Raw genomic sequence first — 60,948 nt, 5'->3', positions numbered from 1 at the left:
CTTTGATTGAAAACAGCAGATCTAAAAGCTTGCAACACATCGCGATGCGAACTTGTAGATCTGCTATTTTCACATTTCAATCAATCAATCAATCAATCAATCAATCAATCAATCAATCAATCAATCAATCAATCAATCAATCATTCAATTCGAGACGGTCACGGCCACACAGCCAACTCAAGGTACGGCCACGGAGCCGACTTGGGGACCCAACGCAGCTCCTCCAAGGAAAACAAACAAATTAACGGAGCTGAACGTGAATCCCCCCCACCGCCCACCCCTTTTTTTACCCTCACTGTATATGTTTCTTTTCCCTTTTTACCCTTTTTACCTCCTTTATGATGAATTCCTGTTCTGTCTATAGAAGTGTCTATTTGTACGTCTCTAAATGTTTTGATGATTTGAACATGGTGGACCCTATTGGAAACAAGTGCAATGCTTAATTGGGTCGTCCACTCACAGTTAACAGCCTTTGTATTGAGTTTGTGCTTGAAATGTACTGTAATTCTGCAAACTGTTAATAAATTCTTCAATCAATCAATCAATCAATTATTTTGGGCTTGTTTTCATAGACCTGGTTGCTTGTTTCTCTCGAAATAACCTGGCAGTGGTGGCAACACCGGACAGAAGTTCCACACGGAACAGATTTAACAGAAGAAGAAGAAGCGTGGCGCGGGTAGATTCGAGCGTCTCTCTCTCTAAATGTACTCGCATCTAATGCACTTTTAACCCTTATTATTAAATTAACCGCAATAAATCATCAATAAAACCGTATAACAAATCAAGCCAAACGTTGAGACACCTCACCGAGTCATGACGTCGCGGTTGAACCGCTGCTGTTAAGAAGAAAAACACTAAACACAAAAACGGGTAAGGTTTGTTTTGGGTCTGTTAGCCTCGTTAGCATGCTAACTAAGCTATAAAGCCAGTACAATAACACACGTAATTAAATCATTTTGTTTTAACGTTAGTTAACGTCCCATATTGATTGTCAACCCGAATGTGGTGATGATAATATTACGTCGGGAGTCGAATTATTAATATTGATAGATATAATAAAATAATGACCGAGGAGTGAGCTAACGTTAGGTTAGCTAGCCTAGCAGCCGTTAGCTAAGATTACTTGGCTCTGCCCACAGTGTCCAATATACTAGAGGCCCAGCTGGTTAAAAAGGACAGATCTACAAGCTCTCAACGCGTCGCGATGCAACGTGTTGAGAGCTTGTAGATCTGTCATTTTCGTTGGAGCGGTCTGTCCATGGAAGTGTCCATGTTTAGCTGGTTGTTGCATAACTGGTCTTTTCACGTAATGGTGAAACAACCGCCTGTCAAAATGTGACTGCTTTTCTGTGAAACCATATTATAAAATGAAAGATTATGTAATTATTTAGTTATTTGATCGTATACACTAACTGTAAATAATGATCAATGATCGCTAGGTGAGGTCAAGAATATATTTTGAGGGGCCCTCCTATATACAGGTTTAATGTTTGTCTTTTAGTTCAATGCTTGTTTTGTAAACGCCATTGACAATGAAGGGACAATATACGGCATATTGTCTCTTTATTGTTAATTTAATGGCATTTAATGTTTGTGTTTGCACCATTACATCACCATATCAACATGAGTTAGACTTTAATATATTAGCACCCCTCACTTCACACAGGTGTGATTTTATTTAATACAATTTACAATTTTATAGTACTTTCTTCACACAATGCTATATATATATATATATATATATATATATATATATATATATATATATATATATATATATATATATATATATAATTGCTGTCATGCAAAAATATGAAATGGCGATCTACAACCTACAGCTTGTAGATCATCTATATATATTTATAGTGACATACAGTCCAGAATGGATTGATTGTTGATGGACTTAATTTATCAATTCCATTGTTGATAACATTTTTTTTGGTTTCAACAAAATGTTTTTTTGTTTGTTATAAAGTTAAAACACTTATATTCTGATAGTGATTGATCTATCCAACTCTTTAATAACAAACACAATACAATCTCAATCTCAGCCAATCAAGAGAAAGTACCCATTTATCAGCTTCAACTTTAGCGCGTTCCAATTTGGTCTGCTCATTCCTTTGTTTCATCAGTGCCACTTTAGCCTGTGTGAGATCTCTCTTCTGATTGGATGAAATTGGTATCCTGATTCCTGACCTGAATATTACATTTCCTGTTTTAATCAAGTGCTGGAGCGTAGTGACCTGACTCCGCCAGATGGCGGCAGCAGTGAGTTCCTCCTCCTGCTCCCATCTGGTCCCTCTCGGGCAGAGACTTCCCTGTATAAACATTACTTAATTGACTTCTCCCCAAAAGGACAACTTTATTTTTCCATCCTGAATGACCAGTCTAATATTATTATTTCATTTTGGCTCTGTGTAATAACTGTAAGCCAATAAACCAAGCAATAGCATTGTCAATATTTGTCTTATTTTCTAATTCATTCATATAGTTGCCATAATTTAACTGTAAGACAGTTTTTAAGACCTGTTATCTTATTGCTATAAAAATTAACGCTAAAAACTAATTCTACATGCGTTCAAAAAAAATGCTCCGGGCCAGTGGTTATAATGGTGGGGCCAGTGCTCTTGAAACCCAGAGGGTCAGTGCCAAATTTCCCTTAATGTCTACCCCTGAATACTATCAGAATATATAAAGCAATTTAACACTTAATTTAAAGGAGCATTCAGTGATTTGGGCGATTTGGAAAACCACCCAGTCCGCCCCAGTAACAAAATGTGCACATGCACACGCTCTACAGTGGGGGGACACGCAACAGGCAACAGCATGTGCACCAAGGCCCGCCCCCACTTGATCATGATTGGAGGAAGGCCCCTCTCATCCTGATTGGATGAAGGCTTTGCCACCCGCCACCAAAACTGAAACTAGGGTTTGTTGACCCCAGGGGCTCACTGGGGACAGGGAGGAACTCCTTATATGGTCAGCACACTCTATAGTAGGGAGGATTATCCAAAAAATGAAATCACTGAATATACCTTTAATAATAAAAACATTACTTACCGGTACCCTACCTTTAACTGTTGCACCCCATATAATCTCACCTGACCATAATGCTGCGTTCACACGAGGCATGTGCAAAGATCACAGCATATTTGTCTTAGTGTTGCTCACACAAAACGGACATATGCATTTGGAAACAATGGAAACGGACTAGAAGCAGACTGAACGAGTTTTTGTCAGCCAGAACAGGGCGAGGGTGAATAAATAAAACATTGTAGCTACAGTTGTATCTTTGTAGCTTTGCATCTGGAAGTTGAACCCAGCTCAGCTTTCAATTTGTAGCTTTGCATCTGGAAGTTGAACCCAGCTCCGCTTTCAATTTGTAGCTTTGCATCTGGAAGTTGAACCCAGCTCAGCTTTCAATTTGTAGCTTTGCATCTGGAAGTTGAACCCAGCTCAGCTTTCAATTTGTAGCTTTGCATCTGGAAGTTGAACCCAGCTCAGCTTTCAATTTGTAGCTTTGCATCTGGAAGTTGAACCCAGCTCAGCTTTCAATTTGTAGCTTTGCATCTGGAAGTTGAACCCAGCTCAGCTTCAATTTGTAGCTTTGCATCTGGAAGTTGAACCCAGCTCAGCTTCAATTTGTAGCTTTGCATCTTGAAGTTGAACCCAGCTGAGCTCAGCTTTCAATTTGTAGCTTTGCATCTGGAAGTTGAACCCAGCTGAGCTCAGCTTTCAATTTGTAGCTTTGTATCTGGAAGTTGAACCCAGCTCAGCTTTCAATTTGTAGCTTTGCATCTGGAAGTTGAACCCAGCTCAGCTTTCAATTTGTAGCTTTGCATCTGGAAGTTGAACCCAGCTCTGCTTCAATTTGTAGCTTTGCATCTGGAAGTTGAACCCAGCTCAGCTTTCAATTTGTAGCTTTGCATCTGGAAGTTGAACCCAGCTCAGCTTTCAATTTGTAGCTTTGCATCTGGAAGTTGAACCCAGCTCAGCTTTCAATTTGTAGCTTTGCATCTGGAAGTTGAACCCAGCTCAGCTTTCAATTTGTAGCTTTGCATCTGGAAGTTGAACCCAGCTCAGCTTCAATTTGTAGCTTTGCATCTGGAAGTTGAACCCAGCTCAGCTTCAATTTGTAGCTTTGCATCTTGAAGTTGAACCCAGCTCAGCTTTCAATTTGTAGCTTTGCATCTGGAAGTTGAACCCAGCTCAGCTTCAACTTGTAGCTTTGTATCTGGAAGTTGAACCCAGCTCAGCTTTCAATTTGTAGCTTTGCATCTGGAAGTTGAACCCAGCTCAGCTTTCAATTTGTAGCTTTGCATCTGGAAGTTGAACCCAGCTCAGCTTTCAATTTGTTTCAACGATGTTTATTGAAATTATAGCTGTCATACATTTACACCGATTGCTCCATCACCTCTCTTATGCTGTGTAATGTGTGGACATGCTCTGAATGAAGAAATAATAGGACTATCATGTCATATTAACCATGTTTATTAAAACGGTTTTAGAATAACACAGATTGCTCCATGCAGCACCTTCCTCTTTCCAGTGCTTATCATGTCCAGTGCATGCAAGAATTAAGCGATATCGGCAAGTTAGCTGACACGCGACGGGGTGTTTTAAAAAAAGGTGTTTGTTTGACACATGCTGCGTAGACGCGTCACCATGGGAACCAATGGCGCCGTCGCCGACGGCTGTTTGCTTAACGATTTTGACGGCGACGGCGTCATAGCCGCAGTACTTCCGCCTGGCGGAGCCGTCCTGAAAAACCGTCGTTGCTTAAAGTCCCTAATGAATGGCAGACTGCATCTTTGCATCTGCCCGTGTGAACTCCCCATAACGGTGTCCCTCTATAAGCAGATGGAGGCCATGGAGGTGGACGTTGTCCAGCGGGGGGAGGGTCCCCGTGCCGGTGAGGGGGCTGCAGCAGCAGCTGGGGGCCGATCGTCACAGCCGGTGGTGATCGACTCTGGCAGCAGCACTGACATAGATGATGACGAGGAGGACGGCGGCGGCGGCCCCTCGGTGGCCCCCCACGCAGCACGCCTCCCGACCACCTGGGCCTTCAGCCAGAGGGCAGAGAGAGACGTCCCCATCAGGGCTGCCGCCAGAGCCGCGGCCACTCAGGTGACCACCAGGCGAAGACGAGTCAGGTGAGCGAACTTAGAACGCGGAGCTTAACCCATTTAGGCCTGAATTTTTTTGCATTTTCAATTCCGTACTTTTACTTGTGACGAAGTAGTTCTGAATTGCAGTATTGGTACTTTTACTTAAGTAAAACAATTTGCAATTTACTTTTTCTACCACTGCACTCCAGACAAGGTCTGAGGGTCCACTATCCCAGCCAGACGGCCAACGCCAACCCCTCCCGAGGCTTCCTGGACTTCCTCCTGCGCGCCCCGGCCGCCAACGTGGCGGAGCCGGAGTCCGGAGGCAGCACCACGGAGCCCATGTCCGGCAGCACCACGGAGGTCAGCGACTCTGACGACGAGCAGCCCCCCCACCGCGCCGCGGCCCCCCTGGTGCCCGCCGACCTGGCCCTGCCCTCCAGCCTGCGTGTGAGCAGCACCCCGCCTCAAGCCCCGCACCCCCCAGGTATAGGGCCGAAGAAGTCGAGTCAATTTTATCCCATTTAGGCCTGACCTCCAAAATTAAAAAAAAAAATCTTCTAAATCCTCCAGTTTTCTGAAATAAATATTTTCACGATTTTTCAAAAAAATGTCAATAGCTAAATTATAACATAATGTTTAAAACACCAAAGGGGTTCCCGCCCAAAATGGGTTATTTATAGAGCACATTTAAAAACAGCCGAGGCTGACCAAAGTGCTGTACACCAAGAGAAAAACGAGTAACCATACACATTTCACAAATAAAATCTCAGTTCACAAAAATAGAAAGAAAACCCTCTTATATGCATTAGTGATGGGAGATTAATCGGCAAAGAGAGCGGACGTAGAATATGCACATCGACAGGTATCGGTATACTTGTGTTTCCTTAGCTTGGCGTTCTTCTGTAAAGTACAATGAATTGCCCTGTTGTTGAAAGTTGCTATACAAATCAAAGTGCCGTGCCTTATTATTCTTCTGCTGTATGATGTACTGTACCCTTTGCATACATACAGCTCCCACTGCAGTCACTGTGAGGACAGAGGCTACACAACAAAGTGTTCAGGTAAGAACTTCAATCTATTACAACATGAAGAGTTCAGAGACCGACAAGGTTGTGTTGTTGTTGTTGTTACATGCGCTCATAGAACCCACCGCTTATTTTTCCTCGATGGTGATTTGTTTTCCTTCTCAATGGGGTCAGCAACAGAAGGGCTACATGACTACATAGGGGGAAAGGATAAAAGCTGAATGCTTAACCACTTCTTTAGCCCTATTTCATGTTCCGCTGTGTGATGGTATCGCTTAAAGAATTAGCTCGCATCAGTTTTTTGACATTTCTGGTTTGAATTGGAATTCAGCCTCTGTTTAAACCATTCTGGGCGGGAACCCCTTTTGGTGTTGTAAGGGTTATGTTGTACTTTAGCTATTTAAAAATAGCAGATCTACAAGCTCATAGCGCGGCACCGAGTGCCGCGCCACGAGCTTGTAGGTCTGCTATTTTTGAAAAATCGTGAAAATGTGGTGCAAATCTTTGAATATATTCTTTCAGAGCGAACGTTTTTAACTCAAATCTTTGCTTCCTGGAACAACATATTTTGAGATGGGAGTCGGCGGCAAATTACATGGAAATGTTTGAGAACGACTGACATAGAAACATAGGGTTTTTCAGAGAACTGTCAGGATTTACATTTTGTAGAATCATCCTCAGGTCTAAATGGGTTAATTTAGCCTGCGTGTGTTTGCCTTGTCTTGTGTCTGTCCACCTCCAGTCCGCTGCAGCCTCGGCGCCAGCGGTGTCCACCCCCCCCTCCTCCGCGGCGGCGCCTCCTCTCCGCTCCTCTCAGGGGGACGACGAGGGGGCCGACGGAGACAACAACTGCCCCATCTGCTTTGAGCCCTTCACGGCGGCGGGAGGCCACCGGCTGGCCGCGCTGCGCTGCGGACACCTGTTTGGGTTCGCCTGCATCGACCGCTGGCTGAGGAGCCAGGGCCAGGCGGCCAAGTGCCCGCAGGTCAGTCAGTGTGGATTCAGTGTTGTGTTTCACTGACGAAAACTAAATGGAAACTACATGAAAACTAAGCTATGATGACTAAAACTAATTTTGTCAAATACAAACTAGACTAAAATGTTAGGAAGGGACTTTACTCTTGGTTGCTGAAAATAGCCGATCAACAATTTCACAATGCGTCGCAGCATGACGCATTGCAAGTGTAAAATCGCAAGTGTAAAATGAGTCATTACAACGGCATCAAGGCCCACCAAAATACATTTTAGTCGACTAAATCAACTGTAGATTTAGTCGACTAAAATCGCATGACATTTAGTCGACTAAAACTAGACTAACACTAAGGCATTCCAGGTGACTAAAATGTGACTAAAACTATATGAAAACTATTCAAAAGACTATGACACTGGTGTGGAAGGAGTACATGTGTGATTTGCAGCTTCAGGGCCTATTTCACGGTGGCACGGTGGAAGTAGCTAGATGTAGCCAAAACACCCCCGAGGGGATCGACAACAACGGCTATTTCATGATAACTACTTTTTATGTATGATGTATTGCCATGCTTTTTTTTTCTTGCTTAATGTAAATCGCTCTGGATTAAGACTGGTGCACTCTGTTGCTATGGTGCTAATGTTCCGTCTTTTGATTTATCTCCGCCCTGCGCGAGTTTTTTGCCACTCGGGGTGTTAAAAGTTGATATGGGACTGATCCGGGATGATGAGCCATCTTTTGGCTCGTTGTCGTATCATAAATGTGTTATATAAGACAATATAGTATAGTGTATAATTCTTCTACGTTTGTCAACCTTATCGTTTGTATTTTTGTCGTCCGCAGTGCAATAAAAAAGCCAAGCGCTCCGACGTGGTGCTCCTGTACGCACGCAAGCTCAAAGCCATGGACAACTCTGAGCAGGAGAGCATGAAGAAGTGAGTATCGCCGTACATTTCTCTGCAGAAGCACTCGCTTTACCTGAAACCGCATAGATTGGTCTCTATAGAGCGTTGCAGTCCCGCCCCCTACCATGGCCCAGGAAATGAATCCCAATGCATTTTTCCCATAGACATTTCAAAAAGTATTTATTTAAAGACGGTTACGCCGCGGACAAAGCCAACTCGAGTCGTGACAACTCATGACAACACAAACAATATTTTGGACCAAACAAATAATTACAAAGAAGAAAAACAACAAAAAAAGTGTTGTAACCTGCCGTTTTTTTCCTTCTTTCTAATTATTTGTTCGGCCCAAAAATTTTTGTTTGTTGTCATGATTTGTCACGACTCGAGTTGGCTTTGTCCGCGGCGTAAACGTCTTTAAATAAATACTTTCTGCGGGACTGCGACGCGCTATAGAGCCATTTAACCCATTTAGATCTGAGGACGATTCTACAAATGCCTTCTAAATCAGATAAGACAGTTTTCTGAAAAACCCTATGTTTCTGTCAGTCGTTCTCAAACATTTTCATGTCAAGGATCCTCAAAAATATATGTAATTGGCCGCCGACCCCAATCTGAAAATATGTTGTTCCAGGGACCCCCCCCACCCCCAGAAGCAAAGATTTGAGTTAAAAACGTTCGCTCTGAAAGAATATATATTCAAAGATTGCGCTCTCAACGGTCTTCCCTGAATAAATAACGGTCAATACAAATTAGCAAACGGCAGAGCCGAGTTCCTGCACTCCTCCTCGCCGCGATGATCAGTCCGCTGCTGCCGCCGCATTTAAACAAATTGCTGGCATCTGCAGACATGACGATCTCTCAACCCTGAACACTGCAAACACTGCAAACATCTTGCACTGTTGGCAAGAAGCGTTCAATCAGGCTTAAAGTACACAGGCCTCTGGTTACCACAGTGGCCTGAATGTTAAGAGGAAAGTGTTGCAAGGCCGTGGCAGGTCGTGGCAGGAGGAGGGGGAGTTGCACACATTTCTGAATGCTTGTAATGGTAATTAATGTGTACTCTACCCTCACCACAGCCTACAATGTCCCGGGCTCACCCTAGAACTACCAACCTCACCGTCCCACCGCTGTGCTGATTAAACAACACTTGGAGCTGCGTTTAGTTTTATAATTATATAATGATAATCATAATAACCCTATTATTATTGCACTTATTACAATCAGTGTGCTCGGCAGCGGAACTAATGGAACCGCTGGTTCTCTTACATAGAGCAGTTTGGTCTTGAATTACAACGTTTTCTACTGCAGTGCTCAAAGCATGGGATAATCAATGGGGAGAAATGGACCCTTGACTGGGTGCTTATCAAATCAAGCTTTATTTATATAGCACATTTAAAACAATCGAGATTGACCAAAGTGCTTTACGCAATAAAATCTAGCAACGGTTAATCGGTTATGCATACGAAATACAAAAACATCAAACAAGTATGCATGATGTGCAAACGGTTCAAATGACAAAATAAAAAAATCAGGAATGATCAAAGCATATAGAAAAGAGATGTGTCTTAAAGGAGAATTCCATGCTAGAAGGCTTTCTTGCCTTTCTTTGTAGTCGTTACGTCCCCACCAAAGAGGTCCAGGTGTTTTTTTGTGCAAAAACGTGAATGGGGCTATGGGGTGTTGTGCTATTTCGCTTATTTCCATCGAAATAAGTAGTAAAGTAGTTTAATTTTGAGCGATGGAAATAAGCGAATTAGCACAACACCCCAGCCACCCATTCAATGCAATTCATTTAGGGCTTATGGTAGGGGAAATAGCCAATAAGGAGCTTTTGCACAAAATAACACCTGGACCTCTTTGGTGGGGACGTAACAACTACAAAGAAAGGTAAGAAAGCCTTTTAGTGTGGAATTCTCCTTTAAGCAGAGACTTGAATAGTTCAATGGACTGAGCACTTCTAATATAAAAAGGGAGACTATTCCAGAGAATGGGTGGCAGGGTGCTGCAACAGCGAAGGCACGGTCACCTCTGGATCTTAAATTGGATGGGGGAAAGACGCCGGCCTGCTAATAAATGTACCCAAAAGCAACAACAAAACGAATGATTTCATTGCTTACGGTAATTCAATTATTCCATTAATTTATGCCTGGTGCGTCCAGTGCAACGTGGACACCTCGGGAAACCAGCGTGTTGATCAAATTAATAGAAATAGAATAGAAGTGTTTGGTTACGGCATTGTCTATTTCTCGCTTCAAATGTTTTCAAAAAACATTCTTGAGAGCAATGTTTAGTTGAATTACTTTGTGACTTTGTTCACATGTTGCTGCCATGTTGGATACGGCCCAAAATCAAGTAGCGCAGGTTGATATATGAGCCAGGTGCTCTGAGGGCAGATTCACAATAGTGATGTGGTGGTAGTGTGAATGGGACCGCATGGAGGTAGTCTCTCTGTGAATGGGACCGCATGGAGGTAGTCTCTCTGTGAATGGGACCGCATGGAGGTAGTCTCTCTGTGAATGGGACCGCATGGAGGTAGTCTCTCTGTGAATGGGACCGCATGGAGGTAGTCTCTCTGTGAATGGGACCGCATGGAGGTAGTCTCTCTGTGAATGGGACCGCATGGAGGTAGTCTTGGGCCCGACTGAAGTGTACTCTGATACGGATCGCTGCAATGTGAAAGCATTGAATACAGTTGTAATGAAGTGTACTGGGATACGCATCGCTGCAATGTGAAAGCATTGAATACAGTTGTAATGAAGTGTACTGGGATACGGATCGCTGCAATGTGAAAGCATTGAATACAGTTGAATGAGGTGTACTCGGGTACGCATCGCTGCAATGTGAAAGCATTGAATACAGTTGTAATGAAGTGTACTCGGGTGCATAAGAATCAAGGCCAATGTGAATCATGGCCAGCGGGGACCAGGCAACAATATTATTTGAGTCAAACGGACTCAGTTTGAATCTGCTCTTGAGTCTTTGATTAGACAGTGGACTGTTGAGATCAGCGGTCATTATTCATAAACATGACTTCAGGCTTTGACCAATCAAAATCAAGCATTCAACCAAGCCATCAGTGGTGGGCGATATGGAAAATATGTCACTATTTTTTCATGTGTTTTTTGTATGGTTAATTTTCAACGGTACAACCACCTATAGTCCGGAAGACAACAGGCTTATTTTGTTTAAAGTGGGACATTTGGTATATAGCTTTTTTTTAAATTATTGGCCTAAAATATTGTCTAGTATACATTCATGAATCCACTTGCTGACCGGCTGTCGGTATTGAGCATTTATTTTGTATAGGGCCTATTAGGACATATACTAGGATATATGTGACCATACCATTAACAACCTATTTGAGGCCATTTTCAAAATGTAGTAGCATATGACATGTCAAACTAGGGGGGTTTTCATGATGCTGAATCCATTCCAAGCATTGGTTGAGTTGTGTGCCTGTCTCCTACAGGTCGCTGGAGGAGGAGCAGAGTCTCAGGAGGAGGGCGGAGCTGGAGTCTGCTCAGTGCCGTCTGCAGCTGCAGGTCATGACTGACGAATGTGGCAAACTACGGCGGCAGCTGCAGGTACGGCACGCACTCACGCATGTCTATGTATGTAAGCTGCAGGTACGGACGCACGCACGCACGTCTATGTATGTAAGCTGCAGGTACGGACGCACGCACACATGTCTGTAAGCTGCAGGTACGGACGCACGCACACATGTCTGTATGTATGTAAGCTGCAGGTACGGACGCACGCACGCATGTCTTTACGCATGTAAGCTGCAGGTACGGACGCACGCACGCATGTCTTTATGCATGTAAGCTGCAGGTACGGACGCACGCACGCATGTCTTTATGCATGTAAGCTGCAGGTACGGACGCACGCACACATGTCTATGCATGTAAGCTGCAGGTATGGACGCACGCACACATGTCTATGTATGTAAGCTGCAGGTATGGACGCACGCACTTCTATGTATGTAAGCTGCAGGTATGGACGCACGCACGCATGTCTATGTATGTAAGCTGCAGGTACGGACGCACGCACACATGTCTATGTATGTAAGCTGCAGGTACGGACGCACGCACTTCTATGTATGTAAGCTGCAGGTACGGACGCACGCACGCATGTCTATGTATGTAAGCTGCAGGTACGGACGCACGCACGCATGTCTATGTATGTAAGCTGCAGGTACGGACGCACGCACGCATGTCTATGTATGTAAGCTGCAGGTACGGACGCACGCACGCATGTCTGTATGTAAGCTGCAGGTACGGACGCACGCACTTCTATGTATGTAAGCTGCAGGTACGGACGCACGCACGCACTTCTATGTATGTAAGCTGCAGGTACGGACGCACGCACGCATGTCTATGTATGTAAGCTGCAGGTACGGACGCACGCACGCATGTCTGTATGTAAGCTGCAGGTACGGACGCACGCACGCATGTCTGTGTATGTAAGCTGCAGGTACGGACGCACACACGCATGTCTTTATGCATGTAAGCTGCAGGTACGGACGCACGCACGCATGTCTTTATGCATGTAAGCTGCAGATACGGACGCACGCACGCCTACATGTATGTAATAATTTTGGAAATATTCAAATTTTCCACTTAACGCACAAGATCGGTAATGGTATCGGTATTGCCCGATCGTGAGAAAAAAAAACAATCTGTGATGGGGGTTGGGTCCCTGAACACCTGATCGGAGCACCTCCATTTTTTTTGCCAAAGTTGAATTCCTGGTATGTGCCTCATAGCTGGGTGTTTGTGTTTGTATTGTAAATGTGGGTATAGGAGCTGAAGACGTTGATGAGCCAAGCGAACAGCGGCTCTTCCTCCCAGTCCTCCCAGCATCCCTCCATGCTCCTGGGTCAGTCCCAGAGAGCCGGGGACGCCTCCAGGAGCGCCCAGGGGGCCCAGTACAAGTTCAACAAGGCTGTGTTGGTGTCCCAGACGGGAGGCTGCAGGGTGCTGGCCTACTGCGAGCCGCTCAGCTGTCTTCTGGCCTCCCAGAACTCTCCGCACCACACCCTCGTTCCTGGTAAAAAAAACAAAACAAAAAAACAACTGGTGCTGAGAAGCGCTCTCTCTTTCGTAACACTTATTTTCATAATAAAACGTAAGATAATGGTTTAGATACAAGCCCAGACTTTCAAGCAAAGTGCTCATTGTGCTGCGATCTGCGATGGAACAATCTTGACCTCGACGTGAAACGTCAAATTATAATAATAAAAACGATCAATGCTGTGAGATTAGAACCTAAAATCCCCTCCCTCCTCCATCCAGGCTGCGGCGTGAAGAAGATCAGCGCGGTGAACATGAAGGCCAGCCAGTACGTTCCCATCCACGCCAAGCAGATCCGAGGCCTGGCCTTCAACAGGCAGGCCGACAGCCTGATGCTGTCTGCGTCGCTGGACAACACCATCAAACTGACCAGGTATATTCACAACACGACACACAACACAACACCATCAAACTGACCAGGTGTATACACGACACAACACAACACCATCAAACTGACCAGGTATATACACGACATGACACACAACACAACACCATCAAACTGACCAGGTATATACACGACACGACACACAACACAACACCATCAAACTGACCAGGTGTATACACGACACAACACAACACCATCAAACTGACCAGGTGTATACACGACATGACACACAACACAACACCATCAAACTGACCAGGTGTATACACGACACAACACAACACCATCAAACTGACCAGGTGTATACACGACACAACACAACACCATCAAACTGACCAGGTGTATACACGACACAACACAACACCATCAAACTGACCAGGTGTATACACGACACGACACAACACCATCAAACTGACCAGGTATATACACGACACGACACACAACACAACACCATCAAACTGACCAGGTATATACACGACACGACACACAGGACAACACCATCAAACTGACCAGGTAGGAGTAAGGAACACAGTAAGGAAGCCAACAACCCCCCCCCCCCCCCCCCCCCCTCTCTCTCCCTCTCACACGCAGTCGAATATTTGATGGAAAGCCAAAAGTGCAGTGGATGTTCCCAATATTACTTAATTAATTTGGAATGACTCGTGCCGTCTGCAGAATGTATAGCACGTGGAGGGCAACGATAACGGACTGCCTGTGAATTGAAGCATTAGATGTTGTGTGTGTGACTATTGTAACGTGATTGTATACAGTGTAGTGCTGCACAATTCTTGCTCAAACATGAATCTCAATTTTCCTCCACAAGAATTGAGGTCACGATTCTCACACGATTCTAAATATTTCCATGTAAATGTATTGTTGCTGAACATTACTGCATTCAAAAGGTGACACCTGGAGCCAACTACTGTGGCTTTAAGCGGACAACATCAACGTGCTCGACTTAAACCTCTCCTAAAGTCTCTCTCTTGTAACAAAAACAAGACGGAGTAACTAAAATGATTTTGGACAGCCAACTAGTGCTGCACCATTCTTGCTCAAATTGAGGTGTCCGAATCTCAATCTTTCTTTTGATTAATTGTGCAGCACTAATACCGTGTAGACGTCGACTGTGTATATCACTTTTATATTTGACGGCGTCTCTTGCTCTGCACTAGGCAGGATGATTGTATAGGGGTGTATGCATCTGTATTTTTAACTCTAATTCTTGAAGGTGTATTTATTGTGACGTTATTATTATTCTTCCGTATCCATCTACCGTACCTCTCGTCCTTATCTTGTATCTTCACCACCATGTGCTGCTGTCTTGTGTGTGTGTGTGTGTGTGTGTGTGTGTGTGTGTGTGTGTGTGTGTGTGTGTGTGTGTGTGTGTGCGTGTGTGTGTGTGTGCGTGTGCAGTTTGATGACCAACACGGTGGTGCAGACGTACAACACGGGCAAGCCGGTGTGGAGCTGCTGCTGGTCTCTGGACAACAACAACTACGTGTACGCCGGTCTGCTGAACGGAGCCGTGCTGGTCTACGACACCAGAGACACCAGCACGCACGTCCACGAGCTGCAGCCGCAGCGCTCCAGGTGGGTCATCGTCTTAACACACACACCCCGCCAGGCTTAAAGGGATAGTTCAGATTTTTTGAACCTAAGTTGTAAGTAATACTTGCCATTAATATAGTGGTTGCAACTGTATTAATTGATTGCCCGAGTCCTGTGTTGGGAGTTCTGCTCTGGTTTTGGTGAAATATCAAGTAGTTCCGGTCATTTTGTGGGGGGCACTGGGGTCCACGCAGTAAAAGTAAATGAATCCACAAAACTAACGTCATTTGGATTGTTGACCTATTTCTAAAATATTAGTGCAACTTCCGTTCTTTTTTTACCCCCCTCACACAGAACTATGTTTTTTGTGTCCATATCACTACGCCCAAAAAATAGTTCCATGTGATGGAGGGGTCAAAGTTGAACGAAAGTCGCGCTAATATTTTAGAAATAGGTCAACAATACAAATTACGTTCGTTTTGTGGATTAATTTACTTTTACTGCGTGGCCCCAGTGCCCCCCACAAAATGACCGGAACTACTTAATATTGACCAAAACCAGAGCAGAACTCCCACCATGGGACTCGGGCAATCAATTAATACAGTTGCAACCACTATATTAATGGCAAGTATTTCATACAACTTAAGTTAAAAAAATCTGAACTATCCCTTTAATGAATTAATTCACCTCGTATTTCCAGGAGTTTCGACCGTTTCCCCCCCCCCCGTTTGATATCAATGAAGAAGTGCTAGGACGTGTGTGTACATGTCCTTGCAATACATCGGTTGGATTAGCTAGGACGGCTCCACATGTCGTACCGTCTTAATGTGTTAATCCGGTCGCCAACCTTAATGCATGTCCGCCAACCTTAATCCGGTCGTTTTCCGCATGTCGGACCAATGACAGTGGCCTTGTGGTTAGAGTGTCCGCCCTGAAACTGGGAGGTCAGGGTTCGATCCCCGGCCGGGGTCATACCAAAGACTGTTAAAAATGGGACCCAATGCCTCCCTGCTTGGCACTCGGCATCAAGGGTTGTATTGGGGGTCACATCTACTAATCAAATGATTCCCGAGCGCGGCGCACGCTGCGGCTCACCGCTCCTTGGCTGCGGCTCAACCGCTCCAAGAGATGGGTCAAATGCGGAGAACAAATTTCACTGTGGTAACGCGTGTGACAAATCGCGGAAATGCTTTGGCAATGTCTCGGGACCCCCGCCCCGCCCCCTCCCGACCCCCAATATAAATTGACTGCTACAATAACCTTAAACCATTTTGGGCGGGAACCCCTTTTGGTGTTTTAAGCATTGTTATAATTTAGCTATTGAACAATAGCAGATCTACAAGCTCATAGCGCGCCACCGAGTGGCGCGCTATGAACTTGTAGGTCTGCTATTTTTGAAAAATCGTGAAAATAAAATTTAAAAAAAAACTTCTTTTTTTTTAAAATAATTTGGGGACCCCCTAAAATAATTTGGCGACCCCCCCCGAGGGGTCGCGACCCACGGGTTGAGAACCCCTGACGTACAGCACAGTAATGCACAGCTCATATATGTTTCTCTCCCCCCAGGTGTCCGGTGGCGTCCCTGTGCTTCGTCCCCAGGGCGGCCTCCAGCAGCTTCCCCTGCGGGGGGCTCATCGTGGGCACCCTGGAGGGGGCCTACTTCTGGGAGCAGGTGGACGGGACCACCTACAAGCCCCACATGCTGCCCCTGGAGACCAGCGGCTGCACCGACATCCAGGTGGAGACGGAGAGCCGCCACTGTCTGGTCACGTACCGGCCAGGTGAGAGAGAGAGAGAGAGAGAGAGACACTGTCTGGTCACGTACCGGCCAGGTGAGAGAGAGAGAGAGAGACACTGTCTGGTCACGTACCGGCCAGGTGAGAGAGAGAGGCGGTTGGTTTAGACTAGTCATTGGTTAGACCAGTCATTAGTCCTACAACTACAACCTATCTCAAACCTAGCCTGATTATCAGACTGTAGCTTTCTTGAAGCTTCAGTCTGACATTGTCTCCTGTCTGAGCGATTTCAAGGGGGAGGGGATTAGAATTTCCCTCAACCCTCTGTGTGTTGCGCTGCGTGATGACGCTGAAAACGGGACTCGGCGCTGATTGGTTGTTCGTTAGACCCACCCCCCCCACCACCGATTCTCATTGGATAATAAATTTTTCTACCGAAGAAATTATAGGTTCAAAACCGTGCTTCTGTTTTATATAAATGTAGTGTACTACTAAGGGAGGGGGGGGGGTCCCTGCTTTATCTCTCGGCTAACTCTACGCTTTCCAGCATCACGTCCTGACGGAAGAAATATAATACAGTGTATATAGTTTAGAAGTATCTTCCATAAACAATGGTCTCAGAAATGTCATAAAGCAAAGGTTTTAAAAGCCTCAATCGGTGATTTCTTCAACTGGTTGGCTGCAGAAACATGGGTTTAGAATTATTACATTTTCAGTCGCGAAGATTTTATTTGAGCTTTATTCCATGAGTGCTCCTTTTCCAACTCTCTTCCATCTAGTGTTGTTTTTGTTGACTAAAACTAAGACGAAAACACTGACAAACTAAATGGAAACTAAATGAAAACTAGAAAAAGTGCCCTTCCGGGCACAGGTCTCCACCAGGAGGATAGGAGTGTGTGTGATGTTTGGCAAAATGTTTAGGAGGATTTTTTTTCCTTCATTTTGTTGAGGAAATGCAGAGCCAGATCACTCATAGCATCTCTGAGGATAGAATTCTGGATGAGCAGGACATGTGCAGCATTTTGTACAAAACGGGCCACTCCTGAAAACTTTGGAAGGCAATCTTAGCCAATCAGTGTACAATCTGAGAAATCCAACAGACTCGTCTTGATCACATGACTACAGAGATCATGTGTACCGATTTGAGGCATTTTGTTCCAAAAATGTGTTTTGCAAAAATCAACCTGTTGGTGGCGCTATAACAGGCCAATGTGAAAAGGGTGGGATATATTCCTCAGCCTAGTAAGAAAATGTGTGAAAGATTTCACGTAAATTGCATGCTGCGTTCATGATTTGAGGCTATTGTTCAAAACGGGGCAATCTTGCAAACTGTGAAAGCCAATTATAGCCAATTAGGATGGAATATGAAATATCAGACAGATCCGACTTGAGCACATGACCATAGAGATACTGTGTAACGATTTGTGAGATTTTTGGACAGAATCTGGAGGAGTAATATCAAAAAATGTGTTTTACAAAAGTCGGCCTCCTGGTGGCGCTATAAAAGGCAGATGCGGAAAATGCAGGTAAAAGGTTTGTCCTTGGCCTCTAGGGAGTGTGCATGCAACATTTCACGCAGATCGGTGCAGTTTTAGGTACAAAATGTGAAAAGCTGCCTCATGGTGGCGCTATAACAGGCCGTTCTGGAAAATGTGGGGCAGAGGTTCATCGTTGGCATCCAGGGAGTGTGTGTGCAAAGTTTGGCATCGCCCGGGTTAACGGTGCCGGCGATTAGCTGTTCACAGACGGACGGAAGGACGGAAGGAAGGAAGGACGGAAGGACGGACACACGGACGGAGTGCAAAACATACTCTCTCCCCATGCCTTCGGCCTGGTGGAGACAACTAAGCTACGATGACTAAAACTAAGACTAAATGTATTGACAATTTCATCAACAGCTAAAAACTAGACTAAAATATTAGGAAGGGACTAGTGGACAAGAGATCCAGTATACGTAATTTTAAAGTGTAAAATCAGCCATTACGACAGCTTCAAGGCCCGCCAAAATAAATGTTAGTCGACTAAATCGACTAAAATCTTATGACATTTAGTCGACTAAAACTAGACTAACACTAAAACATTCCAGGTGACTAAAATGTGACTATGACTAAAACTAAAATCAAAATTTGCTGCCAAAAAACGGCACTGCCTCCATCCGTCTCTCTCCCAGGGCGCTCCAACCCGGCACTGCGCAGCGTGCTGATGGAGCTCCAGCGGACGCCCCCCCAGCGCGACGCGGCCCAGGAGCCCCTCTGCTCCTGCAACCCGGTCCAGACCTTCAGCGCCGGAGCCTCCTGCAAGCTGCTCACCAAGAACGCTGTGTTCAGCAGCCCCGCGGGAGGCGGCGCCACGCTGGTGTGTGTGGGAGACGAGGCCAGCAACTCCACCTTGGTGAGAACAACACTGTGTGTGTGTGTGTGTGTGTGTGTGTGTGTGTGTGTGTGTGTGTGTGTGTGTGTGTGTGTGTGTGTGTGTGTGTGTGTGTGTGTGTGTGTGTGTGTGTGTGTGTGTGTGTGTGTGTGTGTGTGTGTGTGTGTGTGTGTGTGTGTGTGTGTGTGTGTGTGTGTGTGTGTGTGTGTGGATATACTAACAGTCCGACAGACATTAGTCCGACAACACCGTCGTTCCCGACATGCGTGGCAGGTTCAAACTAACCCGTGGTTGGTTAAAACTCACCCGTGGCTCCCGACATGCGTGGCAGGTTCAAACTAACCTGTGGTCGGTTAAAACTCACCCGTGGCTTCCTGTGAGCCGGTTAGGTTTAGGGTTTTGGGTAGGGTGTCAGACTAATGCCTGTCGGACTGAACGAAAATACATCGCATGGATGCACCTGGGACGTATCCTCAGTGATGTATCCCGAGGTCATCAGGGTTTCGGGTCTCGCGAACATCATACCCCCTCACTCGGGTGACCCAGACGGGGTGATCAAGTCCCGACTTACGTCCCAGTAGCTACCCTCGATCAGACCCACTAGGGAAAGACCAGGGGCACACAATCCGTTGGGACCACTCCGGAACTACTCTGCCGGGACTGAGAGGTACAATTCTGGCAAGTGGAGGGACTAGGCTCTGTGGGTTGACTCCAGTCCCGGCCCCTCCTACGTACAGCGAGGACCTGTGCGTTGCACCAGACTCCCAGCACCAGACACTTCATTCAGGAGTATTTTATACTTGCATGCTGAAAATAGGTGATCTACTAAAATGTTAGGAAGGGACTAGTGGACAAGAAATCCAGTATACGTTGTTTTAAACTTGCATGCTGAAAATGGCTGATCTACAAGCTCACAACGGGTCGCAGCACGACGCGTTGTGAGCTTGTAGATCACAGCTATTTTCAGCATGCAAAACGACATATACTCTTGTCCACTAGTCCCTTCCTAACATTTTAGTAGATCGGCTATTTTCAGCAAGTGTAAAATCAGCCATTACGACAGCTTCAAGGCGCTTCAAGGGCTAAAACTATACAATTAAGAGCTGAACATATTTTATGAACCCCTTTCAACCTGGCATCCATATGTTGGCCATGTGAATGTGGGTGGAAATATCAATAAAAACAATCTTGTATGATCGGCTATTTTCGTACACAATGCATTTAGAGCTTCATAAAAGTGGAGGTGGGGAATCAACTTGATAGATTTTACTTAATTCCACAAATTGCTCAGTTCTTTGTTTCATCACTTGCAATTTCACGTTTTTTATTCTTGTGGAAGTTCTCCTGCTGATTCTCTTTGCTGATTGGATGAATTTGGTATCCTGACCTGAAAATGTATTGTTTGTTTACTAAAAGAGCTGGAGAGAAGGGCAGACCCGGTTACCGGGGGGGGGGGAACAAACAAAAGAAACACTCTATAAACTAAAGCAATGTTTATGGGAATATATAGAGTAATTTAGGAGGTCACATCCATCAAAAAGCAAAAAGTCGGCTTTGCACACTGTAGCTCCCTTCTATGACTTCCTGGCATCTTCTATGGCGTCCATTCCACCTCATAAAAGTGACGTTTCGACTGGCACAATGCTCTTCTTCTGACTCGGAGTCTGAAGAGGAAACATCACTTTTATGATATAAATTGATTTGATGGACGCCACAGTAAAGTCATAGACGGGAAGCTACAGTGTGCATACCAGTCTTTTGCTTTTGATCATTATATATATATATAGAGCATTTTAACCCTTTTAGACCCGAGGACGATTCTTACGAATGCCTTCTGAATCCTGACAGTTTTCTGAAATACCCATGTTTCTATGTCAGTGGTTCTCAAACTATTTCATGTCAAGGACCCCAAAAATGTGTAATTTGTAAAAAATGTAATTGGCCGCCGACCCCCATCTGAAAATATGTTGTTCCAGGGACCCTCCCGGAAGCAAAGATTTGAGTTAAAAACGTTCGCTCTGAAAGAATATATATTCAAAGATTTGCACTACATTTTCACGATTTTTCAAAAAATAGCAGATCTACAAGCTCATAGCGTGGCACCGAGTGCCGCGCTATGAGCTTGTAGATCTGCTATTTTTCAATAGCTAAAGTAGCTAAAGTTCAATAACCTAATGCTTAAAACACCAAAAGGGGTTCCCGCCCAGAATGGGTTGAAGGGCAATAATTGTCTGAATCAGCTTTGTGTTCATTTATTTACGGGCTAAAAGAGTGGCTTTTACAATTGTTTCACAGTCACCATACTATAGAGCGTCGCAGTCCCGCCCCCTACCATGGACCAGGAAATGAATCCCAATGTTTTTTTTCCCATAGACATTTCTTAAAGTATTTATTTAAAGACGGTTACGCCGCGGACAAAGCCAACTCGAGTCGTGACAACTCATGACAACACAAACAATATTTTGGACCAAACAAATAATTACAAAGAAGAAAAACAACAAAGTGTTGTAACCTGCCGTTTTTTTTCTTCTTTCTAATTATTTGTCATGATTTGTCACGACTCGAGTTGGCTTTGTCCGCGGCGTAAACGTCTTTAAATAAATACTTTCTGAAATGTCTGAGGAAAATTAACGGAGAATCATTTCCTGGTCCATGGTAGGGGGCGGGACTGGGATGCTCTATGTAAGCCAATGGCAAATTTTGAATTATCAATTTCTAATCATTGGCGCAATTATCGATTTCTCCACCTTTTTGGAGTTACATCATGGCAAGGTAAACAACCCAAACCTCTACCAAAGCGTTCTTGCCCTTTAACACTTATTTTAACAAAGAACATAAACATGCGTGCGTTAGGGCATTCACTTCTAGTCATTTTTACTAGTTGACTAGTTGCCTAGTTTACTAGTCGACTAGTTGTTTAACTACCTATTATGTAAAAAATATATATATTTTTTTTTAAATAAATATTTGTACATTGAAAAACTGTGTACATGGTGACTATAACTATAATCTACCTGATCTTGAGACCTACAAAATCGGGGAAAAAGATAAAAAAAATAAACTTTTTTTTCTTATCAACTAGTCAACTAGTACCAACAAAGTCGACTAGTTGCTTAATGCCCTAGCGTGCGTGCACTTGAAAACTCGCGACAGGCAGGACATTCATTGTGCCAGGCATTGATAGGAGTTCCATCTCAATTGTATGAGGTTGCAGCTGTGAGTAATTTGTCCTTGCGGCAACAAGGAACAAGGCTGTGCAATATCTCATCAATCAGAATCACATTATTGAGAGAGGATCTGTAAAGGGGGTGCAAATTCTATAGCAGAGAAATGATCCTAAACACAATTATTTCTATAGTGCTGGGCAGAATTGTACATGAGTTGTATTGATTGATTGATTTAAATATTTATGAACAGTTTGCAGAATTACAGTACATTTCAAGCACAACTCAATACAAAGACTGTTAACTGTGAGTGGACGACCCAATAAGTTTAGAATTGCAGCCGTCCGTAGGTGCCCTTTGAGAGCGGTTTTGAAGGAGTCAGCGGATTCGCATGTCTTAAAGCACAAATAACAATATGGGTAATTAAGCCAGGGAGCTTAATTAAAAGATTATTTAACCCATTTAGGCTCCATATTTCATGTCAAGGACCCCAAAAATGTAATTGGCCACCGACCCCCATCTGAAAATATGTTATTCCAGGAACCCCTAAAGCAAAGATTTGAGTTAAAAACGTTCGCTCTGAAAGAATATATATTGAAAGATTTGTGCCACATTTTCAAAAATAGCAGACCTACAAGCTTGTAGATCTGCTATTTTTCAATAGCTAAAGTATAACATAATGCTATATAAACACCAAAAGGGGTTCCCGCCCAAAATGGGTTAAGAGAAGATTTGTGGTTTGATCAGATTCAGATTTAACAACATTCTAATCCTATAGTGTAGGTGGAGAGAGTGAAACCCCCTCAAACTCCTCATTTAGCTGGGGACCCCCCCCTCAAACGCCTCATTTAGCTGGGGACCCCCCTCAAACTCCTCATTTAGCTGGGGACCCCCCTCAAACTCCTCATTTAGCTGGGGACCCCCCTCAAACTCCTCATTTAGCTGGGGACCCCCCTCAAACTCCTCATTTAGCTGGGGACCCCCCTCAAACTCCTCATTTAGCTGGGGACCCCCCTCAAACTCCTCATTTAGCTGGGGACCCCCCTCAAACTCCTCATTTACCTGGGGACCCCCCTCAGACTCCTCATTTAGCTGGGGACCCCCCTCAGACTCCTCATTTAGCTGGGGACCCCCCTCAAACTCCTCATTTAGCTGGGGACCCCCCTCAAACTCCTCATTTAGCTGGGGACCCCGCCTCAAACTCCTCATTTAGCTGGGGACCCCCCTCAGACTCCTCATTTAGCTGGGGACCCCGCCTCAAACTCCTCATTTAGCTGGGGACCCCCCCTCAAACTCCTCATTTAGCTGGGGACCCCGCCTCAAACTCCTCATTTAGCTGGGGACCCCCCCTCAAACTCCTCATTTAGCTGGGGACCCCCCTCAGACTCATTTAGCTGGGGACCCCGCCTCAAACTCCTCATTTAGCTGGGGACCCCCCTCAAACTCCTCATTTAGCTGGGGACCCCCCCTCAAACTCCTCATTTAGCTGGGGACCCCCCTCAGACTCATTTAGCTGGGGACCCCGCCTCAAACTCCTCATTTAGCTGGGGACCCCGCCTCAAACTCCTCATTTAGCTGGGGACCCCCCCTCAAACTCCTCATTTAGCTGGGGACCCCGCCTCAAACTCCTCATTTAGCTGGGGACCCCCCCTCAAACTCCTCATTTAGCTGGGGACCCCCCTCAGACTCATTTAGCTGGGGACCCCGCCTCAAACTCCTCATTTAGCTGGGGACCCCCCTCAAACTCCTCATTTAGCTGGGGACCCCCCCTCAAACTCCTCATTTAGCTGGGGACCCCCCTCAGACTCATTTAGCTGGGGACCCCGCCTCAAACTCCTCATTTAGCTGGGGACCCCCCTCAAACTCCTCATTTAGCTGGGGACCCCCCTCAGACTCATTTAGCTGGGGACCCCGCCTCAAACTCCTCATTTAGCTGGGGACCCCCCTCAGACTCATTTAGCTGGGGACCCCGCCTCAAACTCCTCATTTAGCTGGGGACCCCCCTCAAACTCCTCATTTAGCTGGGGACCCCCCCTCAAACTCCTCATTTAGCTGGGGACCCCCCCTCAAACTCCTCATTTAGCTGGGGACCCCCCTCAAACTCCTCATTTAGCTGGGGACCCCCCCTCAAACTCCTCATTTAGCTGGGGACCCCCCTCAGACTCATTTAGCTGGGGACCCCGCCTCAAACTCCTCATTTAGCTGGGGACCCCCCTCAAACTCCTCATTTAGCTGGGGACCCCCCTCAGACTCATTTAGCTGGGGACCCCCCTCAAACTCCTCATTTAGCTGGGGACCCCCCTCAGACTCATTTAGCTGGGGACCCCCCCTCAAACTCCTCATTTAGCTGGGGACCCCCCCTCAAACTCCTCATTTAGCTGGGGACCCCCCTCAAACTCCTCATTTAGCTGGGGACCCCCCTCAAACTCCTCATTTAGCTGGGGACCCCCCCTCAAACTCCTCATTTAGCTGGGGACCCCCCTCAGACTCATTTAGCTGGGGACCCCGCCTCAAACTCCTCATTTAGCTGGGGACCCCCCTCAAACTCCTCATTTAGCTGGGGACCCCCCTCAGACTCATTTAGCTGGGGACCCCCCTCAAACTCCTCATTTAGCTGGGGACCCCCCTCAGACTCATTTAGCTGGGGACCCCCCTCAGACTCATTTAGCTGGGGACCCCGCCTCAAACTCCTCATTTAGCTGGGGACCCCCCTCAGACTCCTCATTTAGCTGGGGACCCCCCTCAGACTCATTTAGCTGGGGACCCCCCTCAAACTCCTCATTTAGCTGGGGACCCCCCTCAGACTCATTTAGCTGGGGACCCCCCTCAGACTCATTTAGCTGGGGACCCCCCTCAGACTCATTTAGCTGGGGACCCCCCTCAGACTCCTCATTTAGCTGGGGACCCCCCTCAGACTCATTTAGCTGGGGACCCCCCTCAAACTCCTCATTTAGCTGGGGACCCCCCTCAGACTCATTTAGCTGGGGACCCCCCTCAGACTCATTTAGCTGGGGACCCCCCTCAGACTCATTTAGCTGGGGACCCCCCTCAGACTCCTCATTTAGCTGGGGACCCCCCTCAAACTCCTCATTTAGCTGGGGACCCCCCTCAGACTCATTTAGCTGGGGACCCCCCTCAGACTCATTTAGCTGGGGACCCCCCTCAGACTCATTTAGCTGGGGACCCCCCCCCCCCCTCACTCTGTATCTGTATCTTAACTGTTCTACTCTCATTGATTGATGATCAGTTCCCAGTCATTTGGGTTCCATAGAAGCCAGCGTGTTGCCCAGTGACAATAGCCCATCTACAAGGCCTCAAAGAGACTCATTGAGAGCTTGCAGATGGGCTATTTCCATTTAAAAATAAATAAAGATGAGAGCATTTGAAGTGCTATGTTTGGAAGTATTTTCCATAAAACCCTAATTGTCTGGACTATTTCAAAGGTTAAAGCCTCAATTTTGTGATTTCTTCACATATTGTGTTAATTGTTTGGGAAACTGCTAGTGTGGGGCTCCCCTTTCACACGGTTTCGCAAATCACACAATATGACTTGGCCATTGCTTACACATTATTTCAGGCATGTGAGATTTTTTTTATTTTTGCTTCAATCCCTGTATTCTCTTCGGGTGCAGTACTTAGTTTAGACAGTTTTTGGTTTAGACTAGTCATTGGTTAGACCAGTCATTAGTCCTACAACTACAACCTATCTCAAACCCTCACCCTAAACCTCACTAGCCTGGCTAATAAGCCAGACCGAATCAGCCGTTGGCAAAAAAAATTGCCTGCCGGTGGATTACGGTCTGGAGAGGCTCAATTGTACACCCATTTCCTACACCAGAGAACTGGTGTGGCCAATCGGGACACGGTATGCTATATGGGCGGGCTTTGGTACAGCGACGTTCAATGCTTGAGACCTTTGACTGACAGTAGCTCTGACCAATTGCGTCAAAGAGAAAATGTTTGAACCCGCCCCCCCGGGAAACAAGATCCATACACAGCATCTCCAGACTCAAATACCACACGACAGTGTGATTTGAGTCTGTCTTATTAGCCAGGCTAAAACCTTACCTCCCACGGGGCAGCACACCTAAACCTAACCTTAACCCATTTTGACCTGAGATCAGATTCTAAAAATGTCTTCTACATCCTGACAGTTTTCTGAAAAAGCTATGTTTCTATGTCCGTCGTTCTTCGATTTTTCAAAATTAGCAGACCTACAAGTTCATAGCGCGCCACTCGGTGGCGCGCTATGAGCTTGTAGATCTGCTTTCTAAAACGGTTAGTCCCAATACTTGATTCTGATTGGCTGGTTACCGTCACGTGACCGTTGTAAATTTCACCGATAACCCACACCTTCAATCACTTTATATCATTCGCAGCTGATTCCACATCTCTAGCTGTACAGGGGAAGGGGAGCGCTTGATTGCCTTACGAACCCATGCCTTGCGGGCGTCTAAGCACCGCCCGGCTCATATGACTGTGAATGTGTGGCTCCAGGCAGCCCCGTAAAGACATCAAGCGCTATTCTCCCGTCACATAGCCTACTTGCCAAGCAAAACAAGGAAGTGATGTGGCTCGCTCTGGTGGCGCAAAGCGTAGCTACTTTTGTGCATTTAGTAGTTTTATTAGGTTAATATTGCTCTATGTTTGTAACCGTTTTAGAAAAGCAATAAGCCACTCGAGGCCCCAGCTTACCGGGTATTTTACAATGGCTGGGAGGGTAGAAGACCCTCCGCTGCGCGTCGGGTCTGCCTACACCTCCCAGCCATTGTAAAATACCCGATAACCTGAGACCTCTCGTGGCTTATTGCTTAATTTTTCAATGGCTAAAGCATAACATAATGCTAACACCAAAAGGGGTTCCCGCCCAAAATGGGTTAACCCATGTCTAACCAATGACTAGTCTAAACTAAGTATGCACCCCCTCTCTCCTAGGTGTGGGATGCCGGGAGTGGCGCCCTCCTTCAGAAGCTACCCGCCGACCTGCCGGTGTTGGACATCAGCCCCTTCGCCGTCAACGGAGACCACTACCTCGCCTCCCTCACGGAGAAGATGCTCAAAGTATATAAATGGGAGTGAACACTATAGGGGAAAGTCGTCGTCTGATTTGTCCTAAGGCTGAGCTCACACCTTTACTGCGCTTGTTGGATGAATGTTGTGTAGTGTCATGGCCGCCCCAATGCATTTCCAATGGAGGTCACATGGTTTGACACAACATTGTGTTGTGTGAGGGGGAGGGGGGCAGTCGAAACACAGCTGAAAGCCATACAACAGACCATGTGACCTCCATTGGAAATGCATTGGGGCGGCCATGACACTCACAACAGCAATGCAGTGCATTAAAGGTGTGAGCTCAGCCTAAGACTAAATATATATAGGGCTAAAGTGGTTAATCGGAATCAAACCCACAGGGCATACAGCACCTCGTGAAGCCAGCCATCGCAGCCACACACAAGAGGGCTACTGCGACGGTGAGAAGTCTACCGGTGTTTCTGTGTCTAATGAGATTTCACAGTAGGTAGAACTTTGGATTGAGAGACACGAGCTGCATACCTCCAATGCAGATTCCACTGACATGCTGCCGGAGTCACCGACAGTGTAAAGGCTTTCTTTTAAATTGTTTGTCACATTTTGTGGTCTTTGATGTTTTGTGCTGTATGTGATTGTTGAGAGGTCATGTGTGATCTTGAACGTTTCTACCATCATAGATAGTCTTGGGTCCAACAAAGCAACTGTTTAATTCAGTTATGTTTTCCAGATTTTATTTCCAAAGACCTTTTATTGTGTGTGTGTATATGTATATATGCATATATATGTTCATTTGCTACGGCAAATGTTTGTCATTTTAAAAGTTATTAAAAATATGTTGATTTTTACTTACTGTCTGTCTTTGGTAGGAAGTTCTGCTATGATGTTCCTGGAAAACTCAGCCGTAACTGTCAGATTTTTTATTTTTATTTTTTCACTTTGTTTTGTTTATTTGGACAGGACAATGCATAATAATGGACGTCACTTGGGTGTAAATACACCGGATATAGCACAGTTGCTAATTTTCATCCACAGTCCACACAAGATACACAAAACGGAAAAACAGAATACATTTACATAACATTACATAGGGAACACAGCATCAAAAAAAGAAATACACCTAAAATAATCATGAATGGTTGCAGCTTTGGTTTTCAAGCAACCATTTTTTCAGATTGTATTTAAAAGAGGGAAATGTAGCACAATCCCTTATACGCAGAGGAAGGCCATTCCATGCTACACAACCCTGTACTGAGAGGACATTCTGGCCGAATGAGGACATTTCGACTTCCACCTGAGTTTTGTGACTAATTATATCCAAAGCTGAGCTGAAATATCACAATCATTTTAACAAATGTATTCATTTATATGTCGGCAGATATACTATAGCTCACAGCGCATCACTTTGTGGCTACGCTGTGAGTTTGTACATGATGATTATTTTTTTCCCCCACAAATCTCTTCTGGGGATCCCTGGCACAAGATAGATTTAGCTCTTAAGTGCTGTGAAGGCTCTGTGCCAAGGATGAGTAACGATGTTCACTCTCGGGTTACGTGGGGAGTTGGGCGTTTGTGGTAAACGTTTACATCGGGGAATACATGACGGTTGAAAAGCTCTACCAGTGGCTCTGACTAGCTGCTGATGCTGCGTTTATGAAATTGTCGCCGTCTGACATAACTATTTCCATGTTTAAACTTTTTGTGTTTTTTCTGTAACGCCCTACTTCATCATCACTCAAAAGGTAGCAGATCCTCAAGTTCGAAGCCTGGAGCGAACGGACACATATTGAGCTTTATCTTTATTTTATTTTTAAAAAGAGAAAACTTGCTCTTTTTTAAATTTGAATCCTGAAAAGTAACAGTTTGGGGTATGTGTACGCGTTCCCGACCAGTCATTGGTCCGACGTGGAAAACGACCAGATTAAAGGTCTCTGCACACGGCGCGTTTTTTCATCGTTTTTTTTCCGTCCAGTGTGCCTAAAGTTGGCGAACATGCGGTAAGGTTGGTGACCGGATTAAGGTTGGCGAACATGCGTTAATGTTGGTGACCGGATTAACCCATTCAGGCCTGACGTCGAAATTAAAAATAAAAAGTTTTCTAAATCATGACAATTTTCAGAACGATTTGAGGCACATTTTAACGATTTTTCAAAAATAGCAGACCTACAAGTTCATAGCGCGCCACTCGGTGGCGCGCTATGAGCTTGTAGATCTGCTATTTTTCAATAGCTAAATTATTATAACACCAAAAGGGGTTCCCGCCCAAAATGGGTTAATGGTTAATGTGGTTAAACGCTAACGTGACATGGATGCGTTCCAGGTCTCAATGGATTAAGGTTGGCGAACATGCGTTAATGTTGGTGACCGGATTAAGGTCGGCGAACATGCGTTAATGTTGGTGACCGGATTAAGGTTGGCGAACATGCGTTAATGTTGGTGACCGGATTAAGGTCGGCGAACATGCGTTAATGTTGGTGACCGGATTAAGGTTGGCGAACATGCGTTAATGTTGGTGACCGGATTAAGGTTGGCGAACATGCGTTAATGTTGGTGACCGGATTAAGGTTGGCGAACATGCGTTAATGTTGGTGACCGGATTAAGGTTGGCGAACATGCGTTAATGTTCGTGACCGGATTAAGGTTGGCGAACATGCGTTAATGTTCGTGACCGGATTAAGGTTGGCGAACATGCGTTAATGTTGGTGACCGGATTAAGGTTGGCGAACATGCGTTAATGTTGGTGACCGGATTAAGGTTGGCGAACATGCGTTAATGTTGGTGACCGGATTAAGGTTGGCGAACATGCGTTAATGTTCGTGACCGGATTAAGGTTGGCGAACATGCGTTAATGTTCGTGACCGGATTAAGGTTGGCGAACATGCGTTAATGTTGGTGACCGGATTAAGGTCGGCGAACATGCGTTAATGTTGGTGACCGGATTAAGGTTGGTGAACATGCGTTAATGTTGGTGACCGGATTAAGGTTGGCGAACATGCGTTAATGTTGGTGACCGGATTAAGGTTGGCGAACATGCGTTAATGTTGGTGACCGGATTAAGGTTGGCGAACATGCGTTAATGTTGGTGACCGGATTAAGGTTGGTGAACATGCGTTAATGTTGGTGACCGGATTAAGGTTGGCGAACATGCGTTAATGTTGGTGACCGGATTAAGGTTGGCGAACATGCGTTAATGTTGGTGACCGGATTAAGGTTGGCGAACATGCGTTAATGTTGGTGACCGGATTAAGGTTGGCGAACATGCGTTAATGTTGGTGACCGGATTAAGGTTGGCGAACATGCGTTAATGTTGGTGACCGGATTAAGGTTGGCGAACATGCGTTAATGTTGGTGACCGGATTAAGGTTGGCGAACATGCGTTAATGTTCGTGACCGGATTAAGGTTGGCGAACATGCGTTAATGTTGGTGACCGGATTAAGGTTGGCGAACATGCGTTAATGTTGGTGACCGGATTAAGGTTGGCGAACATGCGTTAATGTTGGTGACCGGATTAAGGTTGGCGAACATGCGTTAATGTTCGTGACCGGATTAAGGTTGGCGAACATGCGTTAATGTTGGTGACCGGATTAAGGTTGGCGAACATGCGTTAATGTTCGTGACCGGATTAAGGTTGGCGAACATGCGTTAATGTTGGTGACCGGATTAAGGTTGGCGAACATGCGTTAATGTTGGTGACCGGATTAAGGTTGGCGAACATGCGTTAATGTTGGTGACCGGATTAAGGTTGGCGAACATGCGTTAATGTTGGTGACCGGATTAAGGTTGGCAAACATGCGTTAATGTTCGTGACCGGATTCAGGTTGGCGAACACGCGTTAATGTTGGTGACCGGATTAAGGTTGGTGAACATGCGTTAATGTTGGTGACCGGATTAAGGTTGGCGAACATGCCTTTAATGTTGGTGACCGGATTAAGGTTGGCGAACATGCCTTTAATGTTGGTGACCGGATTAAGGTTGGCGAACATGCGTTAATGTTGGTGACCGGATTAAGGTTGGCGAACATGCGTTAATGTTGGTGACCGGATTAAGGTTGGCGAACATGCGTTAATGTTGGTGACCGGATTAAGGTCGGCGAACATGCGTTAATGTTGGTGACCGGATTAAGGTTGGCGAACATGCGTTAATGTTGGTGACCGGATTAAGGTTGGCGAACATGCGTTAATGTTGGTGACCGGATTAAGGTTGGCGAACATGCGTTAATGTTGGTGACCGGATTAAGGTTGGCGAACATGCGTTAATGTTGGTGACCGGATTAAGGTTGGCGAACATGCGTTAATGTTGGTGACCGGATTAAGGTTGGCGAACATGCGTTAATGTTGGTGACCGGATTAAGGTTGGCGAACATGCGTTAATGTTGGTGACCGGATTAAGGTTGGCGAACATGCGTTAATGTTGGTGACCGGATTAAGGTTGGCGAACATGCGTTAATGTTGGTGACCGGATTCAGGTTGGCGAACACGCGTTAATGTTGGTGACCGGATTAAGGTTGGCGAACATGCGTTAATGTTGGTGACCGGATTAAGGTTGGCGAACATGCCTTTAATGTTGGTGACCGGATTAAGGTTGGCGAACATGCCTTTAATGTTGGTGACCGGATTAAGGTTGGCGAACATGCGTTAATGTTGGTGACCGGATTAAGGTTGGCGAACATGCGTTAATGTTGGTGACCGGATTAAGGTTGGCGAACATGCGTTAATGTTGGTGACCGGATTAAGGTCGGCGAACATGCGTTAATGTTGGTGACCGGATTAAGGTTGGCGAACATGCGTTAATGTTGGTGACCGGATTAAGGTTGGCGAACATGCGTTAATGTTGGTGACCGGATTAAGGTTGGCGAACATGCGTTAATGTTGGTGACCGGATTAAGGTTGGCGAACATGCGTTAATGTTGGTGACCGGATTAAGGTTGGCGAACATGCGTTAATGTTGGTGACCGGATTAAGGTTGGCGAACATGCGTTAATGTTGGTGACCGGATTAAGGTTGGCGAACATGCGTTAATGTTGGTGACCGGATTAAGGTTGGCGAACATGCGTTAATGTTGGTGACCGGATTAAGGTTGGCAAACATGCGTTAATGTTTGTGACCGGATTAAGGTTGGCGAACATGCGTTAATGTTGGTGACCGGATTAAGGTTGGCGAACATGCGTTAATGTTGGTGACCGGATTAAGGTTGGCGAATATGCGTTAATGTTCGTGACCGGATTAAGGTTGGCGAACATGCGTTAATGTTGGTGACCGGATTAAGGTTGGCGAATATGCGTTAATGTTCGTGACCGGATTAAGGTTGGCGAACATGCGTTAATGTTGGTGACCGGATTAAGGTCGGCGAACATGCGTTAATGTTGGTGACCGGATTAAGGTTGGCGAACATGCGTTAATGTTGGTGACCGGATTAAGGTTGGCGAACATGCGTTAATGTTGGTGACCGGATTAAGGTTGGCGAACATGCGTTAATGTTGGTGACCGGATTAAGGTTGGCGAACATGCGTTAATGTTGGTGACCGGATTAAGGTTGGCGAACATGCGTTAATGTTGGTGACCGGATTAAGGTTGGCGAACATGCGTTAATGTTGGTGACCGGATTAAGGTTGGCGAACATGCGTTAATGTTCGTGACCGGATTAAGGTTGGCGAACATGCGTTAATGTTGGTGACCGGATTAAGGTTGGCGAACATGCGTTAATGTTGGTGACCGGATTAAGGTTGGCGAACATGCGTTAATGTTGGTGACCGGATTAAGGTTGGCGAACATGCGTTAATGTTGGTGACCGGATTAAGGTTGGCGAACATGCGTTAATGTTGGTGACCGGATTAAGGTTGGCGAACATGCGTTAATGTTGGTGACCGGATTAAGGTTGGCGAACATGCGTTAATGTTCGTGACCGGATTAAGGTTGGCGAACATGCGTTAATGTTGGTGACCGGATTAAGGTTGGCGAACATGCGTTAATGTTGGTGACCGGATTAAGGTTGGCGAACATGCGTTAATGTTGGTGACCGGATTAAGGTTGGCGAACATGCGTTAATGTTGGTGACCGGATTAAGGTTGGCGAACATGCGTTAATGTTGGTGACCGGATTAAGGTTGGCGAACATGCGTTAATGTTGGTGACCGGATTAAGGTTGGCGAACATGCGTTAATGTTGGTGACCGGATTAAGGTCGGCGAACATGCGTTAATGTTGGTGACCGGATTAAGGTTGGCGAATATGCGTTAATGTTCGTGACCGGATTAAGGTTGGCGAACATGCGTTAATGTTGGTGACCGGATTAAGGTCGGCGAACATGCGTTAATGTTGGTGACCGGATTAAGGTCGGCGAACATGCGTTAATGTTGGTGACCGGATTAAGGTTGGCGAACATGCGTTAATGTTGGTGACCGGATTAAGGTTGGCGAACATGCGTTAATGTTGGTGACCGGATTAAGGTTGGCGAACATGCGTTAATGTTGGTGACCGGATTAAGGTTGGCGAACATGCGTTAATGTTGGTGACCGGATTAAGGTTGGCGAACATGCGTTAATGTTGGTGACCGGATTAAGGTTGGCGAACATGCGTTAATGTTCGTGACCGGATTAAGGTTGGCGAACATGCGTTAATGTTGGTGACCGGATTAAGGTTGGCGAACATGCGTTAATGTTGGTGACCGGATTAAGGTTGGCGAACATGCGTTAATGTTGGTGACCGGATTAAGGTTGGCGAACATGCGTTAATGTTGGTGACCGGATTAAGGTTGGCGAACATGCGTTAATGTTGGTGACCGGATTAAGGTTGGCGAACATGCGTTAATGTTGGTGACCGGATTAAGGTTGGCGAACATGCGTTAATGTTCGTGACCGGATTAAGGTTGGCGAACATGCGTTAATGTTGGTGACCGGATTAAGGTTGGCGAACATGCGTTAATGTTGGTGACCGGATTAAGGTTGGCGAACATGCGTTAATGTTGGTGACCGGATTAAGGTTGGCGAACATGCGTTAATGTTGGTGACCGGATTAAGGTTGGCGAACATGCGTTAATGTTGGTGACCGGATTAAGGTTGGCGAACATGCGTTAATGTTCGTGACCGGATTAAGGTTGGCGAACATGCGTTAATGTTGGTGACCGGATTAAGGTTGGCGAACATGCGTTAATGTTGGTGACCGGATTAAGGTTGGCGAATATGCGTTAATGTTCGTGACCGGATTAAGGTTGGCGAACATGCGTTAATGTTGGTGACCGGATTAAGGTTGGCGAATATGCGTTAATGTTCGTGACCGGATTAAGGTTGGCGAACATGCGTTAATGTTGGTGACCGGATTAAGGTTGGCGAACATGCGTTAATGTTGGTGACCGGATTAAGGTTGGCGAACATGCGTTAATGTTGGTGACCGGATTAAGGTTGGCGAACATGCGTTAATGTTGGTGACCGGATTAAGGTTGGCGAACATGCGTTAATGTTGGTGACCGGATTAAGGTTGGCGAACATGCGTTAATGTTGGTGACCGGATTAAGGTTGGCGAACATGCGTTAATGTTGGTGACCGGATTAAGGTTGGCGAACATGCGTTAATGTTGGTGACCGGATTAAGGTTGGCGAACATGCGTTAATGTTGGTGACCGGATTAAGGTTGGCGAACATGCGTTAATGTTGGTGACCGGATTAAGGTTGGCGAACATGCGTTAATGTTGGTGACCGGATTAAGGTTGGCGAACATGCGTTAATGTTGGTGACCGGATTAAGGTTGGCGAACATGCGTTAATGTTGGTGACCGGATTAAGGTTGGCGAACATGCGTTAATGTTGGTGACCGGATTAAGGTTGGCGAACATGCGTTAATGTTGGTGACCGGATTAAGGTTGGCGAACATGCGTTAATGTTGGTGACCGGATTAAGGTTGGCGAACATGCGTTAATGTTCGTGACTGGATTAAGGTTGGCGAACATGCGTTAATGTTCGTGACCGGATTAAGGTTGGCGAACATGCGTTAATGTTCGTGACTGGATTAAGGTTGGCGAACATGCGTTAATGTTCGTGACCGGATTAAGGTTGGCGAACATGCGTTAATGTTCGTGACTGGATTAAGGTTGGCGAACATGCGTTAATGTTGGTGACCGGATTAAGGTTGGCGAACATGCGTTAATGTTCGTGACTGGATTAAGGTTGGCGAACATGCGTTAATGTTCGTGACCGGATTAAGGTTGGCGAACATGCGTTAAGGTTGGCGAACATGCGTTAATGTTGGTGACCGGATTAAGGTTGGCGAACATGCGTTAATGTTGGTGACCGGATTAAGGTTGGCGAACATGCGTTAATGTTGGTGACCGGATTAAGGTTGGCGAACATGCGTTAATGTTGGTGACCGGATTAAGGTTGGCGAACATGCGTTAATGTTGGTGACCGGATTAAGGTTGGCGAACATGCGTTAATGTTGGTGACCGGATTAAGGTTGGCGAACATGCGTTAATGTTGGTGACCGGATTAAGGTTGGCGAACATGCGTTAATGTTGGTGACCGGATTAAGGTTGGCGAACATGCGTTAATGTTGGTGACCGGATTAAGGTTGGCGAACATGCGTTAATGTTGGTGACCGGATTAAGGTTGGCGAACATGCGTTAATGTTGGTGACCGGATTAAGGTTGGCGAACATGCGTTAATGTTGGTGACCGGATTAAGGTTGGCGAACATGCGTTAATGTTGGTGACCGGATTAAGGTTGGCGAACATGCGTTAATGTTGGTGACCGGATTAAGGTTGGCGAACATGCGTTAATGTTCGTGACCGGATTAAGGTTGGCGAACATGCGTTAATGTTCGTGACTGGATTAAGGTTGGCGAACATGCGTTAATGTTCGTGACCGGATTAAGGTTGGCGAACATGCGTTAATGTTCGTGACTGGATTAAGGTTGGCGAACATGCGTTAATGTTGGTGACCGGATTAAGGTTGGCGAACATGCGTTAATGTTCGTGACTGGATTAAGGTTGGCGAACATGCGTTAATGTTCGTGACCGGATTAAGGTTGGCGAACATGCGTTAAGGTTGGCGAACATGCGTTAATGTTGGTGACCGGATTAAGGTTGGCGAACATGCGTTAATGTTGGTGACCGGATTAAGGTTGGCGAACATGCGTTAATGTTCGTGACTGGATTAAGGTTGGCGAACATGCGTTAATGTTCGTGACCGGATTAAGGTTGGCGAACATGCGTTAATGTTCGTGACTGGATTAAGGTTGGCGAACATGCGTTAATGTTCGTGACCGGATTAAGGTTGGCGAACATGCGTTAATGTTCGTGACTGGATTAAGGTTGGCGAACATGCGTTAATGTTCGTGACCGGATTAAGGTTGGCGAACATGCGTTAATGTTCGTGACTGGATTAAGGTTGGCGAACATGCGTTAATGTTCGTGACCGGATTAAGGTTGGCGAACATGCGTTAATGTTCGTGACTGGATTAAGGTTGGCGAACATGCGTTAATGTTGGTGACCGGATTAAGGTTGGCGAACATGCGTTAATGTTCGTGACTGGATTAAGGTTGGCGAACATGCGTTAATGTTGGTGACCGGATTAAGGTTGGCGAACATGCGTTAATGTTGGTGACCGGATTAAGGTTGGCGAACATGCGTTAATGTTGGTGACCGGATTAAGGTTGGCGAACATGCGTTAATGTTCGTGACCGGATTAAGGTTGGCGAACATGCGTTAATGTTGGTGACCGGATTAAGGTTGGCGAACATGCGTTAATGTTGGTGACCGGATTAAGGTTGGCGAACATGCGTTAATGTTGGTGACCGGATTAAGGTTGGCGAACATGCGTTAATGTTGGTGACCGGATTAAGGTTGGCGAACATGCGTTAATGTTGGTGACCGGATTAAGGTTGGCGAACATGCGTTAATGTTGGTGACCGGATTAAGGTTGGCGAACATGCGTTAATGTTCGTGACCGGATTAAGGTTGGCGAACATGCGTTAATGTTGGTGACCGGATTAAGGTTGGCGAACATGCGTTAATGTTGGTGACCGGATTAAGGTTGGCGAATATGCGTTAATGTTCGTGACCGGATTAAGGTTGGCGAACATGCGTTAATGTTGGTGACCGGATTAAGGTTGGCGAATATGCGTTAATGTTCGTGACCGGATTAAGGTTGGCGAACATGCGTTAATGTTGGTGACCGGATTAAGGTTGGCGAACATGCGTTAATGTTGGTGACCGGATTAAGGTTGGCGAACATGCGTTAATGTTGGTGACCGGATTAAGGTTGGCGAACATGCGTTAATGTTGGTGACCGGATTAAGGTTGGCGAACATGCGTTAATGTTGGTGACCGGATTAAGGTTGGCGAACATGCGTTAATGTTCGTGACCGGATTAAGGTTGGCGAACATGCGTTAATGTTCGTGACTGGATTAAGGTTGGCGAACATGCGTTAATGTTGGTGACCGGATTAAGGTTGGCGAACATGCGTTAATGTTCGTGACTGGATTAAGGTTGGCGAACATGCGTTAATGTTCGTGACCGGATTAAGGTTGGCGAACATGCGTTAAGGTTGGCGAACATGCGTTAATGTTGGTGACCGGATTAAGGTTGGCGAACATGCGTTAATGTTGGTGACCGGATTAAGGTTGGCGAACATGCGTTAATGTTGGTGACCGGATTAAGGTTGGCGAACATGCGTTAATGTTGGTGACCGGATTAAGGTTGGCGAACATGCGTTAATGTTGGTGACCGGATTAAGGTTGGCGAACATGCGTTAATGTTGGTGACCGGATTAAGGTTGGCGAACATGCGTTAATGTTGGTGACCGGATTAAGGTTGGCGAACATGCGTTAATGTTGGTGACCGGATTAAGGTTGGCGAACATGCGTTAATGTTGGTGACCGGATTAAGGTTGGCGAACATGCGTTAATGTTGGTGACCGGATTAAGGTTGGCGAACATGCGTTAATGTTGGTGACCGGATTAAGGTTGGCGAACATGCGTTAATGTTGGTGACCGGATTAAGGTTGGCGAACATGCGTTAATGTTGGTGACCGGATTAAGGTTGGCGAACATGCGTTAATGTTGGTGACCGGATTAAGGTTGGCGAACATGCGTTAATGTTCGTGACCGGATTAAGGTTGGCGAACATGCGTTAATGTTCGTGACTGGATTAAGGTTGGCGAACATGCGTTAATGTTCGTGACCGGATTAAGGTTGGCGAACATGCGTTAATGTTCGTGACTGGATTAAGGTTGGCGAACATGCGTTAATGTTGGTGACCGGATTAAGGTTGGCGAACATGCGTTAATGTTCGTGACTGGATTAAGGTTGGCGAACATGCGTTAATGTTCGTGACCGGATTAAGGTTGGCGAACATGCGTTAAGGTTGGCGAACATGCGTTAATGTTGGTGACCGGATTAAGGTTGGCGAACATGCGTTAATGTTGGTGACCGGATTAAGGTTGGCGAACATGCGTTAATGTTCGTGACTGGATTAAGGTTGGCGAACATGCGTTAATGTTCGTGACCGGATTAAGGTTGGCGAACATGCGTTAATGTTCGTGACTGGATTAAGGTTGGCGAACATGCGTTAATGTTCGTGACCGGATTAAGGTTGGCGAACATGCGTTAATGTTCGTGACTGGATTAAGGTTGGCGAACATGCGTTAATGTTCGTGACCGGATTAAGGTTGGCGAACATGCGTTAATGTTCGTGACTGGATTAAGGTTGGCGAACATGCGTTAATGTTCGTGACCGGATTAAGGTTGGCGAACATGCGTTAATGTTCGTGACTGGATTAAGGTTGGCGAACATGCGTTAATGTTGGTGACCGGATTAAGGTTGGCGAACATGCGTTAATGTTCGTGACTGGATTAAGGTTGGCGAACATGCGTTAATGTTCGTGACCGGATTAAGGTTGGCGAACATGCGTTAAGGTTGGCGAGCATGCGCTGCTCTGTGCTTGCGGTTATGGTTGGGTTAGGGTTTGAGGTAGGTTGTCGCCACCCGACAGATGAAATTATAATAAATACTTTATGGCATTTATTTTGGTTTGGTGAAAACGGACCTACAAGCTCACAATGCATCGTGACATGTGAACTTATATTATGTGCTTTTTGGTGTAGAGTAGAAAAATCACACCCGTGTGAACTGAGTGGTGTAACGTCTTATATAGACTGATCAGCTGTGGTCTGACGTAATGTCTGACGTAATGAAATCACACCAGTGTGACCTGGTTGACCATAGCAACCATGCTCATTTTTTGGTACGAACAGACAGACACGTAAACTAACAAAGCCAGTTGTAGGAGTGGTTTACACCACTCAAAAAGGAGAGGGCCTATATAGACCCTTGGGGAACCGTCCGATAAAACTATTCAAGTGCTTAATGATTCTAAAATAGTAGTGGATATTATGTTCATATTGCACTTTTGAAGCCTCTTGTAAATGGTAAATGGTGCATTTATATAGCGCCTTTATCCAAGGCGCTTTACATAGATTGTGCATTACATTCACCCATTCACACACACATTCATACACCGATTGCGGCGGAAAACATGCAAGGTACCAACCAGCACATCGGGAGCAATTTGGGGTTCAGTGTCTTGCCCAAGGACACTTCGACATGTAGACAGGAGGAGCCGGGATTCGAACCGCCGACCCATGGATCATTGGACGACCTGCTCTACCTCTTCAGCCACAGTCGCTCTTGTTCTACAAAATGGAGCCAATTACTAGAAATAACAGCTTTCCACTCATCCACATAAATATATGGAATTAATCAAAACATTTTCTTTTAAACATTCAAAACTGGCTAACCATGCAATGTTTGTAGATCGACCAGAGATTCTTTTTACTTATTATAGTCTTGCTAATTTTGGATGTGGGGATAATCGTCAAAACCTCAAGTATTCAAGCTGAGGCTAAAATTGGGACAGTTTGGCATTCTTTGTGGGTCCAGCAGGGCTTGGAAAGGCCTGAGGTCATCCTTGTAACAGTGCAGTGGTCGCATTACAAGCAGTGTTTTAGTTAAACAAAACTTGTCATAGTTTTAGTAACTAAAATGTTCGTCGACTACCTTTTTCCACTGAGGAAAACTAAATGGAAACTAAATGAAAACTAAGCTATGATGACTAAGACTAAATATCCTGACAATTTCGTCAACAAATAAAAACTAGACTAAAACTAGTGGACAAGAGATCCAGTATAAGTCATTTTACACTTGGTTGCATGCTGAAAATAGCTGATCTACGAGCTTGTAGATCGGCTATTTTCAGCAAGTGTAAAATCAGTCATGACGGTAGCCCTGGCAATGTTTGCGTTTACACAATCACGTTTATTGTGTTTACATGTACACTAAAAGATGGACATATAATAGCGCCCCTCACAAAAATATGAAATCAATCACAAAAAGGTCAAAGAGGGTTAAAAATCACACCTGTGTGAAGTGAGGGGCACTCTTGTCGTACATCATCCAATAAAAAAATGAATATACTACTTCATGAGTTAATTTGTCAACTTATGTTATTATCTTTTAACCATGATACAGTGTTTTAAAAAACTCATCTTTTCACCATGATGACAACTGAAATTATGTGATATGCATATGTATATATATATATATATATATATATATATACATATCACATAAATGTTATATATATATATAATTAAAACAGTTGCACTGTGTTTAGAAAAAACGATTTGCTTGTCCACATATGACGTAAATTCTCCATTCATTGTCAATGGCATTTAATGTTTGAGTTAGGACATGTTCAGACACGTATGACGTAAATTCTCCTTTCTTTGTCAATGGCATTTATCATGTTTGTGTTAGGACAAAATAGCCGTTTTGCTTGTCCGCATATGACGTAAAGTTTCCTTTCATTGTCAATGGCATTTAATGTTTATGTTTCCACAAAAAGCCGATTTGTTCAGACACATAACGTAAATTCTCCTTTCTTTGTCAATGGCAAATGTGACAAGAGTTTAGGACCAAAATAAATAGTGCCAAGTAACAAAATGAGATTGCTACACAAGATCAGTGTTACATTATTGTCTTCTACAGTGTATGTTGTTGTATGAATAGGTTGTATATAAATATCTCTATACTGTAGCTACTGATCCACTCTAGCCAGTGCATTTCTATGTCCAGAGCAGACGTAGCCAGTGTTGCCATGTCTGCTTATTATACGCGACTTTGGGCTTGTTTTTCCCTGTAAAGTTGCATGTAAATTTTGGTAGTTGATAATGAGGGTTGCGGTTTTTGGACTTATTTCTAAAGTGTAGATGAGTAGTTGCTTATTTGAGCTTCTTAATGTTCAAACCTAGTTCAAACCTGTTCAAACCTTAATGTTCAAACCTTCTTAATTTTCAAACATTGTATTGTACAGTACCCCCAAATATTTTGTCCTCATCGTACCCCCCATCTGAAAATATTTTGTGCCAGGGACGCCCATACTAGAAGATGTGTGTATTTAAAATGTTTCAATAACATTCCACATTAAATCACTTAGTTATTTTAATTTTTAATTCAATTTTTTAAATAGCCCATTTAGATTTTACCACATAAACCCCATGCAGCATCGGCCTTATTGTGGGGGAGACATTCGCAGAAAATAGCATAACAAGCTCACATGCGTTGTGACTTGTGAGACCCAATTCTTGAGTCTATATTGTATGGAGTTCTGGACCCTTCTAGACAGCCCTCGAGCACTCTGGCCCTTGCCTAGTATGCCTATACTTTGTCCATAAAAAGTTCCTCTTTATGAGGGGCTTTTTTGGTTCAACTTCTGAAGTTCAGGTTCATGGTTCGTGTCTGCCGAAGACCCAATGCCTCCCTGCTTGGCACTCAGCGTCAAGGTTTGGATTTGGGCTAAGACCCTGTCTGTGACATGGGGTGCGTTCGGAAATGCGCACCGGAAACGTGGTCAGTTTGTTGAGTGTGGTGGGCGGTGACGTCACAGAGTGCGTTCAGTGTGCCTTATTTACGAACGACCACAGCTGTGACGCAATCACACCGATTCACACCGGACAACCCCATCTTCAGGGTAGGGTCGCTCAGTGCGGGCACTCTGCACACCCGGTGCGCTGCGCACTGGATTTTCGAACGACAACGCACCGAGTGCACTGAATAAACGAACGACAAGAGAGCACACCAGTGCGTTCAGGGCGCATTTCCCAACGCACCCATACACTCCAGGGACTGTACTCAGTGGCGTGCACAGACATTTAGAGGGGCAGGTGCTCAAGTTAAAAAAGGGCACCTTGTGCAGCGCGTGGAACCGGCCGGTTGCCTTAATCTATTTTGGGCGGGAACCCCTTTTGGTGTTAGCATTATGTTATGCTTTAGCTATTGAAAAATAGCAGATCTACAAGCTCATAGCGCGCCACCGAGTGGCGCGCTATGAACTTGTAGGTCTGCTATTTTTGAAAAATCAAAAAAAAGAAAGAAAAAAAAAAGTTTTTTTTTTCTTCTTTTTTTCAAAAGGGCACATCACCAAAGGGGCAGGGGGTGCTCTAGCACCCCCTAGTGTCTATCTGTGCACGCCACTGACTGTACTTGTACATCAAGCTGCCTCACGCTACATCAACAGGAGATAGGCTGCTGCCCTATGGGCCTCATGGTGTACCAGACAGTGGCCTTGTGGTTAGAGTGTCCGCCCTGAAACTGGGAGGTCGGGGGTTCGATCCCCGGCCAGGTCATACCGAAGACTGTAAAAATGGGACCCAATACCTCCCTGCTTGGCACTCACTGCATCAATGGGTTGGATTGGGGGGTCAAATCAACTAATGATTCCCGAGCGCGGCGCACGCTGCGGCGCACGCTGCGGCGCACGCTGCGGCGCACGCTGCGGCTCACGCTGCGGCGCACGCTGCGGCTCACGCTGCGGCTCACGAGCGGCTCACTGCTCCAAGAGATGGGTCAAATGCGGAGAACAAATTTCACTGCGGTAACGTGTGTGACGTACGACTTTGGTGGGCTAAAGAACTTTGGGCGCCGCTGGGTCTCGACTCGACCGGACCGTTTGGGGGATCCAGCTGTGCGTGCGTGCGTGCGTGCGTGCGTGCGTGCGCGTGTGTGCAAGTGGACAAAGGATTAATAGAGGACACACCTCGGCATCTGTACTCTATGGAAGGAAAGCTAAAAGAGAAGTATGACTAAGTTACAGAAGTGGTCACTTTTATGAACGTAATGATGACATGTGTTGTCTAGTACAGAGGTTCTCAACGTTTTTGGCCGGGGACCCCCGGAAATGCTTTGGCAATGTCTCGGGACCCCCGCCCCGCCCCCTCCCGACCCCCAATATAAATTGACTGCTACAATAACCTTAAACCATTTTGGGCGGGAACCCCTTTTGGTGTTTTAAGCATTGTTATAATTTAGCTATTGAAAAATAGCAGATCTACAAGCTCATAGCGCGCCACCGAGTGGCGCGCTATGAGCTTGTAGGTCTGCTATTTTTGAAAAATCGTGAAAATATTTTTATTTTTTTGAAAATAATTTGGGGACCCCCTAAAATAATATGGCGACCCCCCGAGGGGTCGCGACCCACGGGTTGAGAACCCCTGGTCTAGTACAGAGGTTCCCAACCACTGGTGGTACTTGAGCCCCCCGCTGGTGGTACGCAGAGGAGTCACCCCAAAAAAGGAGAAAAAAGACAAAAGTGGAATGAAATATTTATTTATATTAACACAACCAGCGCCGGGATTTCTTTCAAAATAACAGCTCGGGGTGCCGCACAAATATGGCAGCTTTTAGCCTACTCTGTAAGCCCTTTCCTACATGTCCTAGCAATCCGTCGGTTGGATTAGTTATGACGTTTCCACACGTCCTACGGTAATATACAGGTAGTTCCAAGCAATTGGTTGAAATAGGCTCTCCAGCCGTGCTGAAATGAGCATGACAGCACCCCTAGCCATTAACAACAACGCACAGGACGGAATTCTCCTCCCTATCAATCGAGATTATTGATATCAAAACCGATCGCATCGCTCCACAGGTTGGGAGCGTCTGTTGCGCAACATTCAATGTTATTTTCCGGTGGGACGTCATCGATGATGTCCCCCCCCCATTTTAGCCGACGAGATCGAAAATCTTAAAACGTTAATAATTCTTGATCTAAATCATTCCGTCCAATTCTAAGAAAAGAGTATGTGTTAGAGTACGGCCCACCGCGGTCCCGTCGCTAGTCGCGGTAGAATTAATCATACCTCCCGTTGTCGATCGCCTGTTGTCGAGTGTTTTGGCGACATCAAGCTACTTCAGCCACATCCGGGATAGCATCCGGTCCATCGCTAAATGTGCTCCGCTGCTATAAATCGCTGGGCGCTATGATTTAATCATGGATTAAATAACCCCAGGCCCTTATTATCCCTTATTATTTCCTTATTTGGTGTTCTTCCTGAAACCATCTCCCTGCCTAAATATCAGTCAGACCCATAGGGCAGTATTATGCGTGTCTTAAGTACCAGGTCTTATTACTTAACTTAAGACCTGGAGGCGTGATCAATGCCATTTGGCTATTCTGAGTGGTCAAACAGCATTGACCACGCCTCCAGGTCTTAAGTTAAGTAATAAGACCTGGTACTTAAGACACGCATAATACTGCCCATAGAGTATCAAAAGGATAGAGACTGATCTGGCGCGAAGCTCCACCCCCTCCGCTATTCATGTCAGTGGAAGTTGCTCAGTGGCGTTTTGAAGCACCCGGAAGGACCATCTCAAAACGTCTACTTCCGCATTTGACCACCACATTTTGGTGGTCAAATGCGGAAGTGCAACCGAGCGCTCAATGTTAAAGCCCAGCTACACGGAGTTTCCCGGTCATGAATCCACGGGTCCGCCTGTAGTCCCTCCTCTTACCACTAGGGCCCAGTGCTTCAACGTTGGAGTGCCTCACTGGCCCCTTGGTCAGACCTCGTCGCTTTTGTGACACTTCTGGCAAGACGCCTTATTCTGATCCACTGGGAAAGAAACATACCCTCCCTCACATTCACGTTGGATCTCTGATATCTCTGTATACTGATCATATTGGAGTTTTTTGTGTTTTTGTTTTCTTCTTGCGTGTGTGTGTTTGTTGTTGGTTTGTATTTGTTGTTTCGGCATTTGTTAAAAAAAAAACAACAACTTTAAAATCGAATAAACAGAACGTTAAAAAAAAAACAGTTGTGCGTCAGAGCAGCAATACACTTGGCGTAGGAATGGAACAAAAACAAAACAATTCAAAGAATAAATTGCATTTTCTTCTAAAATGAGCATGACAGCATACCTAGCCATTAAGATTTGAGAACGAATTAATCCCATTACCACTATTATCATTTGTGCGTCAGAGCAGCAGCTAAATTGGCTTAGGAATGGAACAAAAGCAAAACAAATTACATTTTCCTCCTGTGTTTATAATAGCTACTGCTATACCTACTGCTAATGGCAGACCTGCCATTAGCATTACTGCTAATGGCAGGTCTATATGCTCCTGTATTTTAATCAGTTATTATGGTATTGGTGGTACTTGGAGTGCCAGATATTTTCTGTGGTGGTACTTGGTATAAAAAGGTTGAAAACCCCTGGTCTAGTAGATTTAGTGCTTCTGTTTTAGATCTTTTCAGACAAGTTCAAAACATGTCACACCACGATGTTTTGTGAGCCTGTTGGCTATTTTCAAGTATAGCTTGAAGTATTGTATTGTGGCAGCGGTGGCCGAACGGATAGCGGCGCGGTCTTGATACCGGAAGGTTCCTAGTTCGAATCAGCCGTCCGACACGTTAAAATTACCACCGCTGAAGTGCCCTTGAACAAGGCATTGTACCACTACGATGAAATGTGTTCTATGAGCAGGGCCTGGCTGGAAACAAGTTCTTGAGCTTAGCCCAGATACCCTGGGTAAATATAGATTTCATTTCATTTCATTTCATTAGCTAACATTTAAACAGGCCTAAGTCAAGTGGTTAATGAATGTTGTGTACTAATAATGAAATTCCACAAAGTAACAAGAAACTAACCAGTAAGACGCATCCGCGTCCGCCTGGGTGACAGCAGACTTCTGGGTGAGGGCTGGAGCTTTGGAATGGGGGGTCAGATCAACATATGGAATGAATTCTGTACTGGCCATATATGGAGCGTGTCTTGAGTGTACAGGGTTTGATGAGGTGAGATCAACATATGGAATGTCAGAACAGGTCAGCTCCATATATGGAGATCTAAGGGTTTGAGGTTGCTGGCCAATATTGATGACATCAGGGATCTCCATATATGGGCTTAATATTGATGACATCACAACAAAATGGTCAAAAGGCATGACCATGAAGGGCCCCAGGAGCCCCATGGTCTCAAACCCAGCGCACATCGCACAGTCCAGTTTCCCCGAAGGACCCCTGAGAGCCAAGGGCCCCTGGGCCCCGGCCCCATTTGGCTAATTTGGCTCTGATAAAGTGCTCATCATTATTAGCCTATAGTTGCGGCCTGCTTTCTAATCTTATTATGGAAAGCAAACACACATATTATTCAAATTAAATGGCAAATTCGAAAATGTAATTCTCTTCTTTCAATTACAATTTCGAATTCAAATTGCCATTTGAATAATCAATAATGGCATATATTTGATTCCATATACTTTCTGGGATTGTTTTCATAGAACCTGGTTGCTTGTTTTTCTCAAAACTTGGCAACACCGGCGGAGCGTAGCCAGAGCCATCTAATAGAAGAGTTACGACATTGACGGAGCAGAAACCGAGCGCTCGAGCGCTGTTCATGCAGCCTGAACTGAGACAAGCTGGAGTTGGAAATACATTGTTTTCAACGAGGGCGGCGCAAACAAGAGCTATTTTAAGCACGTGTGCAACATGACAACTGTTTTAAAGTATTGTACAGTAACAACTAAAGTCTCTTTAATGTTTATGTTGAACTATTACTACGAAACAATCTAAAAGAAAGCGATTTTAAGATCATTAAAGCTGGGCTGTTGCCTGAGTCCAATGCATTTCTGTCTACTTTCGGTCCAGGACTTGGCCCAGTGGGTTGTCCCCATTCTCAACAGAAGTCTATGTAGGAGAGCCGCCATTGGACTGAAGCCCCATGAAGTGAACGCAGTTTGCGTAACTCTGTCTATATCTAAGGCTCTGAACGTAGCGGAAGGCTGTCTGAGCGCAGCGCTGCCGCCTCCGAGTCCTGAAGTCAAGTGAAGTGAGCAGAGCCAGACAGACAGACAGACGGACGGACAGACAGACAGAAGGCAGCGACACACAGGATTTCCGAAAGAAGGGAAAGATGGCGGCCTGTTGTATACGTGTTCCCCTTCTGCTGCTGCTGTCCGCGTACATCCTATTGTGCGTGCCTGCTCTCCGCGCCGGGGACAGCAGCCAAGCTCTCGCCGCCAACGACGACAAGCCGAAGGAGGCGAACGCACAGAGCTCCCCGAACCAGGAGAGGCCGGGGCCGGGCGGACCCGCTGCTGCTGCCGCCGCCGCTGCCAACAACAACCCGGCGGCGGCAGCAGAGGGTCCTCCTCCGGCGGCTCCGGGGCTAGCAGCGGCGGCGGAGCGGAGCCCGGTGTTGGTGGCGGCGGCCGCCGGCGGAGGAGGAGGAGGAGGAGGCGGCGGCGGCGGGGCCTCGCCGCCGCGTCGGCGCTCCGCCACCGGCTGGAAGCTGGCGGAGGAGGCGGCGTGCCGGGACGACCTGGCCCGGCTCTGTCCCAAGCACTCGTGGTCCAACAACCTGGCGGTGCTGGAGTGTCTCCAGGACAGGAAGGAGGTATGTGATGAGGGGACCGAGCCGAGGAGGGAGGGGGGTTGCTGCCGCTGCTGGTGGTGGTCCGCTGCCGCTGGGTGGTGGTGGTCCGCCCGGGGAGGAGAGGCACAGTGACTGAAGGACCCCCATTAGCAGCGGGGCTAAGTTAGCTAAGCGCTAGCTGGAAAACTAGGGGGACTCAGGACTGTCTGTCTGGGAGGCAGCTTAATTTAAAACCTGAGCTAATCTGCTAAACAGTGGGGTTTAAACCCTTTTCATTTCAAGGTCCATTATTTATTCAGTATTTGAGCCACGGACCACCATCTGATGACATTTAACCTCTCACACCCAAAACTTAGAATGTTTTGTTGTCGTTATAAGATTTTGTCCACGTTTGTACCATAAGAAGTGATAACAGGCAAACGTTGATCAATATAACAATTATTCTACATTCTCGAATTGTGTAGACATCTTGTTAATTGAGTAATGCAGATGTTTAACAATAGTTAAACTCTTCATTTTACACTCAAGACAAGAGTTAAAGATAAGGGTCCATTTGGTTACCAAACTCCATCATTTAGCTGGAGGACCACCTGGAACCCTCTCAAGGACCACTGGTGGTCTCTGGACCACTGGTTGAGAAACACTGAGCTAGAGGAAGGCAGCTTAATTTAAAACCTAAAGCTAATCTGCTAACATTTGAGAGTATATCACTTAATTAAGCCTATCTATAGTCCGTCGCACTGGGGTGTCGCTCGCCCCAAAAAGAACAGAGCTACAAGCAAGCTATCAAAGCGACATGATGATGAGCGTGAGCATGTAGATCTGTTCTGTTTTAGGCAGGTGACTAAATGAGTCATAGTGTTTTTGTGTCATCGTCATCATCAGATCATTGTTATAATTATGGTAATTATAAACTAAAGGTAACGAGATGAGACAAACCGTTATAATGGTGTTTGTTTGAGATCATCTGGCTTGTTGTGTGAAGTGGTTGCTCTTCTGGTACTTGGCCATGGCTTCTCGTTTTGATTGATTGCAAATCTGATTGCTCACTGATTGCAAATGAATATATAAGACTGTTTGTGAAAAGAGTACCAGAATGAGACATTGTGCCATTTCATTTTGGCCTTCCTCTCAGTGCTAGTAAGTAAAACAAGTAGTCTTAACTGTCAAATTACCATTCTTTCTGGTTATTACGAGTCTACTAATCCAGTCTCAATATCCATTAGGCCAGTTGTTGTTTTCATGTCAGATCTATCTATCTATCTATCTATCTATCTATCTATCTATCTATCTATCTATCTATCTATCTATCTATCTATCTATCTATCTATCTATCTATCATCTATATTTGGCTGCAGACCCCCATCTGATAATGGGGGGTCAGCGAGTGACAGCGACGTTAAAAACCTAAAACATTCAATGTTTTCACAAATAGCAGATGTACAAGCTTTCGTGCCGCACTGTGTTGTATATGCTATTTTTGAATACCAAGGATATAACACATGGATAAAGGGGCTAAAATGAGTGTGATGCATTTTTCTGGGGACGTCCTCAAGGACCCCCTAAAGGCCTATTCATAGCCTTGATTTTCGGTGGTGAGGTGACCACCGCTCCGGTGGTGAGGTGACCACCGGAGCTGTAATAACGTGGAGTGGTGGTTTGCTCTTCACCGCGGCTCCGTGACGTCATAGTTCGGTGGTCACCTCACCACCGAAAATATTAGACTATGAATAACGCTTAAGGGTCCCCGGACCCCACTTAAGGCTCATTCATAGTCTGGATTTTCGGTGGTGAGTTGACCACCGCTCCGGTGGTGAGGTGACCACCGGAGCTGTTTTGGGGACTAGTTTCATATTAATTTGAAAGTTCTGGCAGAAAACCTATATTTAGTAAAATACGGACGACATTCTCTCCGGCGAGGGCCCCGGAATGAGTGCAGGACTGAACATATCAAAACTTCCTTTAGGAAGCACAAATGTATGGGCCATATAAAAATACGTGGTGTGATCAATTACCACAGGTCTGTCAATTGTGTGCCCCATACAATTTGTGCTTCCCAAACATCAACTGTGCTTCCCAAACATCAACTGTTTCCTCATATTTTCCGTCCAGTACATGATGAAATGTACTGTATGTAAGATCAGACATTCCACGGCTATTGCCAATATTGGAAAGGTGATTATTTTGGAAAGCCAGACAATAATGCCAGACAATGTTGTTGGGCTGCTAGGAGCGTCACAGAAAAAGTGAAACCAAGAGTCACTTGTCCAACGGACAAGTACAATTTTGATGCACTTGTCCGGAAAGATGTATTACTTGTCCCGGACAAGCCAAGTTAACGTCAAGCCCTGCACAAGGGTCCATTTATTTGGACCTCTGACGTTGAGAACCCTTTGCACTTCTAGTCTAATAATAATTGTGTTTGGCCAGATGCATTTTGGGGTGGGTTGCTGCTCATTCCGTTGCCCTTGCATCACTTCAACACGACAGCATTGCTAGAGTCTGTGTCACCATCAGTAGCCAGCCATCCGGGAGAAGTGATTTTTTTTTTGAGCTGGGAGAACCGGAACGCTCGCCAACAAAACAGTCACGCTTTATTTTTTTTGCGGACCGCCCATCGGTTCTTGTATTCGTTTTTATTGAGGCTAAGGTTAGGAATACGTTTTACGGACGGTTGGGCATAGTTTTACTGAAATTACTTTTAGGAATGCCAGGTGGCATCCGTTCCGAGGTCGCCACCTGATTTGACCCGGAGCGAGCACATTTTGGTCTCAAGCGCTCTTGTATTTAACTGTAACCGGAAACAAAGTGGGCACCATTTTTCTTTTTGTTTAGGAAGGAAGACCGACCACACCGGGCACCAAATGTGACCCGTAAAATGAACCATTTGTTTGTTTTAACTTCAGATCTGAAATTTGACGGAGCAGTATACTACAAGCTCAGAAATGCGTAGCAACGTGACATCGGTCGGCCATACTAAAGACTAAATTTGACCACATACTTTGAGTACAACTTTTCCCACATACCGTGTGTTATTCCACATGCTGAAAACACATATTCTATGTAATCACATATTCTCAATATATATATGTCTGTATCCATTTGAACCCAGTTCACAATTTAGGCATTTAGCAGACGCTCTTAATCCAGAGAGAGCAATTTACAGTAAGCAATAACAACACATGGTAAATACATCAAATGCATAGAAATGGTCATCAAGAATCATAAGCAAGCTAAGATCCTAACACCCGTCTAACAGTACAATATCTGTACAATGAAACTATGATTATACACTATAGAGTGCTAGGTCTACATGATACAATGCTTTCTAAATGACATACATTTAGCCTTTGCATACGCCTGTAAGGTCGTCGAGGCTAGTGCAAGATTGGGCGTGAGTCTGCAGTTCTGATTGCAATGGGAAGTTCATCCCATAGTTTTGGAGCCAGAAGGGAGAAGAGTCTGGGACGTGTGAAGCGTTGTGTCCCGGCTGTTTCGGTGAAGGTTCTGCCAGCCTCCCTATGTTAGCTGATCTGAGCGAGTGGGGGGGGGGGGGGGGGGGTTGTAGTGTTGGATCAGACTTTGAAGATATGGGGGTGCCTCACTGCCTTGTTGCTTTGTAGGCCAGCCTCAGTGCTCTGTGCGGGCAGCCAGTGCAGGGAGCGGAGAAACGCAGGGATCATCGTCCTCCCCCTCCTGTGGGTCCGGGACAGGGGGCTGCTTCTGATTAGTCACCTCTTTTCTCTGCTTGAAGTGTGCACAGTCAGTTATGACTGATGCACTGGTTGAGCATTGAGTCAATGGCGTTAATGTTAACCGCTCCCCCGTGGTGTTTATGATTTACAGGAGTGATTATCTCGCTGAGTGAGTTGTGTGTGTGTGTGTGTGTGTGTGTAGAGCAGTGGCTAGCTATAGATTGAATATATGAAATACTTTATAGTCAAAAATGTAAACGGCACGTGCTCCAGCAAGACATTATTATGGCTAAAAGGATAACGCAAAAAAACGTCCTGGGGACTTGTTCCCATTCATTGTCGTCCTATCATGTATTCAAAATAATACTATGAATTGTAATCATAACAAAAGAGTTACACAATGATACATTGTCATCAACAACATGTACAAAGTAGACAAAAGGAAAATCGACGCCAGTGAATGACGCCTCCTTTCGATGGGGAATAGAGGGTATGCGTGTGACATCATCATCAAACCCGGAAGTTATGGGGGAACGCCTACTGACTGGCAAAAAACGACTTTCTGGCCTTGACAACCCATGCATCCAAACAGAAAAGTCCTATCTGATTGCATTAAACAACGTTAACAAATGTTAAACACACTTTGCATGTTGCTTTTCCACTCGATTTGCCACTCAATGTGCCATTCACTTTAAGCATGCGCATACCCTCTATTTACATTTACCTCCCCTTGTGGTCTCCTGATGTTTTTTTTCGGGGGCCAATTTTGAAAGAAACCAGTGATTCAGTGTTTTAATTTAATCCATTTTAAGGCCTGATGTCGAAATAAAAAAAACGTTCGCTTTGAAAGAATATATATTCAAAGATTTGTGCCGCATTTTTACGATTAAAAAAAAATAGCAGACCTACAAGCTCGTAGCGCGCCACTCGATGGCGCGCTACGAGCTTGTAGATCTGCTATTTTTCAATAGCTAAAGTATAACGTAATGCTTAGTTAAAACATCAAAAGGGGTTCCCGTCCAGAATGGGTTAACCCATTTAGGCCTGAAATTTAAAAAAATGTCTTCTAAATCCTGACAGTTTTCTGAAATACCCTAGGTTTCTGTATCAGTGGTGCTCAATATTTCATGTCAAGGACCCCAAAAATGATATGTATTTGGCCACCGACCGCCATCTGAAAATATGTTCCAGGGACCCCCGCAGAAGCAAAGATTTGAGTTAAAACATTCGCTGTGAAAGAATATATATTCAAAGATTTGCGCCACATTTTCACGATTTTTCAAAAATAGCAGACCTACAAGCTCATAGCGCGGCACTCGGTGAGCTTGTAGATCTGCTATTTTTCAATAGCTAAATTATAACATAATGTTTAAAACACCAAATTGTGTTAATAACATGTTTCACACTTCTCGGGATTGTTTTGAAAATAGCAGATCTACAAGCTTACGACAACGCAGCGACACACCGTGGATCGTTGTGAACTCGTAGATAGTTTTAGTCATAGTCGTTTGAATGAAATTGAATTTAGTTTTAGTCACATATTAGTCACCTGAAATGTTTTAGTGTTGATCTAGTTTCAGTTGACTAAATATCACAAGATTTTAGTTGACTAAATATACGGTCGATATAGTCGACTAAAATGTATTTTGGCAGGCCTTGATAGCATCGTAATGACTGAGTTTAGACTTGGTTGCATGCTGAAAGTAGCTGATCTGGATCTCTCTTCTCCTAACATTTTGGTCTAGTTTTTATTTTGTTGACGACATTGTCAATATATTTAGTCTCAGTTTTAGTCATGACTCACCACAGCGTTGATTTTATTTACTATTTAGTATTTATTTGGTTTTCCTCAGTGACAAAAGGTAGGCGACGAACATTTTTCTTGTCTGCAGCTTTCTCAATGTCGGCAGGCAGTCTGCAGCAGCTCCACTCTTAGCACGTGGCGGGTGGTTCACTCGCTGCCTTGCCCAAGGGCGATGGGGAAAGTGCACGCTGCACGCACCCCCGCTTCCAATGTTTTCAACCGATAATCACCGCTATGTTCTTTATCTGGACCGTGGCGTTGCAGGCAATGTGGACATTTCCACATACTGCCTACCGCGAGTAGGCGACGACTAGGCGTTTGCGGAAGTTAAATTCCTGCCACCGACGCGAAAACATTGTGAAACTGATGGTAGAGACTGATATGAGGTTAGGGGACTTTACGTGGCTGGTTAGCTGATATGAGGTTAGGGGACTTACGTGGCTGGTTAACTGATATGAGGTTAGGGGACTTGCGTAGCTGGTTAAGACTGAGGTTTAGGGTTACAGACAGTTTAGTAAATGGTCGGACAAAGCGGCCAACGGCTGCCAACGTCAGTATGTGGAAATGTCCATACTGGCTGCATTGCATGCTGTGTTGATACGGGCCGATGACAGAGATTGAATGATGCGAGTTGCATCCGAAGACGCTAATGCACATCGTCTATCACACATGTTTCTATTATGCTCACCACCCTGATTTTAGGTTAAGACATTGTTCAGACATATTCAGATAAAGAATATACTTGCCCTGATGAAGACTCTTTTTGAGTCGAAACATGTTGGCTTATTTTAACCAATAAAGTACATTTATTTTTTTATCCACCCTCTCCTCATCATTTTTTTAACCTTTTTGAGTGCTCGGATCGCTGCCATTTCTTTAGTATGCAGATTGTATGTTTAGTAAGATATGTCGGCTATCTTCATATTTGGAGATGGAGAGAGCCTTCGTTACAAGGCCATCGGCGCCCTGGTATCCAGACAATTTCGACCTGTCTGCAACTCTGCATTGAGTGCTGAAGTGGTGACAACTTTGTATAACCAAGGACATGCATTAAAATAGGGTGCATTTTGCATCCCAAAACGCAGTTTATAGTTAAGGGACGCAATAAAACAATGACCTCTGCATCCACGGGATGCACTACTGTACTGTTTTTTTTTATTCTAGTTTATTTTGCTAGCTTTAGTTATAATCATTTCTTCTTCTGTTTTCTACATGAATATAACCACATTATATAACCATATACAATGAAATGGGAGTTGCAATTTGTAAAAATGGCAAAATATGACTCCTAATGCCGTTGAAGTGGGACTCATACAATGTCCCTGGGACTCATCTAAAAGACCATCCCGGGACTCATTACATTGAAAACCTATTTACATCACTGGACATACTATAGGCTGTAAAATTAAGCATCTGTAAATGCTTAATTTCTACAGTACAACTGTGCCACTTGCTGAAACTACCCGATTATTCAAGCTGAAACTACTCGATCTACAAGCTCGCGAGGCGGCGTTGTGAGCTTGTAGATATTTAATATTAGATAGACATTTTTCTAACAAGCACCCACACACCCCCGTATTACACATCGACATCATACAATAAAGTATATATTCTCAGGCTTCATTGTCTTGAGTGTCCAGACTGATACAGATTCAGTAATTCGGAGTTGAATTGTATTTCAAACAACTTAGATATGTGGTTCATTCAATTGTTTGTTTTGACCACAACTTATGTTAGGTTGTTTAGACAGATGCTGGTAGGTTTTGATGTTTAATGTTTACCTGATGTCTCAGCTTCCTTAATGCAATGCACTGTTCTCTCTGAACTCTTCTTGGTCTTACAGTATGTGACCTTTCAACTTGTTTGTTGACTTGGGGGTTCATGCTTACTCGACGTACTGTCTGCAATCTCACATTGTGTGTCACACTGATGTTTGTGAATTAGACTTGAATGATTTATAATTACTCTTTATGCACAGTGACTGACAAATGTGAGATTGCAGTACGTCGAGTAAGCATGAACCCCTAAGTCAACAAACAAGTTGAAAGGTCACATACTGTAAGACCAAGAAGAGTTCAGAGAGAACAGTGCATTGCATTAAGGAAGCTGAGACATCAGGTAAACATTAAACATCAAAACCTACCTGAGTGTCCAATGTGTTTTTTTATTTTATTACTATTATTTATATATATATATATATATATATATATATTTACATTTTTTATTTTACTGTTTTGACTTGATACCGTCGATCTGATGCTAATCTGGATAGGCCAAAAATCTTATTTGGGTTATTTGGGCAGCCAATCCTAACGGCATACCATGATAATTAGAGCTATTCCTTAACCGTGGTTGTCATTGTGCGAGACTGGTAACCCCTCATTTTGCACTTTATTAATTACCATGTTCTACTAAGAACGAAGAAACATGAATGAATGAATGAATGCATTTTATTTATATAAGCACCTTTCCAAACATAAAGTTACAAAGTGCTTTACAGACGGGATTAAAAACAACAATCATAAAGAACATCAGAAATAACAAAGCATAACATCACATCAAAACACATCGAGGATAGAAAGAAAGGTAAATAAAATAATATATAATATAACATTGCATGGATGCACCTGGGATGTATCCATTCCTCAGTGATGTATCCCAAGGTCATCGGGTTTTCGTGTCTCGCAACATCATACCCCTCACTCGGGTGACCAAGTCCCGGGCCACACAATCCGTTCCTCCTGAACTACTCTGCCAGGACTGGGTGGTAGACCAATCTGGCGCGTGGAAGGACTAGGCTCTGTGGGTTGACTCCTGTCCAGGCCCCTCCTACGTCTCAACAGGTCCACTCCTGCTCTCACCAGATTCTAGGTGAGATTTATAGTATAGTAGTAGGTGATATTTTATAATTTATAGTCAAAATGAATAGCCGCCCTATAGACGGATCAATGGTGAAAGTAATTGTTAGCAGCAGCAGCCCTACAACTTGTTCTGTAACTTGGGACTGGAGTGCCATGTGTTTAACCCATTTTGGGCGGGAACCCCTTTTGGTGTTAGCATTATGTTATGCTTTAGCTATTGAAAAATAGCAGATCTACAAGCTCATAGCTTGTAGCATAGCTAGTAGGTCTGCTATTTTTGAAAAATGGAAGAACGACTGACATAGAAACATAGCTTTTTCAGAAAACTGTCAGGATGTAGAAGACATTTTTAGAATCTGATCTCAGGTCAAAATGGGTTAAGTGTCAGTTACTCTTAAATGGACCCTTATAGGCCAGTAACTCAAGAGTTATGGGGGTCCAGTTCAGTGCCTAATAAAATAGATCGTCTTTTACGTGCATTATTGACGGTGACAGCAGTACACAAAGTGTTGTTGGGAGAGAGCAGTTCTCATTGGAGCTTGCTCTACACAGCTGCTGCTTGTGCTGCTGCTATAGTGGCGTGTGCGACTGTGCGTGGGTAAGTTTAGGCCTGGTTTTTAGTCACATAGTATTTTTCTCTGTCTCCAGCCTGACTGTCAGTCTCCTCTCCTCGGTCGCTGTGGTTTTGTTTACGTGGTATACTCTCATCCAGAGAGCTTCAGGGAGGAGGCTTTGGAGGGGTTTTTTTCTTCTTCTTCTCCTCCTCCTCCTTTTGAACTGTGTCGAAATGATTTCATGGTGTACGTGTGTCTGTTTCATTCACGCTGCCAGCTTCACCTTATGTTGCCCTGCCTTTTTGTTTTTAACCCATTTTGACCTGAGATCAGATTCTAAAAATGTCTTCTACATCCTGACAGTTTTCTGAAAAAGCTATGTTTCTGTGTCCAGTCGTTCTTCGATTTTTTTCAAAAATAGCAGATCTACAAGCTCGTAGCGCGCCACTCGGTGGCGCGCTACGAGCTTGTAGATCTGCTATTTTTCAATAGCTAAAGCATAACATAATGCTAACACCAAAAGGGGTTCCCGCCCCAAAATGGGTTAAAATACGTTTACCCTGGCATCCCTATTTTGGGCAGATTTCCCCAAAAAATGCTCAAAACATTTTTCAAATTATTTTGGAAAACTTTTATCACAACATTTTCTCTCCATATTCTAATGTTTGGTGCTTTTTTTGGGGGGTAAATGACTGCCCTACTTGACCATACTACAAAGTAGTATGGTCTGAAAAGTAACATTTATGAGGTTTCCAATTTCCGACAAGACGATATCTTCAAGCTCACAGACCACCCAGACCCAGTCCCACACAGACCAGAGTAGAAGAATATGTGACTAAATTTGACTGAGGGACTGCCATTGGATTTTTTTTGTATTTTCGATTTTTCATGTCATATGAAAGCAGGGAATCATAGCTTCAAATTGACATATTGGTTCAGTTTGACCCACCAGTTTTGGAGATATGGCTTATAGAGTAATGTCTTGCAGAAAACAGCGAGTTGAGAAAACAGGCTTGAAAGGATCACTTCTGTGGTCTCTAACATCACACCTAGCTACATGTTTAAGCATTTATTTCATATTTACATGTCGATTTCAGTTCTGACACTTATTTCAGACATGCTCTAGTATGTGAAGAGTCTGCCTGTGCTATAAACTAATTTAAAAAAAAAAGTTTTTCTCCTCGGGTGAAAAGCTGGAATTTGCGCGATGGCAGTCTCTCAGTCAAATCTGGTCACATATGGTACCATGTTATCCTTCATGAGCATTAGTGAGGAACAATTATATTTGAAGATACGTTGAAAATGGTTGAAGTACTCACAAGTACTCCAGTACTTAACCCATTTAGACCTGGGAACGATTCTACAAATGTCTTCTAACCCCATCTTTTTATATCAGTGGTTTTCAAACTATTTCATGTCAAGGACCACCAGAATGATATGTATTTGGCCGCCGACCCCCATCTGAAATGTTGTTCCAGTGACCCCCCCCCCCCCCCCCCCAGAAGCAAAGATTTGAGTTAAAAATGTTCGCTCTGAAAGAATATATATTTGAAATTTGTGCCACATTTTCATGATTATTTAAAAACAGCAGACCTACAAGCTCGTAGCGCGCTACGAGCTTGTAGATCTGCTATTTTTTAATAGCTAAAGTATAACATAATGCTTGAAAACCCCAAAAGGGGTTCCCGTTCAGAATGCGTTAGTAGTCCAGTACCTACACCCGAGTGCAGATTTTGACCGAGCAACCTTCAACTTGTAGTTGAATAAATATTTTGACCACCAGGAGTTTCAACACTTTCACTCACCCCTCCTATAGCGGGCTGGGCTTGGTTGAGTACTTTGTCCCCCCCACTAATCCATTCTAGACGGGAACCCCATTTGGTGTTTTAAGCATTATGTTATACTTTAGCTATTGACAAATAGCAGATCTACAAGCTCGTAGCGTACGAGCTTGTATATCTGCTATTTTTGAAAAACCGTAAAAATGTGGCACAAATCTTTGAAATACAGTGATGTAAATAGGTTTTCAATGTAATGAGTCCCGGGATGCAGGGATGGTCTTTTAGATGAGTCTCAGGGACATTTTATGAGTCCCACTTCATGAGTGCCATTTTTTACAAATTGCAGCATTTAACTCCCATTTCATTTTATATGGTTATAATGTGGTTATACAGTATTCATGTAGAAAACAGAAGAAATTATTATTATAACTAAGGCTAGCAAAATAAACTAGAATAAAAAACAGTACAGTAGTGCATCCCGTGGATGCAGAGGTCATTGTTTTATTGCGTCCCTTAACTATAAACTGTGTTTTGGGATGCAAAATGCACCCTATTTTAATCTCTGAAATATATATATTCTTTCAGAGTGAGTGTTTTAAACATTTCGGCGGTCAATTACATATATTTTTGGGGGTCCTTCCACTGACGTAGAAACATTAGGGTTTTTCAGAAAACGGTCAGGATTTCGAAGGCATTTATAGAATCGTCCTCAGGTCCAACTGGGCTAACTATACTGTACTTATGCAGGGTTCTTTCACCTGGCTTGGAGCCATAAGCTCACCATCAAAGCGCCGGCTCCGGTTTGGCTGTAAAGCGGGCCCTTTTGAGTCCCTGGAAGCGCTTTTCACTAAACCCAACAATAGTTTTCTGTTTACTGCACAATGACCCCATGACTGTCTTAATGACCGACGGACGGGGGCGAGGGGGGGGGGGGGAGAAAAAAAGGCTGAATTAGCTGTGCCTTTCTCTAGCTGGAAAGCTGCGAGCCCACGGCTGTTTTTTAGGTCAAGAGCGAATACAGTTTCAATTCTTGATTAGATTACATATCGTCGCTGTCGGGTATAATTACACACACACACGCAGACACACGCAGACACACACACGCAGACACACGCAGACACACTGCTACTAATCCTGAAAAGTAAGAGTTTTGGACATGTGAGGTTTCCACCCGACAGACGATCAGTCTATATAAGACCTTACACCACTCAGTTCACACGGGTGTGATTTTTTTTTTTTACACCGCTTCCCCGGCTTACTCTTTATCAACGGGTGACCGTTGAGACAAAATAAGACAAAATGAAAATGAAATGGCCTCCCGCTCAAGATAAGAGTGTTGGCAATTTAACCCATACTGGGCGGGAACCCCTTTTTGGTGTTTTAAAGCGTTATGTTGTACTTTTAGCTATTGAAAAATAGCAGATCTACAAGCTCATAGCGCGGCACCGAGTGCCGCGCTATGAACTTGTAGGTCTGCTATTTTTTTTAAATCGTGAGACTGTGCATCAAATCTTGAGAGTGAATAGTGATAGTTTTTGGGGTCCTTGACATTGAGCACCACTGATACACAAACATAAGGCTTTTCAGAAAACTGTCAGGAGTTTGAAGACATTTTTTTTTTTAAATTTCGACGCCAGGCCTAAATGGGTTAAGTCTCCTTTTGTTTGTCATTACCCAGCTGCACTTGAGCTATAATGACGACTTTTCAGGCTTGGGCAGGCATTGGTGGAAAGGTTTTCGATATTAATTCTAGTTTTCTAGTCTTGTTGTAATACCAGTGAGACTGAGTAGGCCTAAGATTATAGCATGTCATTTCCGTGTCATTTGTGTAACATTTGTAAGAATGCTCAAACCAGTGTTGTTTTTGGCAGCACATTTCTATTTTAGTTTTAGTCATAGTCACATGTTAGTCTCCTGGAATGTATTAGTGTTAGTCTAGTTTTAGTCGACTAAATCTACAGGTGATTTAGTTGACTAAAATGTATTTTGGCGGGCCTTGATGCCATCGTAATGGCTGATTTCACACTAGCTCACAACGCGTCGCGCTGCGACGTGTTGTGTGCTTGTAGATCGGCTATTTTCAGCATGCAACCAAGTGTAAAATGACTTGTCTTTTACTTATACTGGATCTCTTGTCCACTAGTCCCTTCCTAACATTTTACTCTAGTTGTTATCTGTTGATGAAATTGTCAACATATTTAGTCTTAGTTTTAGTCATCATAGCTTAGTTTTCATTTAGTTCCCATTTA

The 60,948-nt window shown here is 44.8% G+C and overlaps 2 protein-coding genes across 4 annotated transcripts in view; both read left to right on the top strand.

Annotated features, from left to right (window-relative positions):
* The first annotated feature begins 615 nt into the window (after window positions 1–615).
* Window positions 616–28,159, top strand: LOC306922922 (E3 ubiquitin-protein ligase rfwd3.S-like). Of its 2 annotated transcripts, none has more exons than XM_079500836.1 (13): window positions 616–870; window positions 4,861–5,153; window positions 5,318–5,595; window positions 6,123–6,172; window positions 6,879–7,121; window positions 7,950–8,041; window positions 11,481–11,595; window positions 12,814–13,060; window positions 13,306–13,456; window positions 14,879–15,055; window positions 16,580–16,794; window positions 18,920–19,140; window positions 27,219–28,159. In XM_079500836.1, the coding sequence occupies exons 2-13, from the start codon at window positions 4,861–4,863 to the stop codon at window positions 27,360–27,362; spliced, it is 2,226 nt and encodes a 741-aa protein (XP_079356962.1). In that variant the 5' UTR covers window positions 616–870; the 3' UTR covers window positions 27,363–28,159. The 2 variants fall into 2 exon arrangements, with proteins under 2 accessions (XP_079356962.1, XP_079356963.1); XM_079500837.1 differs by having other exon boundaries at window positions 4,858–5,153.
* A 19,298-nt stretch (window positions 28,160–47,457) lies between these two features.
* The window catches only part of glg1a (golgi glycoprotein 1a), a 105,070-nt gene continuing 91,579 nt past the window's right edge, over window positions 47,458–60,948 (top strand). For both annotated transcript variants that reach the window (XM_079501711.1, XM_079501712.1), the window contains exon 1: window positions 47,458–48,025. In XM_079501711.1, coding sequence (XP_079357837.1) covers window positions 47,543–48,025 — 483 coding nt within the window. In that variant the 5' untranslated portion in view covers window positions 47,458–47,542. The remainder of the gene's footprint in view (window positions 48,026–60,948) is intronic.

Source organism: Electrona antarctica (assembly GCF_951216825.1).
Source record: "Electrona antarctica genome assembly, chromosome: 5".
In the NCBI taxonomy this organism is placed as follows: Eukaryota; Metazoa; Chordata; class Actinopteri; order Myctophiformes; family Myctophidae; genus Electrona; species Electrona antarctica.
This window is presented reverse-complemented; position numbering and strand designations above follow the sequence as displayed.

Excerpts from the sequence above, each read along its gene's own strand:
- LOC306922922 (XM_079500836.1), top strand. The coding sequence starts at position 4,861 with ATGGAGGCCATGGAGGTGGACGTTGTCCAGCGGGGGGAGGGTCCCCGT. Across the intron at positions 11,596-12,813 it reads AACTACGGCGGCAGCTGCAG|GAGCTGAAGACGTTGATGAG; the intron begins GTACGGCACGCA and ends ATGTGGGTATAG. Across the intron at positions 19,141-27,218 it reads AGGCCAGCAACTCCACCTTG|GTGTGGGATGCCGGGAGTGG; the intron begins GTGAGAACAACA and ends CCTCTCTCCTAG.